General features: G+C 44.4%; 1 long non-coding RNA gene across 1 annotated transcript; it reads right to left on the bottom strand.

Moving 5' to 3' along the window:
• Window positions 1-18,782: 18,782 nt before the first annotated feature.
• Window positions 18,783-33,638, bottom strand: LOC117796386. Its single transcript, XR_004620858.1, has 3 exons — window positions 33,510-33,638; window positions 19,636-19,835; window positions 18,783-18,891 (listed from the first exon to the last, which is right to left on the bottom strand). It is a non-coding gene; the product is annotated as an uncharacterized LOC117796386 (long non-coding RNA).
• Between the last annotated feature and the right edge of the window lie 28,533 nt (window positions 33,639-62,171).

Raw genomic sequence — 62,171 nt, 5'->3', positions numbered from 1 at the left:
TTTACCCCAAAGATACAGATGTAGTGAAGAGAAGGGCCATATGCACCCCAATGTTCATAGCAGCATTGTCCACAGTAGCTAAATAGTGGAAGGAACTGAGATGCCCTTCAACAGATGCCTGGATTAAGAAGATGTGGTCCATATATACCATGGAATATTACTCAGCCATCAAAAAGAACGATTTCACAACATTTGCAGCAACATGGACAGGACTGGAGGAGATAATGCTAAATGAAATAAGTCAAACAGAGAAAGACAGTTATCATATGGTTTCACTCATTTATGGAACATAAGAAGTAGGAAGATTGGTACGAGAAGAAAGGGAAGAAGAAAGGGGAGGTACACAGAAGGGGGAATGAACCATGAGAGACTATGGACTCTGGGAAACAAACTGAGGGCTTCAGAGGGGAGGTGGGTGGGGAATTGGGATAGGCTGGTGATGGGTATTAAGGAGGGCACATATTGCATGGTGCAATGGGTACTATACACAAGTAATGAACCATGGAACTTTACATCAAAAACTAGGGATGTACTGTATGGTGACTAACATAATATAATAAAAAATTATTATAAAAAAAAGAAAGAGGAGAAATAACAACCAACACCACAGAAATACAAACAATTGTAATATTATGTAAAATTATGAAAAATTGTATGCCAACAAACTGGAAGAAATGGACAAATTCCTAGAAACATATAGCCTGCCAAAACTGAAGCAGGAAGAAATAAGATATTTGCAAAGACTGATTGCCAGCAAGGAGATTGAATCAGTAATTTAATAAAAACAAAAACAAAAAAAACTTCCAACAAGCAAAAGGTCAGGACCAGACAGTTTCATAGGTGAATTCTGCCACACATTTAAAGAATAGTTAATACCTATTCTTCTCAAACTATTGCAAAAACTAGAAAAAGAAGGAAAACTCCCAAATTCATTCTATGAGGCCAGCATTACCTTGATACCAAAACCAGATAAAGACCCTATGAGAAAGAGAGAGAGAGTTACAGGCTAATATCTCTGATGAACATAGGTGCAAAAATCTTCAATAAAATACTAGAAAACAGAATCCAACAATCCATTAAAAGAATTTTTCACCATGATCAAGTGAGATTTATTCCCAGTATGCAAGGATGGTTCGATATTTGCAAATCAATCAACATGATACATCACATCAACAAGAGAAAGGATAAAAACCACATGATCATTTCAATAGACATAGAGAAAGCATTTTAAAAAAGTACAACATCCATTGATGATAAAAACTCTCAACAAAGTAGGTTTAGAGGGAACATACTTCAACATAATAAAGGCCATATATGGAAAACTCACAGCAAACATCATGCTCAATGAGGAAAACCTGAGAGCCTTTCCCCAAAGTCAGTAACAAGACAAGGATGTCCATTCTCACCACGTTTATTTAACATAGTACTGGAAGTCAAAGCCACAGCAGTCAGATGGCAAAAAGAAATAAAAGGCATCCAAATTGGTAAGGAAGAAATAAAACTTTCTCTATTTGCAGATGCCATGATATTCTGTATAGAAAACCCTAAGAAGACTCCACCAAAAAAATGACTAGAACTGATAAATGAATTCAGTAAAGTCACAGTATACAAAATCAGTGTGCAGAAATCTGTTGCATTTCTATACACTAATAATGAAGCAGCAGAAATTAAAATTAAGAAAACAATCCCATTTGCAATCACACCAAAAATAATAAGATACTTAGGAACAAGCCTAACCAAAGAGGTAAGACATGTACTCTGAAAACAATAAAACACTGATGAAAGAAATTGAAGATGACACAAAGAAATGGAAATACATTCCATGCTCATGGATTGGAAAAACAAATATTGTTAAAATGTTTATACTACTCAAAGCAATCTATACACTTAATGCAATACCTATCAAAATACCCACAGCATTTTTCACAGAACTAGAAGGAAAAAAATCCTGAAATTTATACGGAACCTCAAAAGACCCCCAATTGCCAGGACAAGGTTGGGGGGGGAGCAAAACTGGAGGTATCTCAATTCCAGACTTCAAGATATATTACAAAGCTGTAGTAATCAAAACAGTAAGGTACTGGCACAAAAATAGACACAGGACAATAGAATGGAATAGAAATAAACCCACAATTATATGGTCCCTTAATCTTCAACAAAGCAGAAAGAATATTCAATGGAAAAAAGACAATCTCTTCAACAAATGGTGTTGGGAAAACTGGTCAGTTACATGCAAAAGAATGAAAGCAGACCACTTTCTTACTTACACCATGCACAAAAATAAATTTAAAATGGATTAAAGACCTAAATGTGAGACCTGAAGACATAAAAATCCTCAAAGAGAGCACAGGCAGTAATTTCTCTGACATCACTCGTAACGACATTTTTCTAGATATGGCTCCTAAAGCAAGAGAAACAAAGTCAAAAATAAACTATTGGGACTACATCAAAATAAAAAGTTTCTGCACAGCAAAGGAAACAATCAACAAAACTGTAAGGCAACCTACTGAATGGGAGAAGATATCTGCAAATGACATATCTAATAAAGGGTTAGTATAATCCAAAATATATAAAGAACTTTTACAAATCTACACGCTAAAAAAATGGAAAAATCCAATTAAAAATGGGCAGAAGAAATGAACAGACAATTCTCCAAAGAAGACATCCAGATGGCCAGCCGACACGAACGTCACAACATCACTCACCATCAGGGAAATGCAAATCAAAGCTACAAGGAGAGGGGCACCTGAGTGTTTTCGTCAGTTAAGCATCTTCCCTGGGCTCAGGTCATGATCTCAGGTCCTGGGATCAGGCCCTACGTCAGGCTCCCTGCCCAGCGGGGAGTCTGCTTCTCCCTCTCCCTCTGCCCCCCCCCCTTGTGCTCACTCTCTCTCTCTCTCTCAAATGAATAAATAAAATCTTAAAAAAAAAAAACTACAATGAGATATGACCTCACACCTACCAGAATGGCTACAATCAAAAACACAAGAAACAAGTGTTGGTGAGATTGTGGAGAAAAAAGAACCCTCTTCCATTGTTGGTGGGAATGCAAAGTGCAGCCACTGTGGAAAACAGTGTGGAGGTTCCTCAGAATGTTAAAAATAGAATGCCCTAAGACCCAGTAATCATGCTACTGGGTATTTACTCAAGAAACACAAAAATACTAATTCAAAAGGTTACATGTATCCCTATGTTTATAGCAGCATTATCTAGAATAACCAAATGATGGAAGCAGCCAAGTGTCCATTGATAGATGGATGAATAAAGAAGATATGATATATATAAAATCATAGATGTGATATATATTATATGTATGTACACACACACACACACAATGGAGTATTAGTCAGCCATCAAAAGGAATGAAATTTTGCTATTTGCAACCATGTGGATGGAGCTAGAGAGTTTTATGCAAAATGAAGTAAGTCAGTAAAAAAAAGACAAATACCATATGATATGTGGAATTTAAGGGGAAAAAATGAGCAAAGGGCAAAAAAGCAAACCAGACTCTTGACTATTGAGAACAAACAAAGTGATGGCTACCAGAGGGGCTGGGGGAAAGTGGATGAAATAGGTGATGAGGACTAAGGAGGGCACTTGTGATGAGCACTGGGTGTTGTGTGGAAGTGCTGAATCACTACATTGTACACCTGAAACTAATAGAACACTGTACGTTAACTACTGGATTTTATTTTAAATGCTTAGTTTTTAAATCCTTTTTGATATCAATGGTCAGGGCCAGGGCCAGAGGTACCTAAACTCAGCCTAACTATAGCATTCCTGCACTAAAAGAACCACCCTTTCCCTGAAACCATCCCAGGCTTATTGGCACAGAAGACTTGGCACCCATCTTGGAGGCTTTGGGGGTAGACAGCTGTGCAGAAGACAAGGGTAGAGTGTGCTGAATTTATACTCAGCAAATTACCATTGCTCACAGTCATACATGTGGACACTGGGACTTGTGGGCCCCTTTAATGACAGATTAATACAGTGAAATTGAAATGCTAGTGCTTCTGGGAGTTTGCCCTATTCTATGTGGCACTCCCTGCGTAGCTGATTTAATGCTGTGGCTGGGAGGCCTTCAGCATGATATATTAATTTATTGGCATTTAGATTTATGGGCTTCAAGACATGCTAAACGAATATAATTAAAATTAGCAAACCTGACCAATGCTGTCCTCAAGCCTGTAAGACAGTTGAGAGAATTTATATTTCTCTGCAATTATGGGAATGCTTTGGAATCAACCCATTTCAGGGCGACTGTTTTTGCTTCATTCAGTCAGGGGAAAAGAAGGGAAGAGCACATACTGGCCACATTTTAAAGCCCTTATTCAAGTTCAGAGGCACTTTTCTGGCTTACTCTATAGATTTGATAATGTAATGGTCTTTTAAAGATTGCCAGAGAGGCAGTGACCAAAAAAGGAGAAAGATTAATCAAAAGGCAGTCAGGGGGTTCCAGGTGAACTGATGATAGAAATGGAATCAGACAGAAGTGTGGCACCCACTGCACCACATCCCACCTGCCCACCCCAGAGAACACATCAGGGAGTGTGATCTTGAGAATTCCCACTAATGCCTTCAAACCCAGGACGAAGAAAACTAGGGATGAAGGGGTGGGGGTCTTTCCTTTCCTTACTGAGGCAAAACGGAAGCGGTTGCCGGCTACTGAGAAAAAAGTAGATGTGGGTAAATGTGAGGATGGGCCTTCCCTGTGGGGAACAGAGACATCCTGCAGGGAGGAAAGCTCTGAGGTCAAGGTCAAGGTGATGGTAATCACTCCAGCATTAATGCCTCAGCCATCTGAGGTGACCACTGGCCCAGATGTTCTCAGAGACTGCCCTCAGTTCAGCCTCTCCTGCCTGCTCCCAGGATACAGAAACCCAGGGAAACACTGAATGCACAAAAGCCCGGGGAGAAGTGAATGGGCCTGAAATAACCATGAGAGGCAGCAGCGTATGGAACAAGCAGGAGAGGCGTGGACACCGCTGCTGGAGCCGGAGCCCTGATGACATGATGCAATCACACAAGGAAGAACAGGCAGTCACATTCCTTACATGCGCACAAATACTAACAATAAGCAGAGGGGCACAGTGTGCAAGAACAAAGGACACAACCTAGAAAGAAACAGGACTTGAGGCCTGACAGTAAGTGCTACCCCGGGTTCGCTTTAAACTAAGGGCAACTTCAAAAGACCCGATGTGTATAGTGAGAGGACTCAGAGACAGGAGGTTAAAACAGAATGAAATGGAAAAAAGAGTGCAGACATAAGGAAGCAAATTAATAGCAAAACAACATCATTACAGAACTAATAATATGTTAGAAACTGCAAGAAAGGGTATAAAAACTACTGAAAATAATTGCTCGTCATCAGGAAAAGCTTGAGAAGATATTTGTTTAAGGACATATACAGCACCTAGGAGGGCCCAGGCTGTTCTAAGCACATTAATAATATTAACCATTAATCTTCATTATAATCTTACAAAGTAGGAATAACTATTATCTCTATTTTACAGAGAAGGAAAATAAGGCACAGAGAGGTTTAGTATCCTTCTCCGTCACACAGCTAAGATGCTGTAGACTGGCTCCAGAATCCTTACAGTTAACCACTTCACTGTGACTAATTATAATAACAATAAAAATCCTTAAAAAGAATAACCATTACCACCTGTATGTGGCTTGTTCTGGCTGAACGCTGTTTTAAGCACTTTACATACATTAAGCCTTTTAATCCTGGGAACTGACCTGTGAGATAGACACGTTTTCCCAACTTTATAGTTATGAAACTAAGGCTCACTGACCTTAGGCAACTGGCTAATGAACACAGATGAAAAAGATAAAAATGACCAAAGAAATAATTATGAGGGAAAACAGATAAAAACAAACAGTGTCCCAAAATATGTCCCAGAAAATAACTCAAAAAAGTGTCTGAAATTAGGAGGAAAATAATCTATAGATTTAAAAAGCACATTTTAATCTGGGAACTATAAATAAAGTACATAATTCTGAAACATCTTATTTTCTAGTTAACTACTATAATTTAAGAATAAAGAAATAATTCCCCAGGCATCCTGACAGGCATTAAATAACCTAGAAAGGTAAAAAATATCAATCAGGCTTCAAATTTCTTCACAGCAACAGTGACATCAAAAGACAACAGAGTAACATCTACAAATCCTGAGAAAGAAAAAGTGCAACACCCAGCCAAGATATCATGTGAGTATGAAAGTCAAGGTATCTTATAAGATCATTTAAGCAATAGGTTAACACATGCAAACATGAAAAAACTTAGAAATCACCAAATCTCTGTCTTTCCTTAAAAAAAAAACCCTTTACAAAAAATCTAGACAGCTAAGAGATTAATAAAAATAAAGCATTCAGAGATGGAAAAGTCATTTAAAAACTGGTGGTAAGCAATGAATCTGTTTACATCTATAACTAATACTAAACAAAGCCAGGAATTCTGCTTATAACATAGGATAAGGATGTTGGTACGTTCAGATAAAATAAAAAAAACAAATTACAGTGGGACAGTGTTAAGAGGGCATATAGAAAAAAATGTAAATAACACTGATATTCTTATGTTTCCTAGCAGAGAGTCAATCAGCAGCGTATATAAGGGAGAAACATAGCCAAAAACTGTTTCAGCTTAATGGTTTTCATAAACTCTCCTAAATTTGAACAGATTTGGGGCACCTGGTTGGCTCAGTTGGAAGAGCGTGCAATCTCAGGGTCCTGAGTTCGAGCCCCATGTCAAGTGTCAAAAAAAAAAAAAACCCTAAAGGAATTTTGCTCATTCTGTTTCCTCAAACGGCCTTCATTTTTTCCTGATTAACAGTGAAATAATAAACTAGCTATGATTTGTTGAGCACTCATTTCACACCAGGCACATCCTGCAATGGGCAGCACTAGCTGCAAAGAGGTTTGGTTTTGTTTTGTTTGGTTTGGTCTACAAATTCGAATGTGCAAAAAAAGTATATATTTTCTAATCTTTTTTTATTAATATAACTTCTCTTTCAAGTACTCATTCTGCTGATTACAGAAAAATTAATCATATGTATTTCACATGTATGAGGTTTTTCCCCCCAAGTCCACTCAGAATTTTCATCCTCCATTTTTCACAAGATTGGTATCTGAGCTCTGAAGGGCTGTGAATAATACCACACAGGCCTGAGTGCATAGGGTGTTGGGCTACGGCGGAGGGGACTTCAGTGCCTGTGGGCCCCTGCTGCAATCACCAGCAACTAGCCTGTCCATCTTCCTCTCTGCACTGACTAAGAAGGTGTTCTCCCACCTGACTGCAGGCTCTCCTTCCAGTAATGTCTTTCTCACGGCCAGTACCGCCTCTTAGACTTTCAACAGCCCGTGGATGCCCTCCTGCCCCATTCTAGAATATTTCAGGGTTTTCTCAAACCTAGACCTCACCCTAGATCCATCTCTCAGCCAGGTACTGGATTAGACTGAGGGGTGGTGGGAAGGTAGGGGACTTGGAGGGTCTTCGTGCCTCCCTGAGCCTCCCCCTGCCCCTGCCCCTGCCCCAGCCCCAGCCCCAGGAAGGAGGACCAAGCCCTCCTCTACCCACATTCACCTGCCTGACTAGCTCCTGCTCCTCCATGCCTAGGATCAGGTGTCAAGCATCACTTCCTTTGGTCTACAGTGCCTTCCTCTTCCCCAGGGAGTGAGTTCAACATATTTCAGCTTCAAGGTCTAGTTTTAACGGGATGAGGTTAGTATTCTAAATTTAAAGCAGTGGGGCTAAAAGAGGTGTCATGGACAATGAAAACTATACTTGTTACTATGTCCAAATATCGCCAGCCCCTTCAATACAATGTAAGTTCAGGCAACCACACACATAAACACACAGGCAGAGACAAAATGCATCCCTGTGCTTAACGGGATAGCTTCCATTTCTGGAAAATCTCCTCCTGCTGTCTTCCATTTTCCCCCTCATGCAGGATAGCGAGGTTTCACTGTCCTTGGTATCATGGCCCACCTAACTCTCTGAACAGCTCAGCTCCCTGTGGCTGTGGGTTCTGTGATGCAACAGCCTCCAGAGAGTCTAGGCACTGAGTGCCCAGCACTATGCTAGGCATCAGGAATCCTGTCCCTTGTCCCCGTAGGGGAGACAGCAGGGAGCATCGATTCCTTGAGGAGCACCAGGTACTCATGCCTAGAGCAGCCCCTGGAAACAGGATCACCCACACAGACAGAGCCAGCCAGACCCTGAAGTCTGCAATTGCATCTGAGTCAACCAGCCAATGTGTTCAACATCTAATATTAAGAGATAGCAGGGCCCGGTAATTCCACAGCCACCCTGTGAGGCTTGTTTCAAGCAATTACCCACCTTTCCTGGATCACCTCTGCATAGCCAATGACTCTTCTATGGAAAATTAAATGAAAACATTTCCCTCACAGCAGTTGTTACTCCTGTATTACTCTCTCCCTCCCTCTCTCTCTCTCTCTCTCTCTCTCTCTCATTGGATCTCAATAACTAGTGCTGTTGTCTTCCAAATGGGGCTAGCAATAGTCCTCCCTGGAAGTAAAGCCCCCTCCCCAGGGCCATTAGACCCGGAGACATACAGGAGGAAGCTGCTCCTGGAGGCCCCCTTTTCTCCAGGACAGCAGCACATGGTGGCATTCAGGCAAAGCACACAGACTTGGCATCAGACAAGGGCTCAGATCTGGCCCAGCCAGTAATTTGCTCCTTCTCCTCAGGGAGCTACACTTGACAAAGCCTCAGCCTGCATCTGACCATATCCTCCTTGCAGGGTCCTCAAAGGCCAGATGAGAACCGGCCCAGTACCACTCAGAAGATGCAGCTGACAGAACATGGGCCCTCCTTACCTTTCCCCTCTCTTTCTTCCCCAGCCCTAAGCCTGGCTCAGCTCCGTCCTCTGAATCTTTATTCTACCAAACCTCCAAGGATGGAGAATTTGAAAAGCATGATTATTTCTGGAACAATTCTCATTTTATGTTGAGAACTCAGATATTTCTAGAAAATGAATTAAACAGACAAATTTCCTTGAAAATTTTCTTAACAGCCATTTCAGAGCTTAAGCCATTGGCCTGACATGAGCAAGTATCTGTCTGGGAAAGTGGTGTCTCAGGGGGATGTGGGGACTCACGGTTGAACAACCATACATGGCAGTCTACTTCCCCACACTCAAAGACAGTGAAGTTCCTGAGGTAGGATGCCCAGGTGGTCACATGACCTGTGTCATTTTATTTAATCCATGCATGGATATCCTGAAATGTTATCCATGTTTTACAGATGGAAAACTGAGGTCAGAGGGTAAAGGGATTGGCCCAAGGTCCTGGGATAGTAAGTAGAAGGTTCAGGGCCAGGAGGCAGGTCAGCCTGTCCCTGAAGTCCATGTACCATGGAGGTGCCACCATCCTGCGTGCAGCCTTTCACCTGAGACACAATCTCTTGGGGTCAGGTCACGGATGGAGACAGAAGTAGACTTGGAGATAAATGTTTCATGGGCATTACCTTAAACTACCCTCACAGCATCTGCCTGTGGTGGGAAGGTCCATGCCCAGGTCATGGAGAAGACTGAGATACAGTCAAGACACAAGGTGGAAGTCACGCAGATGCCCCTTCCCTGCCTCTAGGTCCAGGAGAAGGAGAAAGATGAAACAGAATTGTCTCCTCTAGCAGTTGTCCTGATACAGCTCACAAACATGTATCCTCTCCCTGGTCCTGCTATTCAGCAATCTTCCAAACCTGCACAGAAAAGCCCTCTGCTGTGCCTGCACACTGGACCCAGCATGCACTGTGACCATGTGGGCAGCAAGAAGGCTCACATTCGCCCTCTCTCAGGCCTCATCTGCCTCCTGCACCTCTGAGTCACACTGCATGACTAAGTGTTCAGCTCTTGTCAGCCCCCTCCCCATATCTGTATCTCCTGTTCACCCCCTGGACTACTGTAGTCTGCCCTCACCCCACCAGCCAGTGCTCTAGCCAAGTGTCCCACACCTCCTAATGCCCACATGCTACACAGCCACAGGCCTGGGATCCTCTCACCTTCCTGAGCCATGCCTTCAGCGACTAGTAAGACTGTCTAACTATAGGGGCTTTAACAACACAAAGCTGGACCGTCCAAAGCTGTGTGGTGGCTCCATGATCATTGGAGACACAGCCTCCTTCCACCTTTCTGCTCTGCTTTCCTTCCCATATGGTTTTGTTCCTCTAGTAACCAAATGGTCAAATATGGCTGCAGGAGCTCCAGACATCACATCCAAATTCCAGGTGGCAGCAAGGAGGAAGAGGGGAGAGGGAAAAGGCTTTCTCAGAAGCCCTACCTAATGATTTCTGTTTACAACCTTTTGGCCACTCCAATGTTCTAGGAAGCTGGGAAATGTGGTTTTTCATCTGGGGCTGTTGGATGGTTAACTACTGGATAAACTTTGCTCTCTCCCTTGGCTTCATAGGCACCTGTGTCTCTTGCTGTCAGCATACCTGTGGTTGTCCTGCCTCTGTGTCTTTCCATGCTGGGAGTTCATGGGCCTACTTCTCTCCTCTGCGGTCAGGCTTTCCTGAGACAATCTCATCCACAGTTTTTCTAGGTCAGACTTTTTCATGTTCTTCCTGTAGCTCAACATGGTATCCGTTAGACTCCTTGGGCTCTGCATGCCTCAGGCTGCTGGCCCATTAGGGATCTGTCTCTTCTGACCTATCCATCTCTGTGTCTTCATGAATTCCTCTAACTCTGCTTTTTCCTCACCTTATCTACCCTGGGGGCCATCAAGTCTTCTTGGCAAGCGGTGCCCTCTGACTGGATGATTTTCCAGCAAAGATATGTTTCCCCTCCCTGTGATAAATCTTCCTTTCTGCTATCATTCTGTTTTGCCTGTTGTGCATCAGGGTCAAGAAGAGCTGGAGGACCAAGAGTGGTAGATGGTGAAGACCAGCACAGTACTTCCTGCGCAGTCATACTCACTGGCCTGGTGTGGGGCCCCACCTGAGGTCAGCGATTGTGAACTCACCTGTCCTACCATGTGCCTCTTTCCAGCAGTGCTAGGTTGTACAGGAGCAGGTGAGGAGAAAGCAGAATGGAAGTAGGGTCCACCCAGGAGTGGGGTTTTAGGGAAGTAAGTACTGAAAGAAAGCACTGAGAACTCTAAGCTGGGTCAGAAGGAATGAGAAGACAGAAAGGGAGGACATGGAGAGGGACTGAACTGAGGTCCCAGAGTGACTGAGGCGTAGTGAGTGGGAGGAGAGGAGCCTTACAGAGAGCTGAGGTGGGTGGAGGGACAGGGTTCTCAGAAACTGCAAGATTCCACAGGATGTGGGGCATAGGTGGCTAACCTGGAACCCCAGACAATCCTCAGAGACAAGGAGGTCAAGAAAGCCCAAGGCCAGCATGTATCAGGTAGGTCATCAACCCAAAAGTTGACACCACTGACAAGGCAGAGAGCAGATCTTGAAAGAGGTGCATGATTCAGGTGTCAACAAACAGCAGTGACTGGACAGTAGGAGATTATAGCACCAGAAGAGCAATGGGTGGTAGGACAAGGACCTCAGGGGGGCAGAGCTCTGACAAGAGGGATCTGCACCCAGGAGTCAGCCATGGAGAAAAGATTCCCACCCCTTCTCCACCAGAGGTAAGGAAATCAACCATGCCATGGCAGGAGGGAAGGGGCATTTCCATTAGGGGGAACAGGCTAAGGAGCGTGCCTGTGTGGGTGGCGCTGGAACATAGCAGGGACTGGCCAGAGTGGCTGGGGTGGGCGGGGGTCCCAGCCTGCTGGAAATCTGAGAGTTTGGGCTTGGTCCTGTAGGTGATACCCTAGGTCTGGCATAAGAGAAGCACTTAATTACAGTTTTCTAAAGGAAGCAATTGGCTTTAAAGAAATGACAAAGAATATCACAAACTGAGAATGACCTTCTTCATGAGTATGTGTTGGGAGTGTCTGAAGGTGGCCCAGAATGGCCCGGGGAGGCCAGAAAGGTGGTACTGAGGGCCACGAGGATTTTACAGAAGGAAGCTGAGGAGGAGAGAGGTCAAGGTGACAATCTGAATGGAATCTGTGGTACTCAGTCATCGAACATGGGGTGGGGGACGTGGGTAATCAAGGATGTCCTATCTGGCTTCACAGTCTTACAAGGAGGCACAGAGCCAAGCTGGTTCAGGGGCTCTGGAATGACTGAGAGGGGGGTGTGTGTCTGTGTGCACCTGCCCAATCTGTAGCCAGTCGATGTCCATGCCCACACTATGCCACACCCCAGCAGGCTCTCAACCACCCACCTGGAGCCTGTACACCACCTGGGCTCCAGCAGCACCATATGAGTCCTAGTCTAGGAGTCCAGGTTCCCATCTGATGATACAGTGCTTTCCCTTTGGAACCCAGGACCTCTACGCCAATGACAGGACACTCACTGGGATGGAAGGCTTAAATATTAATATCCTAGAAACCATGCAAAGGAGTTGATCAAATGAAGACAAAAGCTGATTAAATGGAGAAAAGGAGCCAATGGGTGTTCTTGGTCAGGGGAGACAAAGGTGAAAACAGTACTTTGGGGTCTGGGCTCTAAAGAGGTGATAAAAAAAAGTGTGTAAGATCTTTGAGCCTATCCCTAGGAATATGAAACCGGCTAACAGCAAAATGCTTCATGGGATTCTGTGCTCAGATCTGTGCGTGGGGAGCCCTGAGTGGTCTAGGCAGAACCAAAAGCTCTGGATTCAGGATTGCCTGGGGTTCAAATTGCAACCTCTATGCTTCATGCTGTGGAACCTCCCTTCACTTACTGTTGAGCATGATATAAAGACGGTCAGTAATCCCCACCCCTTGGTTGTCCCAGGACTAAAATGGGTGCTGCCTGTGAGGGCCTAGGTGACCCAGTTTCTCAGGCGTCCAGTGGACCCAGTTTCCCTGACTGGTGGTGGTGACAAGTGCTCAGGGGAACCATCTGGAAGCAGTAGGATGTGAGGACCCCAGGCCCTAGAGGGGGGTCAGCGGGGGGNGGGGGGGGGGGGGGGGGGGGCTGCACAACATGGAGCTGCAGGAACAAAGGGGTGGAATCATAGTGGGCTGTCCCTGGAGTGAGTCAAACAGGGGGTTTACACTGGGATCAATCCAGCTAAGTGCCTCTCCTCTGGCCCTTTGGCCCTGCTGCAGGTGCTCCTGCCCTGGGCCCCCACAGGCCACAGACGTAAGGTCAGCTTTCCTCACTCTGGCCTTTGTTTCTTCCTCCATGATCGCTGCTCGGACACTGAGGACAAATTGGACCTCCAGTGCCACAGGAGCAGGCCAGAATGTGGGTAGAGAAGCAACCCCATGACGCTAGGTTGGTGCCGTGGGGATAGGACGCTGGGTCTCACAAAGAAGATGCAGCCCAAAGAAGGATAGGGCTGGGGGAGCCAGATGGTGAGCTCCCACGGTGATTCAACAGCAGCCCCTCCAGGGCCACGTGGACGCGTGGCCTAGCTCCATCCCAACCCCACATGGAGTTTCCTGGATACAAGTGCAGGTGCTGTGCCGCTTCTAATTCCCAAACAGGTCACCGCGTAGTTTCTCTTGACTCAGGACAAAGCCGGCAGGCATAGGCAGGGAAAGCGGACAGGAGGTCACTCACAGCCACTCCCCAGCCCTGCCCCGAAGCCTTCCCCAGTCCTCCAACCTCAGGCTCCACAGACCATCCCTGTACAGGCAGCGCCCAGCTCTCCGTGCTCTACCCCGCCCGGTTTGGAGATTCCGGGAGGGGCAGGCCCCAGGTAAAGTCAGGGCAATCCTCCCTACTCTGGGTCACTGCTTCCCGGACCCCGGACCCGACCCAGGTCCTGACCCGTCCCCCAGCTGGCTTAGGGGCTGGGATGGTTCAGCCACTTGTACTTTCCCGCGGCGCAGCCCTGGGCAAATCGCCCGACCTCTCTGGTTCTCTGGCCTCTCCGTAGCACTGTTTACTAAGCGCAGCGACTGGGCTCTCTGGATCACACTGGGGTCTAGGTGAGGGGCTGGGAATGCGGCCGGCGCAGAGCGTCCCGACCTCCCCACGCTGGGGTCCGCCTTCCGCACCACCTGCTCCACCGTCTGCGCGGAGGGCAGAACCGGGCCTTGGAGGTTTCCCCAATTCCTGTCTCTCCCCGGATGGGTCCACCCCCGTTGCAACAGCCACCGCGGGTGCCTCGGGTCCCACCAGGCTGGGAGCTGCCGGGCTCCGGGGACGTGCCTGGCTGCGCCTGCTCGGAGCCCCCCAGCTCGGTCTGCACCCACCTCGCAGCCACCCGGCACCGCGCAGAAGCCCCCACCTCCCCTTCGTCCTCTCCTGCTCAGCCACGCCCGTTCTTCGGGCCTCCATTTCCCCATCTGCGCAGCGAGGTGTGGAAGAACTGGGATGGCTGGGAGCCCTTGCGGCCTGAATATTCCAAATCTTTTCTCTCCTTCGCCGCCAACCAGGACGCGCCTGCTGAGATGCGCGTGCTGCGTGCGTCTTCTAGTGGCCAGTCCTCGCAACTGCACTGTCCTCGTGTGGAGGCCCTGAGCCCCTTTTGTGAACTGATTAATCACACAGTCAATAGGGAAGGGGATAGGATAAATAAACCTCAGAATGTATAAATAATAGGTGAGTGATAATGAGTCAGTGAACACTTGAATGGATATCAAAATGAAAGCATAGACAGAGTAAATGAGCAGCAGAACCAATTCAATTAATGGCCCTGTTTGTGAGTCCTTTCAAACATGTCATTTAGGGGGCGCCTGGGTGGCACAGCGGTTGGGCGTCTGCCTTCGGCTCAGGGCGTGATCCCGGTGTTATGGGATCGAGCCCCACATCAGGCTCCTCCGCTATGAGCCTGCTTCTTCCTCTCCCACTCCCCCTGCTTGTGTTCCCTCTCTCGCTGGCTGTCTCTATCTCTGTCAAATAAATAAAATCTTTAAAAAAAAAAAAAAAACATGTCATTTAGAATAAAAAATCAGACTGCTTATCCTGCCTACAAGGCCATGTGCATGGCATAAAATCTGCCCACCCTCACCCTATCTGCCTCACACACCCCAAATGGTCTCCCTTCTCAGTAGTTCTGCACTTAACCTTTTCCCCTGCCTGGAATCTCCTCATCCTTGGATTTGGTCCACCTGCAGCCCTTCAAGTCCAGCTGCTTCGTCTCCTTCCTGGGGAGCTTTGTCCCCACCTGGTCACCTCCAGTGTCTGTCTTCCTCCAGGCCCTACACGCTGACCCCCACACATATATATAATGGCCCTACTGCCAGGGTAGGCTGAGTGCCAGCATATAGCAGGTGCTTAGGACAAATTAAAGCAGTTTGCTGGTGACCTGACTCCACCCAGAAGCCAACTCTTCCCAGAAATGAGCTTCCTTTCTGTCCCCATCAACCTGCCCTGGAGCTATCTGAGCCCTCCCCAGATGAGGAGGAAGAAGTGGAATAAGCCAGGTGCATAGGATCCAAACTGGGAGAGTCCAGGCTGGGGCTCACAGAGGCTGGCAACCTTGCCCCCCTCAATCCTGGGGGTGGGGAGTGGAGCTGGAGGAGGCAGTGAGTTATTCAATGCAGTCCATTCCTCCTGCTGGCCTGGCCCCCTCCAGGCAGGGCCTCACCTGGGACAGAGTGGTTCAAGGAGCTGTGTTAATTAGCTTTGATGATAATCAGAAAGCAGCAGCACAGGATGGCTTCGTTCAGTCTCCAGTGATAACAGCATGACCTCCTTCTTCCCCGAGTCCTCACAATCTACTTCCCCGTTCCCTTGGTTCCAGGGAGCCCAGCAGATTTCAGTACAGACCAATTAAAGGGGCTCCAAAGGATAAAAATAGTGTGTGATTCCAGAAGGGCTTCTTCCCTGTGACCCCTACAGTGTCTCTGATGATCAAAGCTAGGCAGGGATGCTCCCACACTCATTTTCGTTTCCCTGTCTGTGCAGTCAGAGCCACTTCATCTCTGCTGTCCAGCGAGCATCACCTGCCACCTTAATGTTCCAGTTAGTTTGCCCATTCTGAATTTGCACACAAGAAGGGAAGGACATGATGTGCCTCCTCCCTTCATCGAATGGGGAGTGGCACTTCCTTGGGTGGGACAGCTCCTTCGGGTGAGCCCTCAAGGGCACTGGCTTGGGCAAAGTAGACAAGCTGGCTGGGAGGTAGGAGCTCAGGGTCCCCCCCGCAGGTCAGGCACTCAGGTGTCACCTTGCCAGTCCCAGGGAGGCCCAAGTGTAGTTTCCCAGCATCCAGGAGGACCACAAAGGAGTCAGTAGCAGCATCGTTGGACCAGCAGTATTGCTTCCATACACCTGTGGCTGTCCCTCCATTCAGTGCCTGACTGAACATCTCCTGTGTTCCAGGTCCCCAGGAAATCCAAGTCCCAAGAAAGTAAACGTCTCTTTTTTAAGGATGAGCACTGGGATTCAAACCCAGGGCCACCTGACCCCAGAGCCTTTCCAGTATGTTCATCTCCATTTCCTCCTGCCCCCTGCCCTGCTGCTTACAACAGCCCCTCAAATGTCACTGGGTCTTCTAAGGAAGAACTCCTCCAGTGACCGGAAACGGGGTGGAAACAGGAGGAGGGTGATGAGAGTGACAATGACAGTTCAATGGATAAGACTCCTTTTTAGCAAATGTTATTGTGGAGCTGAGAACTGTCTGCTTATAACAGCAACTCAGAGCCCATTTTACCCTTGAGACCATGCGGCATGTCTGCCCCTGTCACACACAGTGACCCTGTAAGTAGTGGATAGCCGTGCTCCATCTCCCCTCCTCTGTCCTCTCCACGCTTAGCATCCCTGGATCCCTTCATGATGCTTCAGTGTGAAGATTCCTCCTCCACTGCACCCACTTTCTCTCACAATATTGATTCTTTTTTTTAAAGGAGGCAGTCAGCCTGGCTGGCTTCATGCTGAGAAACCCAGCTCCCCTGTGATGGAAGGTCACGAAATCTCTTTTAGCCTCCGCTGGACTCCTTGTGTGGTCTGCAGATCAGCGGGAGATGTGGACAGTTAATCCATAGAATTGTCCCCCTCCCCACCAGGCTCTCTCCTCTCTGAGACATCTCCCTTCACTTTCCTACAGCTTCCATTGCCCCGAGCCTGTCCCTCGTTCTTCAAACCAGGGACACTCTGGGCTTTCTGTCCCCACTCTCACATATCCTGAGAGTGAAGGATGAAGCCTCACCCATGCTGCCCTCCCCCCAAAGCCCTGCTGCAGCGTCCACCTGCTTCTGATCACTCTCCCATGCCTTCCTGTACTTGGTTCAACACTGTGTCCAGAGTCTACAGTTCTGACTTGTAGCAGGGTTAGTTTAACAGGAGCTCCTCTACCCTCGCTGTTTGCGGGGATGGTACCCACTTCCATTTCTCACTTTTCTTTTTATAATCTAGCCTAAGTCTGAACACGTCAACTGATCAGTGCGCATTACATCAGCTCCCCAGGTAATTGGTTTCAAGGAATAATAACAGATGGCATGCCTCCTCTCCACATCTTCCATGATGAAAATAAGAACCAAGCACTTTTCTGTCATTTTATTCTAGAACTTAACCATCAGAAACTCCAGCATAGCCCCTATCCCAGACAAAAGTTCCTCAACCTGGGATGCCCAGAGAGGCCTGAGTCCACACCAACCTGTCCTTCATCCACAGCCCACACAGGAGCTTTGGGATGCCTGCTTCCTCTTCCAACCCCACCATCCAGCACCTTAAGGCAGGTGGGACTCTAAGAGGCAGCCAAGACCTCTTTCCAGCCCCAGCCCATGGACTCAGGTCACCCCCTGCAACAGGGACTCAGGTGTGGGGTGAGGACCCCAAGGTTCTGCCTCCCTGCCGCTGGGCAGCCTCTGGGTTCTTGCCCAGCCTTCCCTCCATGCTAGGCAGCCCTGTCTTTCAGAACCTTCTTAGGGCCCTGAATGGAGGTAGAGGGGGCAGGGATGCTTCCTCTCTTTTGGGTCAATAAACCTCACTTTTTACTGTGGCAGACACAAAGATGCACCACTCAAACTCCCTACAGGAAAGGACTCAGCAACAGGAAAGGGATTTGCTGGCAGCCCGAACACTGATTCCTTCAGGTCTGCCCAGCTTTCAAGGCAATGTCACTCTTCCAGCTGTCCCCAGCCAATAACAGTGTGTGTAGCAGATGTGTGAGAGCCTGGCCATTTCCCCAGCACAGGGCTCTGGGTACAGGCAGGGCCCCAGGACAGACCGCGTGCTCTGAGAGCCCCTCCCTGCTCACACGGGCTGGAGATGCAGGTACATCTCACCGTGGTCTGTGGGCTCCCTGGCCCAGTTCTGCTCTGCCCTTTTCCTTCTGTGAGGGCTACTCCCCCATAAATCTTTTGTTTTCCCAACTCCATTCACCTGACACATGTATCCTGAGACTCCTCTTCCCAGCTGTCCCTGTGAGCTCCTTCCAGCTCTGCCCGCCAGCCACCAGCCTTCCCCCTGTACCTGGTCTGCACAGATGGATCGCACAGCCCTCTCCATTTTGCTAACAGCCAGTACACGTAACACTTGGGCATTTAAAGAACTTCATTGTCACTATCCCCACTCATGTTAAATCGGGTCTTCGTGGTGGCTCTGTCTCCTGGCTCTGGAACACAGCCAGACACGTCCTTATCTCTCCACAAATACTTGCTGAATGAATGAATGAGCAAATGCTGCCAGGTGAGCCCCACAGAGAAAGGGGAGAGCTGCCCTATGGGGAATGCCCAGGAGGACAGCACAGGAGGACATGCACCCAACTCCCCCACAGAGGCCTCTGGAAGGGAGGTGATTTTAATCACATAAGAGGGGGGCAGCAGGCACTGCAGAAGTGACAGGTTTTAATTTGTAATTGTTTCCATCCTCATTTCTCGCTTCTGCTCCACTGACAGGCTCCCTGCACTTAAATCAGCTTTGTCCTTTCTGCTCAAGGAGAAATGTAGAAATCCAAGAGCGAGTCGATGATTTGTGTGGAAGGCCTGTAAGGGAAAGACAGATGTGGGTGACAGGAGACAAGAGGCCAGACGAGGGAGGAGCTGGGATAACCCAGACGCCTGCCTTTCTTGGTGACTATAGCTGCCACCACCGGGGTGCAGGACCTCGCAGGCAAGGACTACCCTGCACCACATTGCTCTGTGAGCAAGGTCTTACTATGTCCCTTGTGAAGACAAGAAAGCCAAGGCACAAGGAAGAATGAGGCTGAACAGCTGATGTGTGCTGGAGGTCAGATTCATGCACGGCAGAATGACCCCAGTGCTCCAGCTCCATGAGGACAGCAAGGGTATGACTAGACGTTTGCTAAGGCCCTGATCCCCAGGCCTCTTCACCTGCTGAGAGCTACCTGCAAATCCCAGCATCTGTGCTGAGCTCTGATGGGCACTAACTCAGTAGGTCAACTTGTGTGCACGGCCACTCTATGCCAGGCCGTGGACATGAAAAAGTGTGTGGCTGCTTCTGCCCCTGGACACCATGCCAGGGTAGAAGACAGTGGCTGGGTAGCTCAGCACATGCACCAGCAGGCTTGTTCTGCAGAAATGGGGAGAAGGGGCTCTCTGAAGAGGCCAAGAGGCAAGGTCAGGCTTCCTGACGGATGGTCTATAAAAGCTTGTTCTAGAATCAACATTGTTTGGCCATGTATCATGTATGCAGAGCCAGAAGGTACACAGAGGTGGAGAGAAGGCATTTGGAGCTGGCAGTGAGCAACGTCTGGGGAATAAGCTTACCTGGAGAGGAAGGCACCTGTGAACACAGGAGGTTCAAAGGAGGAGCTTGAGGTAGGTGGTGTGTCACATGGGTGAACATGGTTTGGTAGGACCCAGGGGATTCAAGTCTCTGAGATGGATGATATGCTGGTGGGAAGTCCTTGCAGGTGTCCTTCTGCTGTTCACTTCCTTTCTTCCTGGCCCTGGGAGTCCAGCGTGGGCTACAAAATGTTGTTTACAAATATGAAAGTCTACCTGAATAGCAGCCTTTCACTACCTGTAGCCAACCACATCGAGAAGCCAAGAAAGGGCCCACATTGGAAACAGTGGGTCAAAAGGTGTCTGTCTTGGGCACTGCACTTTCCCTAGCACCCAACACAGTGCCAGGCACAGAGCAGGACTCAACTAATCTTGCATGAGTGGATGGATGGATGGATGGATGGATGGATGGATGAAAAGGTGTCACACCTGTTCTACTGTGAGGGGAAACAGTAACCTGCACAACTCATCACAAACACACATGTTCACCAGCACACACACACTTGAGAGAGTCACACACTCCTACACACTCACAGATTCATATCCATGCACACATAAAGGAATGCTGGGAACACGTGGGCCATACTGACTCTAGAGAGGTGACTTAGTCATAGATGCCAATCCATAAACAGTGTATACGGAGGTGAGAGGTCAGTTAGTGAAGGTCACCCATTAGTGGCCCTTGATTGATTCTGTGGGTCTTGACCAGTGTTCTTCTAGAAAGGGAAAAGAAGAAAATAGAGAATTAAAACTGTCTAGAGGTATGAGAGTAAATGCCAGCTGGCAAGACTCATCATTGTCCACTGGTGTCCTGGCTTGCCATGTAACACTAGTTTCTTAGGGTGAGTTGGGGGTCAAAATCTCTCAAAGCCACTGACTAGTGGCATCCCTCATTCTCACCCTTGGGTGCCACTCAGAAGGGAAAGCCAAGTGTTCTCGCAGTGGCTTCAGGTAGTTAAGCCATGTTTCAGTGAGAGCCCTCTCCAGATGTGGCTACTGGCTGTGGAGAAAGCCACCTGACCAGCCGTGTGTACGTACCCCACACCTCTTCAGCTCCATGGAGTAATAGCTCCATCTTCTAGATGCTCACAGTGTACTTTTAAAAGGGAGACTGTAACGCAATGTGGTAAGAGCAACTGTAAACATATCTGTAAGTCTTCCTGGGGGTTCTGGGGTAGCCTAGGGTCCAAAGACACTTTCAGTATGGATATGATGTGTGACATGAACATAAGCCCTGAAAAACATTGGGAATTGACTGTATGGAAAGAGGAGGAGGTGAGGGAGAGGGAAGAAGACAGGTAGTGGGGAGGGCACTCCACCAGAAGGAATGGCATGACGAAGTGTGGAAGCTTAGGGGACACAGTGCTTTCTGGAAGCAGAGGGTGAGTTTGTGTTACCTGTGCGTGATGTCCACTGCCTGTGTGACATGGGACAGTGGCTGGAAACATCAGTGGGTTGGGGCTTGGTGCACACACCCTCTGGGTCCTGGTCCAGCTTCACCTCTCTGGCTCCAAGTAAGCCAGGGCAGGCAAAGACAGAGACATGCCCACGGCCACCCAGCTCATGGGATAGTCTCCAGCCTGTGGAGCTCAGTCCAGCGGAGCTTCTCACTCTCCTGATCCTGGTTTGGGGGTCTCTGCTTTGTTTTACCACATCCGTGTCATCAAAGGAGCACGGGATATGCTGGAGCCTGTCAAGTCCTACACACTCTACCTGTGTGCAGGTACATCTCTCCACACTGCCAACTTTGGCAGTCACGGCTTCATTTCTCAGGACACCATGCCAGTAATTCATCATGCCATCCTGGAATGTGCAAGCCAGCACTTTCCATGTTCCCATGAGGTGACTTCACTGCACCTCAGAGAAATGATCCTGCGTGCTCTTGCATATCCCTTTTTGCAGTGTGTACAAAAAGTGGAAGAAGACCTACATCTTGGCTCTCTTAAAGCAAATGCAATGCAACCAAGCCACAAGGGGCACCAGCCAATTGGCTGTTATATGAGAAGCAGCTTTGCCAATTACCAGCTCGTGATACTCACGAGGGTGAGCTGGCCCCTCCTACATGGCTTGGACCTGCACACCCGTCCCCATCTTTCACCTGCTACCCACATGAAAGACAGTTTCTTCCTTGAATTACTTAGGGTTTTCCAGAGCAACAAAGCCAATAGAAGATGATAGACAGGTGAAATATGTAGACAGATAGATGGTAGATAGATGATAGATGATAGATAGATAGATAGATGATAGATAGATAGATAGATAGATAGATAGATAGATGATAGATAATAGATAGAGATAATAAAGGATTTGTTGTAAGGAATTGGTTCACATGATTGTGGAGGCTGGGCAGTCCCAAGATCTGTAGTCTGAAGGCCTGAGAAGCAGGAAAGCCAGTGGTGTAGGTCTCAGTCCAAGTCTGAATCCAAAGGCAAAAGCAGACCAATGTCTCAGCTCAAAGATGGCAGAAAAGTGCATTCGCTCTTGCTCCAGCTTTCGCTCTGTTCAAGCCTTCACACACTGGATGAGACCCACCCACACTGGGAAGGGCAACCTACTTGACTCAGTCTAGTGTCAAATGTTAATCTCATCCAAAAACACCCTCACGGACACACACAGAAATAAGTGTTTGACCGAATACCTGGGCACCCCATGGTCCAGACAAGTTGGCACATAAAATTAACCCTCACACTCCCTAAATGCAAGCTTTACCCTGCTGCAGTTACTATAACAAATCATCTAGAAGGTGGAGCACTATTTGTTTGTTGACCTGTGACCTGTCCCTTCCCCACCAGAACTCACGTCCTGTGGTAGCAGACACTTTTCCTGTCTCACTCATGCTGACCTGTTGGGCTTAAAACACGACCAGCACACAGTAGGTACTCAGAAGAGATTTGTCGAGGGAGTCAGTGGATGAAGATCCCAGAGTGGTGAGTCCCTGGGAACTTTTTTAAAAATATTCTTCATATTTTGCAGTATTTTCTAAAATGTTTAAAATGGATCGTTTCCTACCTATATGATAAAAAATATAATAATGATACAATTTTTCCAATGTCAATTGAGAATTTCTGAGTTCCGTTTCCTGCCAGTATTTTCCAGCCTGGGACTGACAAAGGCATTTTTCTTTGCCAACTGACCACCTGCGGGCTTCCTGATCTCTTTTCTGCATAGTAGGTCTCATTGTTGAAGGCGAAGTGAAAGACCTGTTTCTTATGAACCCAACATTGGGCTTCTGTTCTCCCATCTACTCCTCATACCGAGCCTTGAGCAGGGCAGGCTGACCACACTTTGCAGATGGGGAAACTGAGCTGGGAGAGCTCCTGGCACAGGCCAACGAGCTGTGATCCGACAGCCCAGCCACAGGGTATGCGTGAGACCCAGAGGTGGCAGGGGGAACCAAATGTCCGCTGCAGCCGACTCCCAAGGCAGTCATTAGTCCTGTGTTCTGCCAAAACCCCTTTTAGAGCTTTCTTTCCTTATCATGCCTGTGTGCTTGGGAGTGAATGTAAGTAAGCATGTTTGTATATGCTCTGAGGGCAGACGTCATGCACACGCAGCCTTGCATGTGGATTCGGACATGTATATGCAGCATGCGGCTGTGTTCATGTGTGTGTTTTGTGTGTGTCTTCCGTGTGTTTATCTGTGGGTACTAGTGTGTGTGTGTTCTATATTCCGTACCTGTACATGTGTCTGTGTTTCATACTTGGGGGAAAGCACAGAAGAAAAAATAAGTGATATCTGTTCCCAAGAAGCTTCTAGTGTAATTAGTGAAGACACCAAACACACGGAGGTGTTCGGGTAAAGTGTGGCCTCTGGAAAGTCGGGCATGTGAGCCAGTGCGGCCTGGGCACAGGCCTTGGACCTCACAGGCGATGGAGCTCATCAGGCTCCATCACATTTCAGCCGGGGTATCACACCCCACCGGCCGGACCTCAGCTTCCTCGCCCCTACTATGCGGCAAATAGTGCGGCCTCCAGGGAGAACATCCTGAAGTGCAGAGCCCGGCCCATGGGGAAGCGTCAGAAGGAACAGAAGAGTCAGCTTCAGACATCGTTCCGGGGAAAGGAGAGGACTGTGAACAGGAGCAATCAGGAAACCACAGGGAACAGGCCGGGCTTCAGCTGGGTCCTGGAGAATTCACGGAGAGTAGGCATGGCTGGGGACGGCCATGAGAAGATGCAGGCCGACAGGTCCTCCTCCCATCATACTGGGTCCCGTTGTTTCAGAGCCAGGCAGAATGCAGCCTTCGGGTTGACATGGAACACCCCGCAGCACCATGGGGAACCTGGCACCAGCCGGCCACAGAGCCCCAGCTGCTCCCGGGGAGCCTCCATGTGGCTGGGCGCCCTGAGCCAGCTACTTCACCCCTCTGGTGTCCACACTTTCCCCACAAAAGCCCCGATTCCCCCTCGCAGACTCCGGTGGGGGCGGGAAAGGGGCAGGACTGAGTTAGGCTGGAACACGTACCTCTCACGAGGAAAGGAGAAAATAAATGTCATAGTAAAGAGAAGAGCCGTGCTCTCATTTGTCTGTGAAGTCTCATGTACAGAGAGTTTTATCAGCCATGAAATTAGCCCTTCATGCTCTCCTACGCCAGCAGCCCAGTGAGGACTGAGAGGGCACTGTCTCAGCGCCTCCCGTGAGCCACAGGGGATCCCGCTCCAGGGCCAGCCTTCCCTGCTGCCTGTCTCGGGGCAGCCACTCCCACGGGCCAGGCCGTGCACAACCATCAGGGCACAGAGTGGAGCAAGGACGCAAAGCGCCGTCCCTGCGCTCTGACAGCTCTGGCTCAGCCGGAGGCAACAACAGAAACCAGCTTCTGCAGAGCCACATCTAAACAGAGACTCTCTTCATGTCCAAGGCTTCCAGCATTATAGACACAACTTGGAGTCCTGATTTTTTGGGCTTTGAGATGATAGTGTGAGGCAGTAGGAAACACACAGACTTGCCAGTGAAATCTGGGTTCAAACCCTGGCTGCCCTACCAAATAAAATGACGCTGGATAAGTTCCTTTGACTCTCTGAGTCTTGGTTTCTCTGTCTCTTCTGAGGGCATCACAATACCATTCCACGGGTGGAGGACAGGACTGGACAGGGCAGTGTGGGGGCTCAGCAGGCTGGCTGTCTGCACATCAGGCTTGACACTTGCTCTAGGGGCTGCCTGCACTTGGGAGGGTTGGGCATGGGCTTGACCCCGGGGCTGTCATGCACACACATGCACCTGGAGCCCTGACCTGTGGAGTGTGTGCTTCCTGACGTCTGCACTCAGCTGGAATATTTCTCTGCGCCTACCTCCCTGAGATGAATTCTAGAGGCATCCACAGAGTCAACTGTCTGACCCAGGTATTTCAGGACCGACGAGCATCAGAAATGTTTTCCTCCATTCCTGCCCTTGCCTGGTCCAAGTGTTATTCAGGTGACTGCCCTTTAAAGGAAGAAAAAATCATTCTTATTCTCCCCATTTTCTCTTCTTCCCTCCCTCCCTCCTTCCTTCTTCTGAGAGTTTTCAGCCTTGGTGAGGAGGGAGTGACCAGAATGCCTCCATGCACAGAGGCCGCTCTGGTGTGGCCAGGGAGACTATAGCACGGGACCTGGCCCACGCTTGTGTGGGAGATGGGGTCCAGCAACCCTTAGTGCCCTGAAGCTTCTTGGACCACCATGTTCCCAGTTTCATAAGATGAGCATCCAGCCCAGACTAGAAAAGCCTGAGCTCTACTTTGCTTGGGTTATGTAGCCAAAACTTATCTCCATCAAATGGTACTTGCCAAAAACAAGGTTTAATCTTGGCCACTGCAGGTCCTGGGTTTCCCCTGGTCCAAAGTAGTGTCTTGGCATGGTGAGCAGGGCCTCTGGGCTCTCTCCACGCCTCTCAGGGGCCAGGGAACACTTCTTTGGCTTTTGCATACCCCAGCATCCTTGCTGGCTCCCCAGAGGTGATCCTGGCTCAGCATGGCCTTTCACTGACCTTCATTCTGTGGAATCTCCCTGGGGTAGTCCCAGCCCTCCATCTGCAGGTCCCATTCTGCCCTCATGGGCAGGGCCAGCAAGCAGCCCCTTGCTCCAGGGGCTGAGCGCAGAGTACATGGGGTGAGGCAGACCCCTCCTGCTTCAGACGCCCATCCACAGCTACATTGGAGGCCTATGGCCAGGTGCACATCCCTGCTCTGGGACATCCAAAACTTATCCAGATTTCTGTTTACCCTCCTCTCATGAGCTTTCAGTGCATCAGCTTTCATCTCTGTACTGGGAGAAGTACCCTCTATGCCATTTGGCATTCTTCCCACCTCTATATCTCTATGCCTTTTAGGTCTAAACTTCGCATCTTTAGGGCTGTTACTTCTTGAAACTCTTTTTAGATATCCAAACCCAAGAACTGCACAAATCTTTTCTCCCTCAAAATTCCAAACACTTGTGCTTTGACCAGAAAGAAGATTGTCTCTAAAAGATTCAAAAAAAAAAAAAAAACCTTTTAATAGGAGGCTTACAGAGGAAGTCAGTTTGCCAACTTTCAAATTCCGTTTCCTCCACCTGACTTCTGTGTGACTTCAGACAAGTTGGTGGATCTATGTCAATATCCACATCTATGAAATGAAAATAAGAATAATGAATGATAATGAAGGAATATACTTAAAAGTGCTCAGTAGTATCAGGCACCAAAGAATCTTTCAAAAAATATAGCTATTAATATTTAGAAAGGCAATTGACTTCTCTGTTTTCTCTAAGTGCTTTGTGGCCTCTGTTCTCTGGGTTGACAGGTACCCCCAAGGACAACAAAGGGCCCATGGAGGAAGCATATGGGAGTGCCACAGCTTCAACAAAAATATAACCAAAAAAACCCTTAGTGATTACCTCAAACATTACCATGTGACATTTAACTGCTACCACTTTACCATTCCCAAGGGGCTAATGGGCAACATTACCACCCTCCCTTAGAGCCCAGGGAGTGGAGGCATAGAGAGTAAAGCCCCCAACATGAACAGAAATCTACTATCCAGCCAGCTGGACCTGCACTGCCCATGCAGCAGCCACCAACCAGAAGAGGTTCCTGAACCTTGGAGTGTGACATCGTGAACTGGGATATCCTTTGAGTGTAAAATGCATGTGGAATTTGGGTGACTTAGTGCAAAATATGTGTGCATAAAATATCTCATTAATGTTTTTTATATTTATTGCATTTTAAATAATGTTTTTGATATATTGTGTTTAATAAAACACAATATTATAATGATTCTGCCTGGTTCTTTAAATGTGGCTATAAGAAAAAAGTTAATCACATGTGTGGCTGACATCCTATTTCCATAGGATACATTGAATTCCTTGAAATAGGTGGCAAAGCCAAGCTGGGCTGAGCCCATGGCCGTGTTCCATCTATAACAAGAGCACCTTCAGAAAGCCCAGGGTCTCACTTGGTCCCTCTCATCCCTGTGCAGACTGCTGGCTGCTGGCTGACCAGGGTAACAGAACTCTGCCCCCTAGGACCATAGGATGCAGGGAAGGATTGTCCTGCCATGACAGGCCACCCAGTGGGCTTATAACTCCATCCTTCTGTGCATCACTTCTTCAGGAAGAGGTGATCCCTCACCTCAAGGTAGGTACTTAAGGAAGTCCAGAGGATACGGCAAGAGAGATGGGAGAGATTTAGGAGATTTATCTTGAGAAAGACTCATTCTGAATTGCTGTTGGTTTTTCTTCTGCTTTCACCTTAAGCCAAGTGAAAGGAGCTTCATGAGAGCCCCTGGGAAAGTTTGGTGTATACCCCGGGGAATACAAGGACAACACCTGACTCCCACCCAACACAAACATCTAAAGACCAGAGACCTTCTCTGTGGGTCAGATGGGGGTCTGCCCTGAGGAGTCAGAGCAGGGCCATCAGGAAGCTTCTCTACCCAAAGGGCCCAGAGAACAGCTGAGGGGAAGGAGCCTGGGCTCAGTAGGTGTCAGTGAGAAACTGCAGTGAGAGGTCCCCAGTCCTGGGACTAGGGCTCCATTCCGCTGAACAGGTCTTGTAGACAGGCCGAGAGCACCCCACACTCACCTTTCCACTCGTACATGCAAGCCTGGCAGGGGCCCTGGCACATGTGGTTGCAATGTTGACATCTCCAGTACCCACACCCCTTCAACCTCAGTAAAGACTTACTCAGCTGGCACATGGCCACCCTTCCTTGCTTCTCTTGCAGCCAGAAGTGAGCTTGTCAGTGAGTTCCACAGGTGTGGGCAAGTAATGTGTGGGGCTTCCAGGAAGTCTCCTTAAAAGGGAGCCAATGCAGGTGCCATCTCTAATTCTACATTATTGGGATGATTCTCTGCTGAGTGTGTTTTTTTCACCCAAAGTCTAAGTCACATTTCCAACAACAAAGTATATTCAAGTGACTGCAAATAGTTCAATGTTGGTATGCCCAGAGCAGGTGTGGAGGACAAATGGAGAAGCCTGAGGCTGGAGAAACAGGGAGTGGCAGGCCACAAGGACCCTGGAGCAGCCTCCAGAGAATACTGTTTCCTCTCAGGAGCAGTGGGTGCCACCCAAGAGTTCCTGCAACACACTGACACAAACAGGGGTCTCTTTCCAGAAGGCTCGTCCAGAAAATGGATTCAAAATCAAGAGGCAGGTCAGGATACTCTGGCAGTATGCTCTCAGGTACTGGCAGTGAAGATGAAGGAAAGTAGAAAGCATTGACAAATTTCTAGGGCCACCTGGGTTGTGCAATCAGTTAAACGTCCAATTCTTGGTTTAGGCTTAGGTCATGATCTCAGGGTCATGAGATCAGGCCCCATGTCAAGCTCCATGCTCAGTGCTGAGTCTGCTTGGGACTCTCTCTCCCACTCTCTCAGCCCCTCCTTCCCCTCAAATAAATAAGTGAATCTTAAAAAAAAAAAGAAAGAAGAAAGAAAGAAAGAAAGAAAGAAAGAAAGAAAGAAAGAAAGAAAGATCATTCTAGAAGCAGATTTGGTTATTAATGAGCCCTGGGTACCAAAGGAAAAGTCAGACCAACAGCCAGAGCCAGGCCCAGGCTTCTGACTTTGACAACTTTCATCCAATGGGTCCATTCATAGGGAGAGAGAATGCTGGAGAAGATGATGAACTCAGGGGTTAATGGGTTAAGATTGGCATCAAGACATGTCCAATAGACAGCTGCATGCATGAGTATGGAGTTTGGGAGGGAGTCATCAATAATCATAATACATACCACATACCAAGCGCTTATGCAATGCCAGATAGTATTCTAAGCACTTTCCTGTATCCTATTATTATCCCTTTTTTAGAGATGTGGAAACTGAGACAAACAGAGGTTGTGACACCAAGCTGTTAACCACTATGCTCCCCACTAAAAGGGACATAGGCTAAGGCATCAATAAGAGGAGGAATGAAAATGGTCTGTCCAACAATCAAGAGCCCATGGGGAGTAGGAACGCTGGCCACAGCAGTTTTAGTGGAAGCTTGAGTTTGTATGTAAGCAATGAGAGAAGCAAAGAAATACCAGAGGTGTGAAATGGAAGCCAGAGGGTGGTAGCTGGAGAAAGATGAGTCAAAGTAGAATTTTTATTTAAATTCCAGTATAGTTAACATACAGTGTAATATTAGTTTCAAGTGTACAATATAGTGATTCAGCACTTGCCTACATCACCAGTGCTCATCATGACATACGCCCTCCTTGATCCCCATCACCCATTTCCCCATCCTCCCAGCCACCTCTCCTCTGGTAACCATCAGTTTGTTCTCTATAGTTAAGAGTCTGTTTCTGATTTCTGTCTCTGTTTTCCCCCTTCTTTCATTTGTTTTGTTTCTTAAAGTTAAAAGTAGAACTATCCTAGGATCCAGCAATTGCTCCACTAGGTGTTTACCCAAAGAACAGAAAAATACTAATTCAAATGGATACATGCACCCCAATGTTTATGGCAGCATTATCTACAATAGCCAAGTTGTGGAAGCAGCCCAAGTGTCCATCAACAGATGAATGAATAAAGAAGCAATGTGTGTGTGTATGTGTGTGTGTGTGTGTATATATATAAATGTATATATGTGTGTATATGTATATATGTGTGTGTGTATACACACACACACACACACAATGGAATATTACTCAGCCATCAGAAAGAATGAAATCTTGCCACTTGCTATGACAAAGATGCAGCTAGAGGATATTATGCTAAGGGAAATAAGCCAGTCAGAGAAAGAATTTTCTTAATATTAGTGGACTTGAGAAGATTTAAATACCATCAGGAAGAAACCAACACAAAGAAGTCTAATGATACAGAATGGAAAAGGGATGGCCAATGAAGTCAAATCCCCAAGAACACAGGAAGGGGCTGGAACCCAGAACAATGTGGAAGGATTGGCCCTGAGCAGTGGGGCAACCCAATTGAGGAGGAAGGAAAGAAGGGAGAGAGGGAGGGAGAGAGGTAGCAGGAAGTGAGGGAAGAGAGAAGGGTTGGGCCAGAGCAGGACACAGGTCAATGTGTTAACTTGCTGGGGGAGAAAGGAATTTCTGTCTGATAAAATCTTCCAATTACTCAGCAAAAGAAGAGGTCACTCATCAGCTGAGATGGGAGAGTAACAAAAAGAAACAGGAGGTGCAGGGCTGTGGAAGGTTCAAGATGGTCAGTGTGGTGACAGAGGAGTGTTTGCTGGCCAGAGCCTCACCCCTCACTGCTTCTCTGCTGCACAAGAATCAGGGATTCCTGGGTCTGGGATGTGACCAGAACCTGCAGGAAAAGTCTTTTCTGTCCTGCTTTTACTGAGGCCAGGCCCCATGGCGGAGGGCTGCCGGGTTCAGGCAAATACTCTCCCATTTGGTGTAAAGTGCTGAGGTATCTGATGAGCTGGGCACAACTGATAATTAGATTAGGTAATAAAATCACAACAAACTATAATATGGAAAGAAAGAAGACACTACACTGACCTCCCTCTGCTCAACCCCTGCATTTATCTCTAGGGAAGAGAAGGGCTAGACCAGTTTGAGAACAAGGTGAGAACCCCCAAACTGCCATCTCAGGGGGACTGAGCATCTGGCCTCCTGCTGCAGGATTGGCGTCCACCTCTGCAAGGTTGCAACTCGGCATCCACCCAGCCCTGCCCATCATTGGAGCTGGCACTCAGAGAAATCTCTGCAGTGCTAATTACCAGGCAGAGCACTGATATTCCATAATTAAATTAATTCAATATGGTCCATAAAATAAAACTAGCATGACCACTCACTAAGCCCCCCACGCAAGGTCATGATAATCTCATTTCAGGAATATTTATTCACTCCCAATCCCCGGCACTTTCCAGCAACAGGGACTGTTAGTTCCTATAATTTAGGTCTTTTTTTTCCTTCCTAGAAAAATAAATTACCTAAACAAATTGAATAGAATAAACAGCTTGAATTGCAAATTATAAAATTGCCTAGTCCAGCAGCACAGGAGGTTGTTATTCACAATATGTCACTTTAAGATAAGTTAATAAAGAAATATAGAAGAGAATCCATTTTTGGTCATCATTAGCATATACAGTACAAAAAGCTACAGGGTATTCAATTAATTCTAGACCATAATTATGGAGCAGGAGTCTTGCATATAAATCAAATTTCTTTTCTTTTTTTTTTCTTTCTTGCCTTCCATATAATGGGAAATGTCATTTCCAAGCAGCGTTCGGTGGAGGATGAATGGCCGCTGCCCAGCCACAAGGCTCAGGAGCGCCAAGAACTTATGTGGGAGCTTCAACCCTGCAGGTATTTCATAAACTTCTCACATCCAGAAAATCATAATTACTGTTTCTGCCATCATTTCCTATTTTTCTTCAGCTGCCATCTGTCAAGAGGCACTGGCCACCTAAACCTCATGTAAGTTGTGCAGTTACTAATTAATCCCAGAAGACAGCACAAGCTAAGTGGAAATACATTATTTTAAAAAGATGGAAGGAAACCAGGCACCATATGATAGATACTACATCAGGAGGGCAACTTCATGTGTCACTGCGGAAAAACAAAATGATGGAGGAAATGATTTGCAAAATGGCAAGCTCACATTCCGTTCCTCACGTGAAGTGCCGGAAATCACAGTTCTAGAGCGGAGAGTTTTCAGTTGTGGTCTGGGGACTGCTGGGCCCTGGGGACATTTCTCAGGGTTGTATGGGGTTTTTTTATGCAGAGTTCACTTCCAGATGTTTTTGGAAAAATCTAAACTTTCTTCCTCAATTCTTTCTTTTCAACCCCCAAATCACACATACCTCTTCTCCTTGAGCATTGCTAGATAGGACACCTCTACTTGACCAAGCTGTTTGCCTTTAAATAAATATTCCTAACTCTTGAACACATGGAAATGTCCCCAAGTCATCTGTTCCCTTTTCTGAAGATGTGATTGTGGTTGTAAGGTGCCTGTCCCAGAGCATGAGGCCCACCTACAGTTTCTGTTTGCTTGACAGCTTCACCTCTCTGAGCCTGGAGCCTTGGGGCACTGCTCCTTCCCCAGGTGCCTTCCCTGCACCAAGGAGCCATTTGACCCAGGCTGGCCAATCAGAGTGATCTTGACTGGGGCAGGGCTGACAAGTGTCCAATCAGAACCTTCTGGGTGGGTCTCTGTGGAGGATAGGGTGGAGAAGTCACAGGTGCTAAGGAGTCATTAGACCTGGGGCTGGGAGCCCATCTGTGCCACCTGCCTGAGAAAAGTATTCCTAGAGCAAGGCCAAGCTGCCAAGTGTGGACAGCCACCTGGGGACATCCTCTGAGCCTTGGACCTGACAATACCTGAGCCTTCTTGCCCTGGACGTCCAGTTCTGGGATCTAATTCATTCCTTTTTGTTAAGACAATTTGAGTGGGTTTCTGTTAGTTGCAAATTAAGAAGTCTTTCCTACATAGATACTTTGCCTGCCCCCCTCCCTGTCTGTACTCTGAAGTCTGACCTCCCACCACCCTGTCCTTGTTCAGGTAGCAGCCAGAGCCTGGCAGGAAGGTAAGCCTTTAACAAAACCCTGGCTTCTCTACCCAGCACCTGGGAGGACTTGTGGATGTGCTGAGCCATGAGCTGAGGGAAAGTGGCTTCTGGAGAATGGGGGGATATTTTTATGCTCCTGACTGCAGTCAAGAGAGGGGTCTTCTATGACTGCCCAGGGTCTGGGAAGCACCCAGTGCTCCCTTTCATCCATCTAACAGACATCACTGAGCCTGCAGGGCACAGGGGATACATCCAAAAATAAGACAGGCATGGCCCCTGCCCATCAGCCCTAGCCCCTCCCCAAGGCTGGAGCCCCTCCCTTGCTAGCTTCTACTCCTCCCTCCCCAAGCTTTCTTTCACACACACACGCACATGCATACACACAGAGAGACTCACCTACATCCATGTACACACATGTATATACAGTTGCACCCATATTCAGCAGCTCCACGTTCAAACACACCTCCATTCAATTGCCAAGTCCCTCTTCCCCACCTCTCCTCCTCCTTTACCATCCAGGCTAATCTTTCTGAGAACTTTGTGACTCAAGCTCAGCTGTCACATGCCCCAGGAAGCCTGCATGCAGAACCCCACCACCTGTGCCCACAGCCCAGGTCTCCCCATCTCATTCTCCCACCTGTTGAGAGACCTCTCTTCCCTTTGAGGCTGTGGGCACCTGGTTCATGGCACAGCCCACACCCAAATAAGCTTGGCAGCCTCTGCAATGAGTGAGTCCTTGAATCTCTGCAGATGCCTAGCTGAGCTCTGGGAGCTCCTAGTTGTGAATGATAAATTTAAGGAGCTTAGTATTTCAAGTTTTGCGGACTAGAAGAGGAGGGTGGAGCCCTTTCTGGAAAGTTCTAGAGGAGCCAGTTCTCATCCAATTCCTGGTGAGTTATCAGGGAGTTGGGAGTATATCTAAAGCCCCTAGACCAATGCCATTTACTCACCAGTGAACTCTCACTTAACCTGCTGAGGACCAGTGTCTCTGCCAAGCCCTGAGAGGGAGTGAAGAAGCCAAGACCACCTCCTTCACGGTGTTCCAGAGGAGTCAGTCCTGCCGACTTATGCCACCTGCCTTTCAGAGTCCTCATCAGAGCCTTGGAGACCCTGAGCTGGAAGTCAAAGGCTGTGGTTTAGAGACAGCAACCCCAAATCACAAAACATCAGAGTTCCAGAGGTTCCTGGTACTACTGTTGCAACACCCCTCACGTACACATGCACTTGACCTAGGGTCCCAGGGCACTGGTGACAAACTAGGCTTAAGGCCCACACCCCCTGAATCCCAGAATAGGGTCTTTACTTCTCCTCACATTCCTCTTCCCCAGGGCATTTACTGAGTATCTGTTCCACATCCACAGCCTTATAATTTACAGATGGGGAAAATAAGGGCCAGAGAGCCTAAGTGACTTCACAGGTCCTCTGTCTAGCTGTATGGGAGACATTCAGGCCCACGAGCCCAGGCCTGCCTGACTGCACAACTCAGCCAAGTACTTCCTGATCTGGGGGTTTCTGGAGAATGGGGACTTATTGGGGCTGAGCACACAGGACTGGGTGAGGGGACTTCTCTAACACCCAGGGGGCAGGTATCCACAGAACAGAGCAGGCAGGGTCCTGTGCAGGGGGGATGAAATGAGTACCCAGGGGGAAGAAGGCGTGGCTTCAGCACCCAGTTGTGGCTCTCCAATCCAGGAGCTTCCCAGGAGATCTAGCCTCCAGAGTGCTAACTCACAAATCATCCCATCTTTCCCACTGAGAACACTCTGAACCTGACAGGGGAGGTCTGTGGCTTGGGACCATTAGCCTGGATTTCTTTCCTTGCCTGGGTTTTCATTAAAGCAGATATTTAGGTCCAGACAATGCTTTTCACAGAGCTCCTCACCATATCGCTCATACCAGAACTGAATGAAAATGAAGTGGGGTGTCCCAAACCAACCAGGATGTGGTTAGGTGCCCTGAGAGGTGAGCTCGCCCAGCTTGGCAGTGGCGGCCATCATGTCCATCACTGAGGTTAAACCCAGAAAAGACAGTGCTGCATACTACATCATACAAATTCTTTGAAAAGAGAGCCTGAGTGAGTCACCCTGCTGTGTGAGTCACCATTCTGTGAGTCACTCAGAGTGTGAGTCTTTGTGAGTGTGAATCAGCTGGTATGGGAGTCACCTAGTATGTACCACTCTGGCATGAGTCATCCCATGGGACAGGTGGGTTTCACACACAAGTCAGCAGAATGGGTCTGTAAACCACAGGCAGAGTCAGAACTCTTGAGCATCGTTGAGTGTCCTACTCCCTTCTGCAGCCTTCAGTCCCAGCCCTCCATCTACCACATACCTGTGGGTGGGTAGCTGCCCCTGTCCCTTGTTGGATTGCTGCTGGGACCTTTTGAAGAAGCCAATACTGCACTGAAGAAAAAGTGTTGAGCCTGAGACCCATGCTTACCCCAAAAGCCATGCTAGAGGACCCCTGGGATGTCTCCTCTGGACAGTGCAAACCAGCACCCACCTGCCACACCTCCCACTCAGACCCACTCCTCCCATCTGTGCTCTGAGAGTTTGTCCACCCTCTTTCCTCCTCTGATGGAAGTCCTTCCTGGGAGCACTGTAAGGGGCATGGACTCCCTTACTCATCTTTGTGTTCCCAGGGCCTTGGAGCAGGGTTTATCTTCAATAAGCCCAATCATTAATTCACGGTTTACTCAGACCTTCATTCATTTATTCAGAGCTCATGTGTAGACCACCTACCGTGAGTGTTTAAGAGTCAGAGCACCAGGTTCAAAGTACTGGCTCCTGCAGGGGTCTCCATACCAAATGATAATGTTGGGCTGTCTGGGCATTGAGTCCAGACATGGCTACCCTTCATCTGAGACCCATGAAACAAAAATAAAAACTGCCCTCCCTCCCCTACTTCACACACAGTCAAGGAACATGGGTAGGACAACCAAAACACATGCTCCCACTAGGAAAGGGGGAGAGTGGGAAACACACAGCCACACAGGTCCACTGGGATTCTGAAATCCTGCTGGGTAGACTTAAGTGGAACCCCGAGCCGGAAAAGGCAATGTTCCTTAATGAGATCCTAGTTCTGCAGGGCTTCACAGGCAGGGCTTCTGGGGGCCCTTGTCTCTGCCCTTAGGGGAGGACCCCCCTTTCATGTTATTCTCATTGGCTACACCTGGCTGGGCCTTTCATTCTACTTCCTCTTTACAGAAGATTGGAAGTCCAAAGATCATTTTAAGTCTCATTACGAACCATTTCAGTCCAGACTTTTGGTTTCTGTGGCAATGTATCTCTCTCAAAAAGCCAAAAACATAGTCAGTTTCTTACCAATTTAATTCTCATCAATTCCATATGCTATTGCCATACCTGAGTTCTTGAGAATCCTCTCTCTCCCTCCTTCCCTCCCTGCCTGTCTGTCTCTCTCTCTCTCTCTGATGTGATAAGCAAACCCTCACTCCAGTTCTTGCTACAAGTCTGACTTTTAACTGCCTTTTTTGCTCAAATATTCCCCAACATTAACTTTTACTGTTTGAAATTGAGAAGCAATTGCCTCATCCAGCCATGCAAGTCCCCAGATTTTTCAACTTTATTCTTTGTTTCTTTCAACCAACAGCAACCAACATATATTATCAACATTTTGCTTAATGAACTCTTCTTTTTAAACTGGGAGTTTTAATTATTTGGGTAATTTTTTTTTTGGTAACAGCATAGGTGGTGCTGTTAACAAATATTTCACCAGCACCTGGCACATGGACCACCACCATTTCCACCTCCAGCACAGACCGTGGTATCCTTTCTTGCAGTGGCGAGAACTCACAGAGGAGTAGATTGAATGAGTGAAGAGAATAAATCAAGAGTCCTGTTTCAAGGGCTTCAGAGGGGAGGGGAGTGGGGGAATGGGATAGGCTGGTGATGGGTAGTAAGGAGGGCATGTATTGCATGGTGCACTGGGTGTTATATGCAACTAATGAATCATGGAACTTTACATCAAAAACCAGGGATGTACTGTATGGTGACTAACATAATATAATAAAAAATATTATTATATAAATAAATAAAATAAAAATAAAATAAATTTTAAAAAAAGAGTCCTGTTTTGGGCAAAATAATGTTTGAGATGCCAGTAAGACATACACTATGAATTTGCAATTCAGGGAAGGGATTAATGGTGAAGGCATCAAAGATGGAGTCATTGGTCTCTTGCTTGTTTACTTAGTAAGAAGCATAAATAAAATAAATGATGAATTTACTCTGGATGAATTTCATTAATTTGGAATCTCCATTAAATGAGGCATTTTTGAAACTCAAGGCAACATTGGAAGACTTTGTTACTCTGAAGCATGCAAACCCTTCCCCTTTTGGACTCCTATCCTTCAACCACAAAAATCATTGCCTTCAAGAACACTGATGCCAAGAGAAACTGGGGTGTCCCTTGGGCACCCTGGAGAATGCAAAAGCATATGAACTTCCCATCACCCAAGATAATCTAAGTCCTTTTCGTGTCTAACAATCTCTGACTGCATAACTATAAATTAAGTGCACCATGCTCCTTTTATTATAGATACTCTGAAATATTAAAGAAAGTTAATAATTAAGGCTAATCTTGAACCAGTTCAAAGCTCCAACACTAATGATCTGAGCCATTTGGCTGCTTCTAAACTTCCCCATCATGCAGAAATCTCTCCATCGGTCCTCCCAATACCTCAGGCAGGTAGACTTGATGAAAAGGCAGTATGACCTGCATCACCTCAATGCATCTGTATAGACAAATTCAGAAGCTCACAGAGGTTTCACTCAACTATCTTCACTCTTCTAGGCTCAGGTAAACAGTCAATTTAAAGTGGTTCATTCTGGTCTTTTTTTTTCCTTTATAGACATAAATAAGTATGTCATCCATGTACACCAGCAGCTTAACAACATGGTATTAAATATTTCACTGCCTGGGTAAATACATTTGATTCCTGAGTCTCAGCTTGAATTAAGTATTTATTTCACATCTTTGTCCAAACCCATTTTAAATCTGGGCATTTATCAACATGTTCAAAGAATGGCACCAGATCCCTAGGAACAGTTGGAGTTCAGTCCTAGGCCCTGGCTGATCAAAGGTGACATACAAGCATCATAAAACTGAAAAAGAAAGATGAGCCTGCCACTTTGATTATGTGTATGCTAACAGGGAGCTACTTCATTGGACACTGAGAACTGGAAGGGACATTAGATCTTTTTCCAAGAATAAGCTTCCAAACTAAAAATGCAATCCATGACTAAAGGATAGCAGTTTGGAAAAGTCGCAAAAAACATTGTGGGAAAAATATACATTCATTTGGACAAGTGCCTGCCGTGAAATCGCAGGTTCTGATGAGACTCAGATGCCCTGGGACCAAAGTGGGGACATCTGTCCCTAGCAAAACTGAATCATTCCACCACTGGGTAAATGGTATTGGCTCCTCCACCAAGGAGGAACCATGAGGCTCAGAGGATGTCCAGAGGACAAATATACTCTTTGCATAAGTAATAGCACAGATGCAATCCAAGCACCTTTCAGTCCTTCATTTAATTAGAATTTTCTTGAAATTATCTTGTTCCTTCACTTACTTTTTACCCTTTTCATGCTGGATGGAGGGCGAGGCATGGTGTTCCACCTCCCTCATCAACCTGCTCTCCTCAGCTTCCTTTCTCAACTTCTCCACCTCAGCATGGCCCTCTTCACCCTCCCTGGACCATACTATTCCAGCCCACAACCTCACTGCCTCATCAATCAAGTCCTTGGCTTTACAGGGTCATTTGAAATTTTTGTTTAATTTTTATTATTGAAGTATAGTCAACATACAGTGTTGTATTAGCTTCAGGTGTACAACATAGTGATTTGACAATTCTACACATTATGCAGTGCTCACCACCATAAGCACAGTCATCATCTGTTGCCTTATGTACCATGTAGACTATATTCCTTATGCTGTACTTTTCATCCCTGTGACTTATTGATTTCACACCTGGCACTTTGTACCTCTTAATCCCCTTCACCTAAATTGCCCATTCCCCACCCACCTCCTGTCTGACAAACACTAAGTTGTTTTCTGTATTTATGATTCTGCTTCTGTTTTTGTTGGTTTGGTTGGTTTGGTTTATTTTAGATCCCACCTATAAGTGAAACCATATGCTTTCTTCTGTTTCTGTCTGACTTACTTCAGTTAGCATAATACCCTCTAGGTCCATCCATGTTGTCATGAAAAGTTAATGAGGCCTGTGAGTCTTCTCTTCAGAAAAAAGTGCACATGTTCACACACACTCACAAAATTTTGCATTCCCTTCAGAGCAGACACTGACTTGGGAGAACCCTCCCCAACCTGTATGGCAGTGCCCTCAATTCCCTGCCCCCTGGTCTCAGGACTATAAGCCACTGTAAGAACAGTAGGGACTACTGTACTCGACTGAACCCCCAGAGCCTACACTGTAAGAACCCAACAAATATTTGTTAAATGGTGGAAGAAGTTTAACTTGTAAAAATATATATAATATTTTTTTAAATGGTCTTTTTTTTTTTTTTAAAGATTTTATTTCTTTATTTGACAGAGATAGAGACAGCCAGCGAGAGAGGGAACACAAGCAGGGGGAGTGGGAGAGGAAGAAGCAGGCTCATAGTGGAGGAGCCTGATGTGGGGCTCGATCCCATAACGCCGGGATCACGCCCTGAGCCGAAGGCAGACGCTTAACCGCTTTGCCACCCAGGCGCCCCAATATTTTTAAATATGGAGAAGAAATTGCAAAAATGCGTATAAAATATCATCTTAATGATGGAAAAATATGCTTAGAACAAAAATTGAAAGGAAATACACCAAAATATCACCAAGTAGGTTATTTTCAGGTGGTGAGATTATAGAAGATTTTTCTTTTATTCTTTAAACTTTGCTTTATTTTACAAATATTTTTAAGCACATACAGCCCTATATTTTAGTCCAATTTCCTCTCATGAGACATTGTGAAGAATGAAAGTGTAAATTCTGGGCTTCACTTCACCACTTCATCACCACTCCCCTCTCTTACAGGGAACAAAATCTGATGCTCCAAGGTCTGAAGTCTTGAAAGGGTCGAAAGACTTTTGTAGTGGGGTCCAAAACTGAAGTTTCCAGGCTCCCTGAAGTCAATCTGTACCCTGCCTTATTTGAGAAATCAAGGCCCAGTAGACCAGGTGGTCAGCTGGGGCAGGGAAAGAAAGAGGCAGGAGAGAAGGAGGTGGGTAATTGAGAAGGAATGGGTTAGCTTACCCCAAGAGTTTGAAGGCTTCCGAAAGAGCAGTGACTCACATTGCATTTGGCTGCAGTCAAATCTCTGAGAAATGCAGCTTCTCAGGCAATGGTGCACCAGGCGTAGACTGTGAAGCTCCTGCTGGCATCTTTAAGCACTGGATGGTGGAGCCAAAGAGCAGTGTGCACGGTGGAGGCAGCTGAGAAGAGGCAGGTTCTCTAGCCCCAGCAAGGCTGGGATGCTCATAGGAGTTCCTAGACAGAAACAGGGAACTCCAGTAGTGACTGAGGGTATACATCTCCAAAAGCCTGATTTAGTTCAGTGTACAAAAAGAAAACAAAATGATAGTTTCTGTACCTGAAAGTCTAAAGCAAATTCTTCCTTGCCACATATGTGAAACTGGGTGCTATTTGGTGTATTATTTGATTGCTGGTTATTTTCTGCCTCTGATAGAACTGACCTTTGGAATCTTAGTTGCAAATGACAAATAGAAAATATCTTTTTTTAAATAATAATATTTTTTATTATATTATGTTAGTCACCATACAGTACATCCCTGGCTTTTTATATAAAGTTCCATGATTCATTTGTTGCATGTAACACCCAGTGCACCATGCATCCTTACTACCCATCTGAAAGTCAGCTTGGAAAGTGGCCAGTCCCATGGCTTTCAAACTGTGCTCCCCAGAACTTCCTCAAGCCCACTGTAGAAACTGAGAGGAGCAGAAGGCCAGGGTTCCCCTCCATACATCGGGCTCCCCTCAACTCCACCAGAGCAATTCTACTCTTACGTTTCATCTAATACGGTTCCCTGAATCCATTCACCACAAGACTGTGTGACTTTAACATGCAGCAGAAACACTTGTCCTGGTGTCCCATCTCACTGAGATCCAGGAGGGAAAAGTTACCCCTGGGGAAATACAGCAGAGACTGAACTAGAACCTAGGACTCCTGACGCAGTGCAGGGCTCTTTCCATCTGTGTTATTTTTTCCCATAAAGAGCAGAAAATGTAGCTGTGTGCTTCCGTGCAAAGGGATCACCTTGGCTGTTTCTGCAATGCTACTATTCTAACCCCTCATATCTCTCCAGGCTCAGGAGCAAGCACAGAAAGTCATTAGCAAAGAGAATTGTGCTTGGACAGATTCCCACAAACACATTTATGCTCAAAGAAGGGTAAAGCTCTGTATTTGTGACAGAGTGATCAGAAGAGACACATTCAGCCCTTCACAAGTACCCAAGCCCAGAGCCCACCAGTTTCATGCAGACTAGCGAGGGCACCCTCCCCCAGTGATGCCTGAGAGAGCCAATGGGGGATCCATTAACTGGCTTTTCAGCCTCCATTCCTGTCCCCCAGTACACCAAGGCTGAGGAGCTAAAAATGACACCCTCCACACACCTTAGCAGCCAGGGCTCCAGAAAGGGCCAAGTTCCACAAGTTAGATTACTACCACAAGACTGGTTTGGAGGCAGAGCATGAGACATCCATTTGGCTGGGGTATTAGAGCCAGCAGCTGTAGTGACTGCTTTTTTTCCTACCAAAGTGTAGTTGATGTATGATATTATATTAGTTTCAAGTGTATAGCATAGTGATTCAATATTTATATACATTGTGAAATGATGACCATAATAAACCTAGCTGCTGTTAGTCACCATACAAAGTTTTTACATACTATTAACTGTATTCCCCATGTTGTACATTGCATCTTCGTGTCATTTATTTTAAAACCAGAAGTTTGTACCTTTTGATCCCCTTCTCCTATTTCACCAATCCCCACACCTCTGGCAACCACTAGTTTGTTCTCTGTATCTATGAACCTATTTGTGTTTTGTTTTGTTTGTTTTGTTTTTTATATTCCACCTATAAGTGAAATCATATGGTATTTGTCTTTCTCTGTCTGATTTATCTCACTTGGCATAATACCTTCTAGGTATATCTGTGTTGTTGCAAATGGCAAGATTTCAATTCCTTTTTATGGCTAATATTCCATTTTATTCATATATATATATATATATATATATATATATAACCTCTTCTTTGTCCATTCATGCATCAATGGACACATGAACACTTGGGGTCCTTCCATAATTTGGCTATTGTAAATAATGCTGCAATAAACATAGGGATGCATGTATCGCTTTAAATTAGTGTTTTTGTGTCCTTGGGTGAATACCCAGTTGTGTGATTACTGGACTGTAGGATAGTTCTATTTTTAACTTTTTGAGGAAACTCCATACTGGTTTTCAGAACTGTGCACCCAGTTTGCATCATGCAGTGGCAGCTTCTTAATTCACTAAGTGGTTTCCTGATTGGACAACTTTTGCAGCAATGGTGACAGGTCTCCATGACATTCTACAGCAGCAGCCACAGCCTTCTTCATCTTGACAGAGTGACCCTGGGCATGGGAATTTTTCCTAGACACTACTTAGATTCTAAACTATTTTGTAAAACTATTTTGCAATTCTCTGCACAAAAACCATTTCTGCTTACACCAGGTAGGTGGATTCCATTATCTGCAACTTAACCCTTAATTTTTTTTTTTTAAGTAGGCTCTACACCGAGCGTGGAGCCCAAACCCAAGATCAAGACTCCAGCTGAGATCAAAAGTTAGATGCCCAACTGATGGAGCCACCCAGGAGCCCCAGCAACTTAACCCTTATTGAACTTTGGCATCTTTGCCAATCCAATAAGTGAAAACAAATGTATTCATTGCAGTTTTAATTTAATCTTCGCTTGAGCGAAGTTAAAAGTCTTTTTCTGGGGACACCTGGCTGAGTTAGTTCATAGAGAATCCAAATCTTGATCTCAGGGGCATGAGTCCAAGCCCCACGTTGGGCATGGAACCTACTTAAATTTTTTTAAAAAAAATAATAAAATTAAAAATAAATTCTCCTTATTTTAAAAATAAAAGCCTTTTTTCTGTGTTTAAGAGGCATTTGTATTTCCCTTTCTGAGAACAATTGTTCTTTTTTAAGAAGTATGACCTCATTTGTCATACTTATTCTCCCATACTTATATCTTCTAATAGGTTTATAGTTTTACTTTTCACATTTAGGCCTTTAACACATCTGGATTCCCCTACCATGTATAGGTTAAGGTAGTTAGCCAATTTTCCCAATACTATCTAACTGTTGATTTATGTTCATCTTTCATCAAATACCACATATGCATGAGTTTGTCCCTGAACCACCCCTACTCTGTCCCATTGGTCTATATGCCTGTTTTACAACAATCTCACACTGGTGTGATTATGGTAATATTGCTACCTCTTCAAAAGTAGTAGGATAAATCCCCCTTCTTGCTCTTTTTTCTCTTAATCATCTATAAAATATACAAATATTCATTCTTCTTTATAAATTTAAGAATAATTCTGTTGAAATCCTCAGAATATCAAGCTAGAATCTTTGTTGGGATTGTATTAAATTGACAGAATAGTAGAATAAACACCTTTATGAAGTTAATATATTCAGTCATGAGTATATATTCAGATGTTTTATGTCCTTTAATTAATTTCTACATTTTTCTCCATTGATATTTTGTGTAATTTCTGTCTATTTCTAAATAATGTATACTCTTTATAACTATTGTGAATATATTATTTTATATTGTATATTTTTATGGTTATTGATGTTGTAGGTAATGTTATTGATTTTTGTACATTGACCTTGTATCTAGCAACCCCAAAGACTGTTCATAATAGATTTAATTATTTTCTGTTGATTCTGTCATTTCCTATGTACAAAATCATCTATATAGAGAGTTTTATCCTCTCCTTCCAGTTCTTATAACTTCTGTGGCTTGTCTAATTAGATAGTATTTTTGAGAATTTTAATACAGTATAAAATCTGGCATCAAGAAAGGTCATCCACAATTCTTCTTGACTCTAAAGAGAACACATCTAAAAATTCTGCATGAAGTATGATGTTTGCTGTTGGTTTTTGGTTTGCAAAGTCTCTCAAGGAAATCTCTTTGTAGTTCTAATTTTCTAAACTGTTTTCCATTGTTAAATGGTTGTTGACTTCCCAGAATGGCTAAATTGAACAAGATACAAGACACAGCTAGTGTTGACAAGGATGTGGTTGGCTGCTGCTGGGAGTGTAGACTGGCACAACCACTATAGCAGACACTGTCAGTGCTCCTTCCAGAACCCCTCCATCCTTTGTCTGTGCTTCCCAATCTTCACTGGCTTTGCCCCCAATTGCCCACACCTGCAACTCTTTTTAAGAAAATGGGTCTTACGCTACTGAGACCACTTAGCTCACACGGACAAAGAGCCAGAAATGCTCCCCATGGCAGCCATTAGGCCAACAAACGGCTCAGGAGTGTGAAAGCCCAGTAAACCTGTCTCGGGTTGGAAAAACTCAGAGGCTTATTTTATACCCCCAAGGTCTTTTGTGGGGTCAGTGAAGCTCAGCTCCACAGGGTTTGCCTTAAATCATGCCCTTGTTTGGGTTCTTCCTCTTCTCTGCCCTACTTACCCCACTATTTCCCTCATTTCTCCTGAGAGCACATCGTTAATAAATCACATGTACGTAAATACTCACCCCAGGGTCTGCTTCTGGACCCTTACCTTACTTATGTTAGAACTGAGACAATCACCTTAGAAAACTGTTTAGCATTATCTATAAAAGCTGAATATATACATTTCTTATGATCACAATCCCACTCCAAGGTACATACAGAAGAAATACATACATAAGTTTAGCAATAATCATGTATGAAAATATTCACGGCAGCATTATTATTAATAGCCCTAAACTGAACACAACCCACATTTTCATCAAATTACCTCAGTTGGTAAATAAAATGTCTTATAGTTACATGATGGAATACTACACCTCAGTGAAAATGAATAAACTACAACTGAACTCAATAATATTAATGGATCTGACAACTCTGAAGTTGAGAGAAACAAACCAGACACAAAGGGGGACTGAAAGTATGACATCACTTACTGTGCAACCAGACAAAACTAAACTATGAATCCAACTTTGTTTTTTTCACATGATTACTGAGGGGTTTAAATATTGGCATTTATTGAATAATATATATTTACTCTGCTGATTTGAAGTCAGGATCGTGGTTGCCCTTGTCCAGAGTGTAGGGGTGACACTGAGGGTTATGGATGCTGGTTGCATGGATGTTTGCATGTTGGGGTTGATGTAGAGCATGAAATCAGCTATAATACCTGGCTTGCTAAAATGTTAACACGGAGGCCACTGGGGGCAGGGAAGTTTTCGGGAAAGGGTGTAGGCCTTTGGAATACAGAGGTCTGCGTGACCACTCCACCATAGGAATGCCCTGTCATGGGGAGTTGCCTTCCCCAAAGCTTTCTTAGCCCAAACAGCCACCCTGTGATCTAAGAGATGTAGGCATTGTCCCCCAGGCTATGTTTAGCAGAACTCTTAGAACACACAGATAAGCATATCCTATCTTTCCTGTAAACAGATCCTCCTAGTCCCAGTAAGACCCCTGAGCACACACCACATGCTTGAGAGATAGTGATAAGGACTTATGATTATCCCGAAGGACCAATAAAGGCGAGAGCAAAGAGGAGCAAAGTCACTGACCCCTTTGCCTTGTCCTCTCTTTCACACCAAAGTTTGGAGTAATCTTTCATCTGTCAGTACAGGGATTGCTGGCCACTCCTGGCACTTGAAGTTTATGAAAATTAATTGAGCCACTTGTGGCAAAATTAATTGAGTTACTTGTGGTTTGTACACTTTTCTGCAAGCATATTATTTGTCAATACATTTTTTAAATTAGAAAATAATGAAGTGTTAAACTTTATCCAATTTTTGTCTGCATATATTGACATAATTACAAAAAGAGATTTTTTTTAACGTTGGGCTATCTTTACGCTTTTGAGATAAACCTTCTTTGAGCATATTGAACGAACTTGGTAAGCCAAGTTGGATTTGATTAAGATTTCTGTCTATTCTCCAGGGATGTACTGTATGGTGACTAACATAATATAATAAAAAAAAAAAACATTTAAAAAAAAAGATTTCTGTCTATTCTAAAAAGTAAAATAAGTCTACAATTTTTTTGTTCTGTTCTTATACAGTTTTGGAATTGTTGCTAAACTATGAGCTTGGCAACTTGATTTTCTTTTCTACTTTCTGGATAACAGGAATTAAATAAGAAACATCACTTCATTGATAGTTTACTGGAACTCACAAATTATCTGCATTCGAGGCTTTTGGGGAGAAGGGAGTATTTGTCCTTTCTGTTTATTTAGTGTCTATTGAAATTTTACAGTTTTCTATTTCTTCTTCCTTCAATTATAATATTTTATAAAATTTTTTAAAAATGAGTCCGTTTTCTCAGTATGTTAAAGTTTATCAGCATAGTTTCTGCTTTAATTTCATGGTTTTATTTTATTTTATTGCTTAAAACTCTTAGCCATCTGGAATTTATTTTGAGGTAAAGGGAAATTGTGGTTCAAAAAAAAAGTGAATTGTGGTTCTAGTTTTTTGGTATTTTTTTTCCACATGGCTACCCAGTTGTCCCCACATCATTTATCAATAACACCTCTTTTCCTCAGGGAAGCTGATTGATGTCAGCGGGATGGCTGTGAGTGGCAGCCACGTTGTTCACTGGCAACATCAATGAAGTAAGAGGCACTGGTATAAACAGTGAAGATATGAGCCCCCTTGCCATTTCCTCCACTGAGAAGGTAGAACAAAAGAAGAAACAAACAAATATCCAGAAAAGCATGCCCAGACAGACCCCTGCCAGTCTGTCTCCATTGGCAGGGGCCCACTGGGGACCTAGTCAGGTAGAATCAATCACACAGCAGGGAGCTCAACTGAGGCCTATATTGTGGTACTCAGGATGTGAGGTTGTTAGAACAAGAGAGCCGGTATTGCTGTGCTTTCTCCCTCTGTATTTTATTCTGCAATGTCATAACAAATGATCAATTTCCCCAAAGTCAGAAAGCGACTGTGACTTATTTTGCAGGGACTCTGTCAGCTATGTTGGAGAGAATCTCCAAGGCTTAAGATAGGAGGGGGCTCACCTTCCACAGCAGCAAAAAATAATAGTGCCCATCTCCACGGATCTCCTTGATTCCCTGACAGGAGTCTCAGTCATGCCCCCACCCAGCTTGGACAGAGTATCCTATATGATACAAATCCAGAACATAAGCACCTCAGTTGTTCTTTAGAATATTCATAGTGCGATATGAATGAAGAGACGGGAAAAGATCATTCACCCCTCAAAGAACTACTTTCACCCCACCCCACATATGTGTCGCCATTTATAAAGTACTTAGCTAGTTAATATTCCAGTGTTCATCAAGAGGAAAGAAGAAAGTAAACTTCTCATAATGTAATGAATATATTCCCCTTCAGTCTGACTGAAACATTTTAGGCTATGTGAGTGCCCCTGCTGGACCAATAACAGTCCTCCAAGAATCCCATGCACTGATTGGCTTAACCCTGGCTTCCTAAGCCAATCACAGGCAATCGGAATGGAACCCTCATGATTGTGCCACTCTTCTTTGGGTCCAGTTCTGGGCGCTGGTTACCAAGAGAAACCCAGGAGAGTTAGGTTGCTGAACCAAACTGAGCAGGCACTAGCAGGAAAGAATGACTGAATATATGCTGTGAAAGCAACTGACTGTGTTTATGACAGAACTTTTTCTACTCTATTTTTTTAAATCATGGTAAAATATGCATAACATAAAAATTTCCATTTTAACCATTTTTAAGTGTACATTTCAGTGGCACTAATTACATTCACAATGTTGTGCAACCATCGGCACTATGTATTTGCAAAACTTTTTCATCATCCCAAACAGAAACTGTGTAACCGTTAAGCAATAACTTAATTTCCCATTTTCCCCTCCCCCCAGCCCCTGGTAACTTCTAATCTACTTTCTGTCTCTATGAATTTGCCTATTCAAAATATTTCACATAAGTGGAATCATACAATATCTGTCTTTTTGTCTGGCTTATTGCACTTAGCATAATGTTTTCAAGATTCATCTCTGCTATACCATGCATTAACACTTCCTTTTATGACTGAAAAATATTCCATTGTATGTATATACCACATTTAGCTTATCTATTCAGCTGTTGATGGGCACTTGCATTGTTTCGACATTTTGGCTATTGTGAATAATGCTGTAATGAACTTTGGCATACAAGTATCTGTATGAATTCCTGTTTTCAGTTCTTTGGGGTATACAACTAGAAGTAGAAGTGTTGGGTCATAGAATACTTCTATATTTAGCTTTTTGGGGAACTGCCAAACTATTTTCCGGACACTGCACCATCTTACAGTCCTACCAGCAATGTGTCAGTGTTCTAATTTTTTCCTCATCCTCACTGACACTTGTTATTTTCCTTTTTTAAAAAAAAGATTTTATTATTTTTATTTATTTATTTCAGAGAGACAGAGAGCATGAGCGGGGATGAGGGGAAGAGGAAAAGATAGAAGCGGACTCCCCTCTGAGCAGGGAGCCCCACATGAGGGCCCAATCACAGAACCCTGGGATCATGGCTTGAGTCAAAGGCAGATTTTTAACTGACTGAGCCACCCAGGCGCCTCTATTGTCCTTTTTTCAAAAAAAGAAATTATAGTCATCCTAGTGGTTATGAAGTGGTACCTCACTGTGGTTTTGGTTCACATCCCCCTAATGACCAATGGTGCTGAGCTATACACATGCTATTGACCATGTGTATATCTTCATTGAAGAAATGTCTAAGTCCTTTACCTATTTTTCCCAACTATTCTTTCAAAGAACTAGGATCATTTGTCTCATTGTTGAAACCTTTATCAGATATATGATTTGCAAATATTTTCTCCCATTTTGTGGTATTTCATTTCACTTTCTTAATAAATATCCCTTGATGCACAAATGTTTTTAATTGTGACAAAGGCCAATTTATTTTTTTCTTTTGTTACCCATACTATTGATGTCATATCTAAGAATTTCTTGCCAGTTGCAAAATCATGAAGATTTATCCCTATGTTTTATTTTAAGGGCTTCAGTCCTTAAATTTAGGTAATTAACCAATTTTTAGTTAATTTTTGTATAAGGTGTGAGATAGAAGTCTAATTTCATTCTTTTACACTTGAAATCCAAATATTCCAAATTCATTTATTGAAAAGACTATTCTTTTCCTATTGAAAAGACTTACCACTCTTGTCAAAATTCAATTGCTCATAGATGTATGGGCTTATTTCTGGATTCTCAGTTCTATTCCACTAGTCTATGTCTATCATAATGTAACAGCTAAATTGTTTTATTTACTGTAGCTTTGTAGTAAGATTTGAAATTGGGTAGTATGAGACATTTAACTTTGTCAAGAAATTTTTTGTCAAGAAAGTTTTTTTTCAAACTTTATTTCAAACCTTTCCAAAAAGGTTATTGCTATTCAGGACCTCATGCAATTCCATACAAATTTGAGACTCAGCTTTTCCATTCCTGAAAAAAAAAAAAAACAAGGCTATTGGTATTTTGATAGAGATTGCATTGAATCTATAGATTGCTTTGGATAGTATTGACATCTGAAAAATACTGTCTTCCTACCCATAAACAGGGGATGTCTTTCCATTTATGTAGGTCTTCTTTAATTTCCTTCAACAATGTTTTGTAGTTTTCGGTGAACAAGTTTTTCACTTTGTTGGCTAAATTTATTCTTACATATTTTATTCTTTCACATACTATTTTTATGAAATTGCTTTCTTAATTTCCTATTTTAATTGTTCATCATTGGTGTATGAAAACACTTTGATTTTTTATCTATTAATCTTGGGCCAGTAACTTTGTTGAATTAATTTGCTACTTTTAGCAGCTTTCTCATGGATTCTTTGGAGTTTTCCATATAGGATCATATCTTCTGTGAATAGAGATAGTTTCCCTTTTTATTTCTTAATTTGGATATTTTTATTTATTTTTATTGTCTAATTTCTCTGGCTGAAATTTCCACTACAACAATGAATAGCCGTGGTAAGAGTGGACATCCCTGTCTTGTACCTGATCTTATTGAAGAAAGTTTTCAGTCTTTCACCATTAAGTATGATTTTAACTGTGGGTTTTTCATAAATGCCATTTATCACATTAAGGAAGTTTCCTTTTATTTCCAGTTTTCTGAGTGTTTTTAGAATGAAAGAATGACAGATTTTATCAAGTGCTTTTTCTGCATCAATGGAAAGGTCATGTGTGTTTTTTATTTTTTCTCCTTCATGCTATCAAGGTGATGATTGATTTGACTGATTTCTTGTGTCAAACCACTCATATTTCTGGGAGAAATCCTACTTGGTCATAGTGTATAGTCCTTTTAAAATACTCTTGAGATCAACTTGTTTGTATTTTGTTGATATTTTTCATCTATGTTCATAAGGTTTATTTGTCTATTCTTTTCTTGTGATTCCTTTATCTGGCATCAAGGTAACCTTGTTTTCATAGAATTGGTTAGGAAGTGTTCCTCTTCTTCTGTTTTTTGGAAGAGTTTGTAAAGGATTGAGGTTAAGTTGCTTTTAAATGTTTTTGTAGAACTCACAAATGAAGCAATTTTGACCTAGAATTTCTTTTTTGGGAGGCTTTTTATTACCAGTTCAATCTTTTGTTATAGGTCCATTCACAATTTTCTATTTTTTCTAAAGCAGTTTTGATAATTTGTATATTTTTTAGGAAATTATCTATTTCAACTAGACTATCAAATTTATTTGCATATAATTATACATACTATTCATGTAGGAAATAAAAATGGATTTATAAACCAAAATAAAGAAATACTGGCTTGTATATTTTCCTGTGCGTTTACCTTTACTGACTAGCTTTATTTCTTCGTATAGCCTCCAGTGACTGTCTAGTTTCCTTTAATTTCAATCTAAAGGATTCCCTTTGGCATTTTTTGTAGGGCAGATCTAGTGGTAACAAAATCTCTTAGCTTTTATTTACCTGAAAATATCTTAATTTCTTCCTCATTGTTCAAGGACAATTTTGTTGGATATCGAATTCTCAAGTATTTACCTGAAAATATCTTAATTTCTTCCTCATTGTTCAAGGACAGTTTTGTTGGATATCGAATTCTCAAGAAAATATCTTAATTTCTTCCTCATTGTTCAAGGACAGTTTTGTTGGATATCGAATTCTCAGTTTTGTTGGATATCGAATTCTCAAGTTTGTTTTCTTTCAGCACCTTAAATATGTCATTCCACTCCTTTTGGCTTCCATGATTTTTTATGAGAAATTGGCTGTTAGTCTTATAGAGGATCCCTTGTGTATAATGAGTCACTTCTCTCACTGCTTTCAAGATTGTCTCTTTTGGCTTTCAGTAGTTTGACCATAATGCGTCTCAGTGTGGATCTCTTTCCTATTTTTATCCTATTTGGAATTTGTTGAGCTTCTTTGATGCATAGCTTTATGTCTTTCATAAAATTTGTGAAGGTTTTGGACATTATTTCTTCAAATATTTTTAGTTTCTTTCTCTATGTCTTCTTCTGGGACTTCCATAATACATATATTGGTCTCCCTAATGATGTCCGATATATCGCTTAAGCTCTGTCATTTCTTCATTCTTTCTCTTTCTGCTCCTCAGACTTGATAATTTCAATTGTCCCATCTTCAAGTTCATTGATATTTCCTTCTTGCTGAAACCTGTTGTTGGACACATTAATTTATCTTTTAGGTTATTGTACTTTTAACCCCCAGAACTTATGTTTTTTAAATAATTCTTATCTCTTTTTTGATATTATCATTTTTATACATTATTTCTTGATTTCCTTTAATTCTCTGTCCATGTTTTTCTTTTGCTTTTTAAGCATATTTAAGATTATTGCTTTAAAGTTTTGTTTTGTGAGTCCAATACTAATCTCCCTCAGGGATGGTTTCTTTCTACTTAATTTATTTCTTTGCAGAGGCATTTGTCCTATTTCTTTGTATGCCTTGTGGTTTTTGTTGTTGTTGAAAACTGAACATTTGACTATTATAATATGGTGACTCTGGAAATGAGATTCCTTCTCTACCTCAGAGTTTGTTGCATTCTCTTAATTGTTGAAGGTTATATTCATCTGTTTATTTAATGGCAACAATTTTTTTTCCATAGACTGTATTCCTTGTTGACGGTGGTCACTGAAAGTCCTTGTCCCTTAGCTTGTAGTCACCTACTGTTTTGACAGATATTTTCTTGAATTCCAGGAGCATTTTTAAGCTGGTTTTTTCTTGATTTCACCTTCACTTGATTGATGTAAGCTTTTTACTGTTTTTTCGGTTTTTACAGCATTGGTTCTGACAATTTTTGCTTGTTTTTCAGTATTTGTGTAGGGAGACAAGAGCTTGGAGCTGGCTACTCCTCCATTTTTCTGATGTACAACTCAACAGAATTCTTTTAGAGATCAATTCCAGAGTGACTATTGAATACAGTCCTAGTAGAGCCAAGAGTGAGGAAGTACTAAAGAACCAGTACTTTCACTGAATTCAAGTTGAGGGCAGTAAGAGCAGTGGGGATTGTCTAATTTGTTTTGTGTAAGACAACCACATAACTGAGTGACTCAGACTTTGCTTCTGAAAGTGTGGAGGGAAATGAGGAAAAGGTCCTGGGAGTTCCTGGGACATAAGAGATTTCTAATGATGTTAGTCTTTAATATGTTTCATTACTATCACTTACTATCACTATTGTTATCATCTCATTCCTGAAGCTGTCATTGATTCAACCACACTATTTTTCTGCTGCAAAAATAAGACCAGGTAACACAAAGACAGGTAATTGAGACCAAGGTTTAGAAGGAGATAGACCGGGGTGCCTGGGTGGCTCAGTCATTAAACATCTGCCTTTGGCTCAGGTCATGATCCCAGGGTCCTGGGATTGAGCCCTGCATCAGGCTCCCTGCTCAGTGGGAAGCCTGCTTCTCCCTCTCCCACTCCCCCTGCTTGTGTTCCCTCTCTTGTGTGTCTCTCTCTGTCAAATAAATAAAATATTTAAAAAAATAGGAGATAGATCTGCAGATAAGTCCTGATCTTTCACTAACTTTGCAATCCTGGTTAGGACAAAAAGCTCTCTGCTTTCAATTTCCTAATCAAAAAAAGTGAATAATTATACACAGTACCTCAATGGACTATAGTAAGGATTAAATGAGCAAGACCCATTTAACAATAAAAGTTGTTGATATTGTTGCCCCTTTCCAAGGACTTAGGTTCAATCCTCAAAACGATAACAGGCTGTCCTCTCACTTTTTCAGGTACAGGTGTCATTGTTCTCTGCCTCTGCCTATGCTGGCCTCTCTAACCAATCCTGACCTGGGACTTCATTCCTGGTGAATGTTTCTGGCTCCAGTCCTTGTTGCCCCTCAGTAGACCCGAGTTCCAACAGACCAGCCCTCCATCTCTTCAAGAGGCCCTTCCCCAGCCTCCTTTCCACAACATGTCAACCCTTATTTTTTTTGTTTTTTTTTTTCCTTTTCTATGCAATGGAGTATTCAATCAATTATTTCTCATCATTTCTCACCACTTCTCCTTCATGTTACCCAAGAGGACATAGTTGGGGGTAAGGTGGGAGCAAAATAGAAATGTTTTGAAGTAATCCATTTTCCCCTTCAGTATGCCTCTTGGTTTTCTTAATCCCTCCAAATTCCCTCCTGGATCATCCAGTCCCCTTCCATATTTGGGGCTTCCAAAATCTACAGGCCCTGAAGGAATGAGAAAGGGTTCAGTGTGTATGTAATAGATTTAGGAGTATCCGGGAGGACACAGAACAGGGCTTTCCACCCTTTACTCCTCAAACTGGGAAAGATTTCCTACTGTAGGAGTAAGGATTGAGAAGTGACATTTTGGAAGTCTCCAAGAAAGGAAACCTGCTCCCTTCTGGATGGAAAATAACAGACCCATCAGCAAGGGTTGAGATAATCAAGAGCTAAGCAGATAATCTGTCTCCTTTCCTAGGCATAGCCCCAGGATAACGTGAGGGAAAAGGTCATGTGTTTATTTAGGGTTGCAAAGCAGGCCTGAAATGATTCTGGAGACCACAAGGATGACTTAGCAGTGGCCTGTATGGACTGACCACCAGGGACCAGGTGAAACCAAAGGCATATCAATAGGGGTTGCCATGAGCATTTAACATGGAGACCATTAACTCCCAAGTTTATAACACAACAAAGTAAGTCCAAACCCAAGGAAAATGAAGGAAGACCAATTTGACTAAAATAAAATACATGCATTCTCAGAAAATGGAAGTATAAAATAAAAATTATGTCACAAAAGGAATGTGGCATTTCTTTCTTTATTGAGGTTGAGCAGCTACGTAAGTATCTACAGAAAGGCTCATACCTATACCTTCATTTTCATGATGAAAACAGTTACATACCTAGCTGGCAAGGAGAGGGAACAGCTTCCAGATCCAAAAATGATAGCTAAGGGGGATCACTGTAACATAAGCTCCCATACTCTCACTAACCTCCAGAGCCCCCACTGGCCAAATCGAATTGGAAGCTGAGGGCAAGAAAGTCTGTATGATGAAATCCATTCAGGTCAGCTTCTTGGCAATATAAGCACAGTGAGGAAGGGTAAAGAATGCATCTGGGAAGTAAAGGGAAGATGTCCAGAATACCATGTGACAATACTCTCATTGTAATGAACAACTGGAAATATTGCTTTCTTGATCTCACCGCCCTCCAAAGGCTGGAGGAGGAGCTAAGTATAAGGGGAGGAAGAAGATGGAGTCCACTTTAGTCAATAAAATTAACACCCAAAGGACCATTTGTAGAATCCCATGTCCAAAAAGGAGAGTTAAAGGATGGAACTAGGAAATGGACTCCTATCAGAAAATATATGGTGGATCATACCAGAGGAGTAAGGTTGGTAATAGTGGAAGGTGAGAAGATGAAACAAAGGAGTCAGTTACGGGAATAGCAAAAAAATAACTCTTAAAAAGTCTCAGCTTGGGATGCTTGGGTGGCTCAGTCAGTTAAGCATCTGCCTTCAGCTCAGCTCATGATCCCAAGGTCCTGGGATTGAGTCCTGCATCAGGTTGCCTGCTTGGCAGGGGAGCCTGTTTCTGCCTCTGCCTGCCACTCTCCTTGCTTGTGTGTGTGTGTGTGCTCTTTCTCTCTCTCTCCTTCTCTCTCTGGCAAATAAATTTTTTAAAAAATTTAAGTTTTTAAATAAATAAATAAATAAATAGTCTTGGCTTCCCATTGAGTTCACCTTCTCTGTGAGGGTAGGTATAAAGAGGTCCTACGTATATCCAGATCTTTCTGTTTGTCATAGCAGCTCCACCTATGTGAAAAAACTAGAGAACTGCTTTGGGGGTATCTTCGGATACTTCTCAGGATATGCCAGATATGAAGACTGGATCAGAGTTGAAGAGACGTTTCAAGGAATGTTGAGTTGAGCTGCAATTGACTAGTTGACATGATATTATGCAATTTAGTTAAATGTATGTTTATTTCTAATTTATTATTTTATATTTTTTCACTTCTCAAATCTTTTCTTAGGACTTTGAAGATCTCAGACAAGGATAGTTAAGGGAAGTCCCTGAGCAACAGCCATGTGAGTGGCCTGAAGCAACCTGTCCAGATGGAAGTTTGAAGGCAGAAGTCTCCAAGACAGAAGCTCCCAAGAACTAGTAGAGGACCTAATTGCCAGACCAGGTTGAGAGACAATTTTAGTTAGCTCATAGGAATGGGAAGAATTAGTCACAGGTAGAAAGAAAACTAACTAATTTCTTAAAGTCAAAAACAACTACTTGAAAAGTTGAACACTGCACAAGAAATGGAACGTAATCATACCAGACAAGTAGCATCAGCTATGAACAGTATTTACATAATCATAGTAATGTAAACATTGAATACTGATTTAACCAGAAATTATTATTTAACTGATTGAATCGTGGAAGAAGGGAGTTAATGCAGGCCCTGATGTTTGAGTACTAAAAGTTTATCCTCCATAGTGGTAAATAAAAGATACTAGATAAATTAAATAGGTAACTGCTAGGTTAAGCATATTATTTAACAATATGGAGGCTAACATCAGAAGAAACTCAGGAGCTGAGTCTGCCAAGCACAGCCTAACATCTAACTTGTGAATAACAAGAGGTAAAAAGAGGTGTCCATAAGTGGGTCCCCAAACCAGGCCATTTGGGAGGAAGCCACAAGGTGGCAAGCCCTGGACACTGTATGTTTCCTGTTCTTTCAGCAGCTTCCTCCTTGGCTAGTTTTACAGAATATTTATTGCAATTGCTTTTCTTTCTGACAGACATATTTTCACTAGACATCTAGAAAGTTCAAGGGAAAATCTCAGCAAAAACCTGAGTGGTGTGTGCCTACCCTTACATCTTCATCCTCTATCCTACCTCCCATGGAAGAAAAGAGACACAAGCACTCACAGACCCTGACCAACAGAGCTCTGCCACCTTCAACACAGGTTTCCATGTCATGATGGTGGGTGCTGAGGTACATTACCCAGGTGCCTCAGGGCCTAGGTGTTGAGGGTGTTTTCTCTTGAGGGGGCTCACACCTGAGACCCTCTTGAGATATAGCCAAAAGATGCTACCATACCCTAGGTTATCCCACCAGCCCTGGAGAAAGACCACATCCGGTGACTTGAGATTCAAAGTTCCAGACTCCTTTCCCCAGTTTGGAGCATCTCCGAAGGACCAAGTCAGCCTAGCTTCAGAGCAGCCCTTGGGATCAGTTAAGGCATCTATTTAGACTGAATTCAGATGAACTCTGCCCAGTCATGCTCTCCTGCACATGCGTTGTTCCTGAGATCACCATGCAATAAACCACCTACACGTGGATCTCCTCCTCAAAGTCCATTTTCAGGAAACCCAGGCTAAGGAGGTGCCTTCAGGGTCATCTTTGTTCCACCTGCCAGAGAGGGGAAATGTCATGGAGGGACATGGGGGAAGTCTGGGATGCTGTATCCTCGAGGTGACACATGTGACTTCCATTACTTAGAACCCAATTGCATGGCCAGACTTAGCATCTACTGAGGTGGGAAAATGCAGTCCAGCACTGTCCTCTGGAAATTAGTGGGCATTTAACTGTCTCTGCCATTTGTAGTTTCCTACACTTAAACACACACACACACACACACACACACACACACACACACACTAGGGGAAAACACATTTGCAGCATCTGAGGAATTAAAATTTGAGGCAACTGAGGCCAATGTCTATGTGGAAGAAAAGACATAAGTTGTCAACACTAAGATCCCTCGACTCTCTTTCTCATTGGGAACCTTTTCTACTATGGACCTTTGATATCAGTCTGCGCAATTAAATCACTGATGCTTCCTCTGCCTTCAGAAGAAATTTGTTTTCAGAAAGAGCAAGGTAAACTCAGAAGACTGTAGAAAAAGATTAATAGGCAGTTGCCTCTCAGCCATAAATTCTAATGTTTCAAAGAGCCAAAGGGAACTGTGTGGCCTGCCCCTTTCTACCTACAGCTGGCAGAGCCCAGCTGGATGAGTAAAGGAAAAAAGGCCTTACCAGGAACCAACCCAATCCTTCAAGGTGCAGGACCAGTTCAGAAAAGAGAATGCAGACCTGCTGAGGATTCCTCAACATGCCATAGAAAAGAGACCAGGGAAACTTTGGCAATGGGCACCTCCATCTTCCCAGAACTGGGGACTCAGCAAGTTTTGTTACATAATGAGAGAATTTTGTTTTGTTTTGTTTTATAACTAAAAACATTTCCCAAAACATAAGAGAGCTGGAAATCTTTCATGGAGTTCCTCCAAACCATGGGGAATGGTCTAAGTCCAGAGGAAAATACAGGTGGATCTGGGTACCCTGAGGACCCGTTCCTTGTCCAGGGACAGTCCATAACCTGTCAGTACCATTGAACAGCAGGTGTTCAATATCCACCCACTAGTGCTAAGGGCAAGCATAGCTGTCCAGCCTCCTGGGAGTGGCTATAGCTGCAGGTAAAGATGCTATTTGCCCCTTTTAGGCCCCAGTGAGTGTAGGTGGAAAAGTGATTTCAGAAGACCAGAGCCTGGTCCTCTCCCATCACTCCCCTGGGACACAAGGTTAACATCACTCTGGGTGGCAGTACCAGTGAGGGTGTTTCTTTTCTTCTGTCTCCCTTTGCTCCTGGCCTCATGCCCTCATTCACCTGCCCTTGTCCCACAATGGCTAAAGGCAAAGAGTTCCTGTGTTGACTTTTTCCTTCTTCTTTCTCTCTCCCATTGCCATCATCTTCCTTCTTTCTGCCCAGCTCTCCCTGGCTACTCATCACCCCACTATGGGCCTCCTGACTGTGAGCACACTGGCCCTTCCTTGGTCACCTTGATAGGAATGACGAAAACTCATGTTCTTAAAAGCCTGACACTGTGAGTAGATTTTCCATCTTTCTGCTAGTTTTCTCTGGAATTTTTTCTCTGTGCTCTTACATTTCTTCTCCTCTCTCTGCTCCCTGGTTCTGTGCTTTGCCTTCTCCTTTTGCCACACAGACCCATTGCTCTCTGTCCATTTCCATGTTTCCTTCCTGTCACCCACACTCAAAGAAGGGAAGTGGGATAAATCCTCCTCTGGAAGTAAAAAGACTCAAAAAAAGATACAGCCTACACACACACACACACACACACACACAGAGATCATATGACAAAACAAAGCACTTGGACAATTACTACTCTTTTAGCACAACTATTAAACCTTGGCTATCTCTGTACATTTTAGACACTTCAAAGATTCCCCAAGAATTTGGATGAGAAGCACACAATTTAGCCTTGAAATGGGACACCCAACTTATGTGTTATCTTCCACTTGACTCAGAAAACCATTTGAAATGAGCTATGACTCCGGTCTGGCATGTCCTTAGAGAAGGATGAGCTCACGCACACCCTTCAGCCTGCTCTGTTCTCCCAACTAATCAGACCCTTCCTGACCTATACACACACCTCAATCACACTGGAATGAGAAGAAATATGCTTATTTTTTGTTTTGGTTATCATATGACTTCCAATCTATTAAGTTCCAATTTCTAAATCCAATAAAAATTCTACCCTATCATTGAAGAGTGAGTTATCCTTCAAGTTGACATGGGGAGAAGGGAACCCTCCAACTCCAACCTATAGTCAAATCTCATGGATGAAAAGAGAGGATATCTGGTATTTTTAAGATGCATTTCTATCCATCTCTCCCTTGATCCTACAATAGCACTGTCCTGTGGATACAGGAAGCTGAACTGCCTCTGAATCTCCACTGAGGCCATACGTAGAGTTATGCAGGAGCAGAGTTGGCCGCTTCTTCAGGGACCATGTCCTACTCAAGGCTATAGCCATCCACCAGCCCTAGAAGAGCAGCTAGTCATGGGCAAGTCATGCTTTCACCTGGCAGGTGAAGTCTCAATAAGTCTGAGAAGCCATGCTGTCAACAAGTAGGCTGAGGTTCTGCCATAGCATGTGCCACCTATCCCTCCAATCCTATTCTCTCAGATTCCTTTGCTCCTAACCAATCCCAAAGTGCTCTGATAGGGGAAAAATGCACTTACATCCAAGAAAACAGAAGGCACAAAGAAAGAAACAAATATCTGACACAATGGGTTGTGTTTCTGGAAAAAAAACTGACCTCTACCCCAGTCTAGCAAAACTATGTGCAAATTCTCAGCAATAAGTAAAAATAATCTCCATTTTACAGAAGAGGAAACCAAGGCTTAGAGTGGTGAAGTGTCTTTCCCAAGGTCACACAGCAGCTAATAAGCACAGAGTCAGGTTTAGTGAAGGTCAGCTCATTTTTCTTTAGCCCTCGCCTCAGCTCATTCCACACCTACTGCAATAAATGGTAGCATTATCCCAAAAGATATATAGCATGCAAATAAATCCTTGAGTTGAGTTAGGAATAGGGTGATACAGAAAATAGTGATTTTTTTTCCTAATAAATGTTTAGTCTAGGGTTTTGTTTTGTGTTGGTTTTTTTTTTTGAAGGTATTCTATTTTTATGAATGAGGGGGCATGGTGCTATAAGGATGACATAGAAAATGATACATAAATCTATAGAGCACTTACTATGTGCTAGTTACTACAGCATATATTCAGCTACATTATCTTAATAATCATGAGAATACTATGAAGTAAATGTATACATTAATTATATGGAAATTATATGGAAAACTAAGGTTCTGAACATTTAATGTACTTGCAAGGTCCAATCACTTATACCAATGTCCTGTCAACAAAACAGCTACTGTCAGTCCACTACAGCACACAGGACATATGGTAGGCACAGTATAAAGGCTTTCCCACAGCTGAAGATGGACTTTGGCTCCCCCACAGAGCCAGCCTGCCAGCCCTGGCAGATTCCCTGAGGCTACTCCTCCTTGGTCCAAATGAGCCCCACCTGCCTATACCCCTGTACCCACCAGGACTTCTCCATATGTCCCCCAATGCCAGAAAGTCTTCCACCAGATTGTAAGGCCCACAAAACGGGGATGTATATTCTTTAATTGCTAATTCAGCCTATAATTAGCACACATCCTGCCCAGAGGAGGCACTCAGTATGCATTTGATGAAAGGAGGAAAGAGCAGAGTATGGGAAGAATGGCAACCCTGCTAATAACTTCAATCTAGACTTCAAAAGTTCCAGAAGGAATAGCCCAGTTCACCAAATCCTAGTTTCATAAGTTCTCTCTTGGATTTGTGAAAGAGATTACCTAGGAACCTGATTTTTAAAGCATTGTCTGTCCATCAAGAAGTGAATTTATGGGAACTTACACTACAGGCAGGCTGAGCTATCAATGAAATTAGGAATGGTCATGACTAACTGGTGGAGGATAGAGCCAAATGGCTGTTAATGAGAACCACAGGGTGTTGGGTTCATGCCTCAGCTCTGTCACCAATATGTTGTGTGATCTTGGCCAAGGCACCTATATTGACTAGGAAATTTTTATTGAAAATAATTGAAAACTCATATTGGCCTATTGAAGGGAATTTATGATTCATGTGTATGAAGAAATCTAGAGTTAATCTGGCCACTTTGATCAGGAATATAGCTCTTTTTCCCTGTGCCCATCTGGCTTCTCTGGGTCAACCTTATTCCTGAGGTCCCTTTGCTAATGGGAAAAAATTAGATATGGCAATCCCAAACCTCACCTTTGCCTACAACACAGTCCATGTGAAGACACAGAAAATGGGTCCAGGAATTCATGGTGACAAATTGGCAAATTCACTCTGATTGGACACTTGGGTCACATATTCATGCAAGACCAAGAGTGGCCACTGAGATAGAATATGCTGATCAACTTTCCATAGTCTGTGAGCGACCCCAGACCACTGAAGCACATGGGATTGCCAATGGAAATCCCGAGCCCTTGGAAAGAAAAAAAGAGAAAGATGCTGGAGAAGCTGCCCACAGAAGTCTGGAGTCCATGACAGTCCTAGGTTTCTCTGAAAATGTTATTTCAACTGTCGAATATAAATAATAATAATAACTCTCAACATATCACATGGGGTTCATGTGAGCTCAAATGAGATAATGAGCAAATACAGGAAATACACTTTAAAATCTAAAGCTCTGCATCAATGGTTCTTTATCTTTTACAATTTATAAACTCAAGATTCTGATAAATCTATGAAACATTTATTCCAGAAAAACAGAAAAGAAGAAATACACAAACTTTTAAATGTCATTTCAGAAGCCCACTTATGGGCCATGCGCATGGACCCTGAATTAAGGCCTGTTTGCACCATGCCCATTCTTTCCTATGGAGTTAACATTTTCTGGGTGCCAGGCTTTATTTCTGGGTGCAATCTCATTTAATCCTGATAACAACCCTATAGGGCTGGTATTGCCATGAGCATTGTATAAACAAACCGAGGCTCAGAGAGATGAAGTGACTTGACCATGGTCACATAGCTAGTGAGTTGTGGAACCAAGACTAGAACCAGGTCTCCTGATTCAAGTCTAATGCATTTTCATGTCACTCACCCGGAATGCCTTCCCTCTCTGCTTCCTCCATACAAATCCTACCTGTTCATTGAGGCACAGCTCAGAGTTCCCTCTTCTAAGAAGCCCTAATCATGTGTCATCTTTCCTGAATTATCTTCACATGGTTGTGTCCTGCTTCACCAGAAGTTTGGAAAGGCCCCTAAAGGCAAAGACTTGCCTCATCCCAACTCCTGCCCCAGCCCTCCTCACAAAAGAGATCTGTTGGATTATTAGTGGATCAGCCTCAGGTGCTAGGTGAGTTTCTCCCTCCCTAGGAAAGGCCACCCAAAGATTCCTCTTCCTTTTGGCATCACCATTGTCAGCTGTGGCACAAAATCCACAGTTCCTACACATGTGTGGGTAGCACAACACCCACACAATTAAACACCCAAAGCTGGAGAACAGAGGCTGCAGCATTAGGAACTCACATTGTAATTGCGTGAAGACCTTTCTCCTCTTCACCTATGGTCTTTCAAGGACTTGAGCTGCAT

This window comes from Ailuropoda melanoleuca, chromosome 2 (assembly GCF_002007445.2).
Source record: "Ailuropoda melanoleuca isolate Jingjing chromosome 2, ASM200744v2, whole genome shotgun sequence".
NCBI classification, from domain to species: Eukaryota; Metazoa; Chordata; class Mammalia; order Carnivora; family Ursidae; genus Ailuropoda; species Ailuropoda melanoleuca.
This window is presented reverse-complemented; position numbering and strand designations above follow the sequence as displayed.